This window comes from Gossypium hirsutum, chromosome D05 (genome assembly GCF_007990345.1).
Source record: "Gossypium hirsutum isolate 1008001.06 chromosome D05, Gossypium_hirsutum_v2.1, whole genome shotgun sequence".
In the NCBI taxonomy this organism is placed as follows: domain Eukaryota; kingdom Viridiplantae; phylum Streptophyta; class Magnoliopsida; order Malvales; family Malvaceae; genus Gossypium; species Gossypium hirsutum.
Genome location: NC_053441.1, coordinates 48,193,357 through 48,265,445, shown reverse-complemented (window position 1 = coordinate 48,265,445; position 72,089 = coordinate 48,193,357). Strand labels below are relative to the sequence as shown.

The 72,089-nt window shown below is 33.5% G+C and overlaps 1 non-coding gene across 1 annotated transcript; it reads left to right on the top strand.

Annotated features, from left to right (window-relative positions):
• Positions 1–42,200: 42,200 nt before the first annotated feature.
• LOC121217992 (small nucleolar RNA R71) lies at positions 42,201–42,307 on the top strand. Its single transcript, XR_005914265.1, has one exon. It is a non-coding gene; the product is annotated as a small nucleolar RNA R71 (small nucleolar RNA).
• Positions 42,308–72,089: the final 29,782 nt, after the last annotated feature.

Here is a 72,089-nt window from a genome sequence, read left to right as displayed (position 1 = left end):
AAAAAAACCCTCAATTCATGGTTTCATAGCCATTTAATACAATTAAAATAATAACGATTAACTTTTGCAGCTTTTACGATTTAGTCCTTTTTACTTAATTAACTATTTAAATGTTAAAATTTTCTAACCAAATTTTAATAAGATACTATAATAACCCTATAAGTATTAAATAAATAAAAATCATTGACTTGCTGGTTAGAATTGTGGTCTTGAAACCACTATTTTCGACACTACTGAAAAATGTACTGTTACAACTCTCCTTTAAAGGAATTTTCGTCTTCGAAAATCTTACCAGAAAAGAGGTTCGAGTATTAAATTTTCATAGTCTCCTCGGGTTCCTAGGTGGCTTCCTCAACACCTTGACACTGCCATAGAACTTTCACCAATGATATCTATTTGTTTTGAAGTTCTTTAACTTCCTAAGCTAAAATCTTAACTGGTTCTTCACTATAGGTAAATCAAGACGCAATTCTCTGTCAACTAGAGAAACCACATGCGAAGGATCTGATCTATACCATCTCAACATCGATACATGAAAAAAATTATGAATCTTTTCAAGTTCTGCTGGTAATGCTAAACAGTAAGCTACTGGACCTATTTTTTCAATAACTTCGTATGGACCAATAAATCTTGGGTTGAGTTTTCCTTTCCGACCGAAATGAAGAACCTTCTTTTAAGGTGAAACTTTCAAGAATACTTTCTTGCCAACCTAAAACTCGATGTCTTTTATTTTTACATAGGCATACGATTTCTGACAATTTGAAGCAACTTTCAAACAATCTCGAATAATCTCGACTTTATCTTCAATCTCGCGAATAAAATCTGTACCAGAAATATTTCTATCACTTAAATCAGTCCAGTACAATGGAGTTTTGCATTTTTGTCCATACAAAGCTTCGTACGGTGCCATTTTAATATTCGACTGGTAACTGCTATTATAAGCAAATTCAACTAATGGAATAAAATTTTCCTAGCTACATTCAAACTCAAATATACAACATCAGAGCATATCTTCAAGTACTTGAATTACCCATTTTGATTTTCTATCTGTTTGCAGATGAAAAGTTGTATTGAATTTCAGTTTGGTACCCAGAGCCTCATGTAACTTACCCTAAAACCTAGAAGTAAACCTCGGATCACAATCAGAAATAATAGATAGTGGAACATCGTGTAATCAGACTATTTTCGAGACATACAACTATGCCAATTGATCAAGTGAGTAATTCATACATATGGGTATATAATGTGCAGACTTTGTTAATCGATCAACTATAACCCATATTGCGTCTTTCTTTTTCAACGTTAACGGTAACCCTGATATAAAGTCCATACTAATACACTCCCATTTCCATTCAGGAACCATAATAGGCTGCAAAAACCTAGATGGAACCTGATGCTCGCTTTTACCTATTGACACACAAGACATTTAGATACAAATTTAGAAATTTCACGTTTCATTTGTGACCACCAATACATTTTTTGCAAATCATAATACATTTTTGTGGTTTCCAGGTGTAACCATTGTGAGCTTCATTTAAAATGTTCTGTTTCAATTATGAATCATCAGGTACACACAAACAGTTATAGAAATATAAACTGCTATCCATACCAATACTAAAATAAGCTATCTGACCATTTTTGACCATTTTCCATTTAGCTAACAAATTCGGATCATCAAATTGCAACTCCCGAATATTCTTAAAATCAAAGGTTTAGCCCTCAACTCGGCTAAAATAGAGCCATCACACTTTGACTGAAGTTGAGCATTCATCGATAGAAGAGCAAAAAGAGATTTGTGACTCAAAGTATCGACAACAACGTTTGCTTTTCCCGGATGATAGTTTATTATCAAATTGTAATCTTTTAGCAACTCTAGCCACCTCTGTTAATGTAGATTCAACTCTTTTTTTGTCATTAAGTATTTCAAACTTTTGTGATCAGTATAAACATGGCATTTCTCACTGTATAGATAATAACACCAAATTTTCAATGCAAAAACAACTGCAACTAACTCAAGATCATGTGTTGGGTAATTCTTTTTGTGAGTTTTAAGCTGTCGAGAAACATATGCAATCACCTTGCCTTCCTGCATCAGAACACATCCCAAACCATTCAAAGAAGTATTATTGTAAACAATAAATTCTTTCTTGGATTCAGGCTATTTAACAGTAGTGCCTCTGTCAACATATTTTTCAAGTGATCAAAACTTTGCTCACATTTCTCAACCATACAAAGCTAACATCTTTTTGTAACAATTTCTTCATAGGTAATGCTATTATTGAAAAGTTCTTAACAAATCGTTGATAATATTCGGCTAGTCCTAGGAACCTACATACCTTAGAAATGTTTTGTGGTGGTTTCCAGTTTAAAATAGCAAAAATCTTGCTCGGGTCAACTCGAATCCCTTCAACCGAAATCGCATGACTGAAAAATTCGACTCCTTTGAGCCAAAATTCACATTTACTAAACTTTGCGTACAATTACTTCTCACGCAAGGTCTGTAATACGATCCTTAAATGTTGAGCATGTTCAAATTCATTTCTAGAATAAATCAGAATATAGTCAATGAAAACAACAACGAACCTGTTGAGGTGTGGTTGAAAAACTCGACTCATCAGATCCATAAACACTGTCAGGGTATTTGTCAATTCGAAAGGCATGACTAGAAACTCATAGTGTTCATAACGGGTTCTAAACCCTATTTTCAGCACGTCGACATCTGTCACTCACAACTGATGGTAACTAGATCTAAGATTGATTTTCAAAAACACTGTGGCTCCTTTCAGCTAATCGAATAAAGCATCAATACGAGGCAACAAATATTTATTCTTTATTGTGACTTTGTTTAATTACTGATAATCTATACACAACCTTATTGACCCATCTTTCTTTTTCACAAACAAAATAGGTGCACCCCAAGGTGGTTTACTCAGTCGAATAAAACCTTTGTCAATTAGTTCTGGCAACTAATCTTTTAGTTCTTTTAGTTTGGTTGGAGCCATTCGGTATGAAGCGGTCGAAATTGAAACACTCCCTGGCATTAACTCGAGAAGAAATTCAAGTTCTCGCTCTGGTGGTAAACCTAACAATTCCTTAGGAAAAACATCTGTAAATTTGCATATTCTCGGCACCTGATCAACTTTCTTTTCTGATACTCTGGAATCTAGAATATAAGCTAAAAATGCATCATAGCTTTTTTGGATCAATTTCTGTGTTGAAATATCTGAAATTATATTTGAAACACAATTAGACTTCGTGGATTCAACAGAAATCAATTCACCATTCTGACATTTCAAATCAATCCATTTTTACGGCAATTCACAACAACATCATGAATAGACAACCAATCCATTCCCATGATAATTTCAAATTCGTTACATGGCAGTAACATCAAATTAGCAGGAATATCATAACCATGAATTTTCAGTGGACACTGTTTGCATATCGAATCAACTACGACACTTTGGCTTAATGGGTTTGTTACTTTAATGACATATTCGGTAGACTTAACTAGTAAATTCTTTTCACTTACTAACATAGTGCATATATATGAATGTGTCGATCTAGGGTCAACTAATGTATACATAGTAACATCAAAGATAGAAAAAGTACCAGCAATAACATTAGGAGTTGAAGCCTCCTCACGTGCACGAATTGCATAAGCTTTAGCAGGAGCTCGAGCTTGAAATTGATCCACTGAATCCTTGGTCCCACTTTTGCTGACTCCTGTAGCACAACTATTTCCTAGCCATTTGCCTCCGGTAGAAGTAACAACAGGTTTTGCATTCTGATCTCTTTTTGGCTCAGTTCGTTTTAGATAATCTCTTTTGTAATGATCGGGAGCTTCATAAATAAAGTAGGTTCCAACTTTCAACGTACACTCTCTAAAGTGATATCGACCACATTGATTTCATTCAGGTTTGCTTACATTTTGAACGTTGCTTGCTTTGGCAATCGAAGGCGTTGGTGATCTCATGCTGTTCTATTTGAATTGATCTCTGCCCGAAAACCCAAATGGTGCTGAGAAAAGACTACTCGACTCTCTCATATTTTTTTGTGGGGGTAGCAGAAATTGTTCTGGTTGAGTTACATTTATGGATGTCACGAGCTTTCGTCTCTTTTTGTTTCTTGTGATTGTAAACTTCTTCCATTTTCTGAGCTCTATCAGATAATACCATAAATTCTTCGATTTCTATAGCACTAACTAACAACTTGATTTCGTCGTTTCAACCATCTTCAAACCATATACACATTTCTTCCTCAGAAGATACCATTTAACAAGCATATTTACTGAGTTGAACAAACTCACGCTCATAATCTGCAATTGATTTGTTACCCTGTTTCAACTCGAGGATTACATTTTTCTTCTTATCAAGATATATTTTACTAACGTATTTCTTTCGGAACTTAGTTTTGAAGAATTCCCAGTTCACTCGTTCCTTAGGTACAATCGTAATTAGAGTCGTCCATCAGTAAAAAATTCATCTTTTAACAATGACACAACACATCTCAAACAATCATCTAGAAGACACAACATCTCATCCAAAACCTATTGAGTATGCTCTAACCAGTATTCAGCTTTGGTTGGATCATCACCCACCTTACTACGGAACTTTTCAACTTCATACTTTCGGACTTTATCAATAGAAATTATTTACATGTTCGGTCGTATAGGACTTTAAGGATGAGGGGGTGGAGGTTGTCAAGCTACGAGATTAGTTCTCATGTACGTATTAAACATATCTTGTATTATATGGATAAAGGCATTGGGAGCCTCTTCTATTGGCTCTTAAAACTTAGGTACGTTATGAGCAGCCCTTTAATTGGTGGCGGGAATATTACTCTAGGTATCGTTGGAATTTGAACAATTGGAATTAATTGACATCTTTAATCTATAAGAAAATAAATCAAACCGATTAGGAGTCATCACATATCACATGTTATAAAGTGGCATGTATTACTAGACTCAATACATGCTACGTTTAGTCCTAAAATCGACTAAACCGTAGCTCTGATACCACTAAATGTAACACCCTATACCCAGTTCGGTCCCTCGATTCAAGTTATAAGGTGTTACGGCAATAAAATTTGAACATCTTTCATAAAATTATTCAAAAACAAACAAATAACTTGTAACTATTGAATTCTATACTATTCAATCAACTCGTGACCTAAATTGAGCTTACGAAACATTTAAAACATACCAAAAATAATTTTGGATTAAAATGAAACTTTTAATTAATTTTGAGTAAAAAAAGAAAATAGGGGTTTCATGACTGTATGGCAAGGTACAGCCCGGTGTGGCACAAGAACACGGTCATGTGGCCAAACCATGTAATAATTTTTACTTGTGTAACTCAAGGTCACACGACTATGTCGCCAGACCGTGTAGACAGTCATGCACCAAAAAATTAAAGAGGCCACATGGCTGTGTCATGCAACAGTATAGGACACACAGCTATGTGTAAAACCATGTCCCAGGCAATGTGTGCCCAAAAACACCTTTTAACAAAGCTATTTCACATACCAAAACTTATACACCAAGCTAAACATTCAAACTTATTCAAAATGTGCCAAAACAAGCCAAAATATACCAATTCATAATCAACCTATGTGCCTAACTAATATGCCCTCATTGGCACCACAATTCAAACATTTATACAACAACCATTCAATCAAAAAACGTACCACAAATTAGCTTCATTCAAACATCATTCAAACTTTAGATAGCAACTACCAAAGTTCATCCATAAACTAAACCATTAAATGTTCATATATAATATTCTAAATGCATAACCTAACATAACCAATTTGACCATTCATCAAACTCAAAGCATTCCAAGATTGCCTATTAACCTCAACATACCAAAACAACCATTTAAATGTATCTAGATATCAATTCATGTATTCACCATCACAAACCACAACCAACCAATTTACCAAATAGGATTTACATCAACATATACACCATAATCTTCAAAGTGCACACCATTTGACCATAATACTTATAATTTACATATCTAAAACCCTATGTACATGCCACTTATAACTGAGCCAAAATAAAAAAATAGCTACCGAATAAGTTATCGGATAGTGTGATCTCTTATAATGTTCCAATCGACAGTGAAAGTTAGAAAATCTACAAAGAAAAAAAACTAAACAAAGTAAGCTTTCATAAAGCTTTGTAAGCTCGTAAAATCAAACATATCATACCTATCAATTTAAATATAAATCGTACATAACAATGAAACTAATAATTCCTTTATCGTATCTCATTATTACAATTACTCGAAATAATTAAACCTGGATGATTCATATAATGAAAACAAAACATGTCAAATAATCATGTACCAAGATATAATTCATCGCATCATCTTAATCAATTTCCATCATAATAGTTAACTATTTTGTCCAAAGAACAATCGTAAATCAAGTTTGGATACATGAGAGGGAAACATTCATATGAGCTAACATAAGGATATTAACGGATATGCGATGCTGCTCATACAAACTTTGGAGAATTTGCAACACATGCAAGACCTGAAGCCATCGGTACAATATCCATCACCGGTACATAGTACCCTGCTAAATAAAACATCGAAAACTAATGGCTGCTAAATTATACACCAACACAAAGCCTGCTAAATATGCACTAGCACAAAGCCTGCTAGATATACACTGGCATAAAGCCTACTACACCCTAATGACATGTCATTTGTATCCTAGTTATTCACTAAGTTCACACGGGCTTATTCTAGTTCTCCAAGATATTCATAATCAACTTTATTCTTCCATTTCATTAATCATCCAATAAAACATAACATCATTCAAATTTCACATTATCAAAAACGAAATAAGTTAAAACATTAACAACATAATAAAGGTAATACGAATTTACAAAAATACAATAGCTAACTACACGTGTCGACGATTACACGACGACTTTTCCTTTGCACCGTTTATCAACAGATTGATCCGTTTCTTGATCTAAATGTAATAATTTTATTCAATTAACCAATTCAATATCATAAAACATTTAAATTTGCATTTTGACCCTTTAACAATATTTTACCCTTTTACCCTAAACTTTTACATTTTATTCAATTTAATTACTAAACCTGAAACTTCCAATTAAATAACAAATTCACTTAAACAAGGCCAGCTAAAATTTTCTCTAAGCATAAACAACTGATAATTATTGATAAATTACAAGAATTTTTGTTATTTTACTATTTTAACAACTAAGTCCTTAAACTTTAAAATTAACAAAAATTACTTTACAAAATAGTCTTATTTAACTATTAAACTTAATAATCTATCATCGAACTTCAAAGACATCACAAATTCATCTAGGGAAAAATTCTAAGCATTTAACATTTTTACGAATTAGTCTACGGGTTAGCTAGGTTAAGCTACAACGATCTCAAACACATAAAAATTACTAAAAACGAATCAAAAATCCATACCATGCAAATGAATATAGCTTGGCCGAACCTTATGGATGCAACAATAGTGTTTTTCACTCTTAATTTCGATGGTAATGAAGAATGAAGATGACCACATACTTTTTTTTCCTTTATGATTTATTAATTAATTTACTATTTTAACATTTAAAAACAACCAAAATTTCATAATTAAAACCCACTAGCCGTCCACCACAACCTAAATAGTCTAATTAATAAATAAAACCCTCAATTCATGGTTCCATAGCCATTTAGTACAATTAAACTAATAACGATTGAATTTTGTAATTTTTACGATTTAGTCCTTTTTACTTAATTAACTATCTAAACGTTAAAATTTTCTAATCAAATTTTATATGACACAATAATAACCCTGTAAATATTAAATAAATCAAAAATACTGACTCACCAGTCGAAATTGTGGTCCTAAAACCATTATTTTGACACCATTAAAAAACGAGTTGTTACATAAATAATAACATTTACAATCCCTATCTTTTTCTTAAAGCTAACGTAGATGTAACACCCTATACCTAGCTCAAGAGGTGATCAGATGTAAAACACCACATTTGTTTCCAAAACAACGCATACAAATGATCATAATCGTTTTACACAATATTTTAAAGTTACAACATGCTAATCGATTTATTGAATGTTTATAGATCATGATAGATTAAACTCGAACTCAAATAGATCCAATTACAATGTTTTAGGGTCAAATATGGGGCCCGGTTGCGAATATTGGGCTAAAATATCAATATGCAGTGTCATACCTCCCCTATTTTTCAAATTTTATCTTCAAAGTTGTATGTCTCGAGACATGGGGTGACAAACATGGAATGTCTTCTGACATGCACATAAGAAAGCGTAACCAAATAATTTTGTTCTTCCTGTCTTGAGATATGAAATTAGAAATGTTGAAAAATAATATTGTAAGTCATACAATCATGCCTCTAAACACTCCTAAACATGTAAAACATGATATCAAAGTTTTATAAGCAAAATTTACACTTCAAAATAAGTTCAAAACATGCAATTCCACAACCAATAACTAATTAAATCATAAATTGACTATACAAGTCAAATGTGAAGGCTAAAGCATATTTGCATATTATTCAATCCTTGACATGAATTCATCATAAAAGTGTTCCACATTTCTGTGTCAACATGTATTAAAACATCAAATAACCAAAAATAACACCAATACTTAAACAAATATCTCAATATCCAACTTATGACCTAAGTCTATGCCATATTCTTCTAAAAAGATAAAAGTCATTACAAAAAGAAAATAAGTAGTTCAGGCTCCACTTGAGAATGTTGTCTAATCACTTGATCTATTCCTGGATAACTTGTAACATACAAATAGAATGGAATTTGCATATTGTGTAACACCCCCATACCCACCCCGAACATCGAGCCAAAGCACTGGGATGTTATATTCGGTTCCATAGCGACTTCGGCAATTTCACGTCAATTAATCTCTATAAAAATTAAATTATATGAAAACACTTGCAATAACTTATGTACATGCCATATTCTATAACCAAAAAATCAAATTCGTACCCTCTTAAAGCCTTGGTGATGTGACGAGATGCATTGAAATCCTAACCTGAAACTAGAGCTTTAATTAAAATTTTCAACTACACATTTAACACACACATTAAGCTCGTGAAAGCTTAGTATGTACCTAGGAATCCAAATCTCATTTTTTTTTACCTTGAATGCTATATATAAATATATTACTACTATTATAATTCTTGAATTTATCTTAATAATCAAGAGAGTATACTTTAATAATTAACAAATCATTTTTTATTTATAGGATTCATTATTACCATAATTCACTACTTTTATCTTTTCATGGATTAACCGGAACAAAGCTTTTACCAGTCTAATTTACTACATTATCACTTCAACGGTTAACGAAAATTGCTATCAGAATCCTTTACCTGTCATATCACTGTGTAATAGGAAATTTTCATTAGAACTTACTTACCATAACTTTTTATTTTATAATTATATTTTATTATTCAATATAGGCGCAACGTAGACTTAACATAATGCATATAATATATGAAAATAGTACAGTAATGCACCAAAGTGCAATAACATAACAGAGTAGCACTGGAGTGCTATGTTAGAACAAGACAACACTGAAGTGCGTAATCAGAACAGAGAGCCCACTACGTTTTTCCTTAATATCATGCCATCTATCCTATTAGTTCATATCTTGTCTACTTGGGCAACCACATTAGATTTAATTTCATTTTCTCATTTTTAGAACAAAATTTGCATACTTTGAACTTATTTCAATTTAGTCCTTTTTATCATGCAATTCACTATTCTTTGTAATTCAATCTCACTCTGACCTTTCATACATATACTATTTAATCAGACTTTTTGTCACACTCGAATTTCCAAAATACCCAAACTCAAGGAGGAGTCGGGAGTTGATTGAATAGGAATGGAAAATTTAGGGGTACTAGCGAGAAATTTAGAAAATTAAGTGGCTGGTTAGGAGAAATTTAGACTCCAAATTTGTTTGGGTTAGATTGAGACCAACTAGTTACATAGTGGGAAACATAATAATTAGAACTGTGTGGTGGTGACAGTCTATAAAGATTACGCCATGAGGGTATATATATAGATAGGAGGACGAGAGAAGGGGGATTCCTTTATCCTGTTTACACATTCTTCTCTTTAAAATAATTATATTCTTCTTCAATCCTTTTGAAGAAGAAAAGGCTGTAACCATGGGAGGCTTTGCATGTTGCAGCAGTCGTAGGCATGAATGTCCAGGAAGGAGAAAAAAATGGAGGGACTACTACCAGGTCTAAGGAGACACTAGCATTCGACTTGTTAGTTACCGCCACAGACGAAGCTCTAGGCCTTACAGACGGAACATTGCGGTGTTCGAGCATCAATGTTATATGGCGTAAATGAGGTAATGGGAGGATGATTCAAGAAATAAAAATCACGAAAAGGTATTTATCACGACAGAGGTATCGATTGGTCTTTCTGGTCGACACTGTGACGATGGTATATGGCGTAAGATCATAGATGAAAGACGCTATGGCAATCTAGTATGAGGTACATAGCATAAGGCCATGGATGAAAGATGTTATGGCATCATGGTACAATGTATAAGGTAAAAGTGTAAGACCATAGATGAAAGTCTCCATGACATCATATGGTAGTACGCCAGGATTGCAGATCGGTGTAAGCCCATGGACGAAAGACTCAATGACATCCATACAGATAAGTTGCTGGGATAATAAACACAGAATAGAAAATCCGCTGGGATAGTAAACATAGAACAGATAGTCTTCCGGGACATTAAACACTGGGTGGTTCGCCAGGACCATGGAACATGGTGATAAAAGTGTAAGACCTTAGCTCGGCTAAGGAAACCAAAGGAGTTCGTTAGGACTTAAGAACAGATAGCCTATCAGGACGTTAAATATGGGGACAATACTGAGTTAGACCATGGTGGTATGGTGTTACTGTTCAAAAAATCCAAGTTTGAAAATAATTTTCTTGCACAACGAAAATTAAAATTTTGAAAACTGACCCGATTTGTGATATTTATAGCAATAAACCTTAATCGAATTTGTACCAATTTTTTCAACTTAGCGGATGTTTTTTGTTCTCGACTTTCAACCTCAAAATTTTCTCCTCTATTCTCGTATCGCAACCTTCTCAAATTGGGCTAGAACCAATTGAATTGAAACACAAAACTAGAAAAAGTTTTCTCTCCTTTTGGGGTGAAAACAAAAATTCTCTCTTCTTAATAAAAACCGTTATAATTGTTATTCCAAAAAAAATATATGTAATAGTTGAGAATAAATTCTCTCTATTTTTTGACAGAATAACAATTTCTCAAAAGTTGTGTTAATAGCTCTACCGATGCCATCTATTTATAGGAATAGAAGGTAGAACCCTTGTTGAGTTGTAGTGATTTATTTCAAATAGAAAAAAACTATCCTAATTAGAATAGGTATAGGATGGACGACACACCCTAGTATTCCTACTAGGGTTTCCACCCTCTTCATGTCCATGAGGGGTTTTTCAGCCTCTCTTACATCAGGTTCAATTACGAGTACTTCCTAGGCCTTTTTGACTCAGTACTCTGTAATGTGATCCAATTCGATTAAATTTTTCTATTTCCAAAAATAACTTTAATATTTATATATAAGGTAATTTTCTCATCCCTATGTTACCCCCACCAAAATTTTGACAATTTTTTTACCCATGGTAAAATTTTAACTATTTTGCCCCTGGTAAAATTTTAAGAAAATATGTTCAAGATTTCACAACTCAACATGTTCAGAGTGATTGAATGATTTATTTTCATTTTCAGGCTTCAAAACAGTAAAAAAACATAAACTCATTCTTCCAATCATTTTTTAAGTAATCCATATATGATTGTGAATGGATCATTTCCATTTCCAAATGATTCTATTTCTCTATTTCAGAAAAAAACCATAATCATTCCTGAATGTTTTCCATTTCTCTTTTCCTATTCATGTCAATTATTTTTATTCAAACACACAATTCATTTCTGGTTTCAACGAGCTAGCGAAGGGACCGATTGGACATATGTAGTTGAGGCTCAAATGATTTACAATTCAGTTTTGAATTTTTTCCTATTAATTATAAACTCATTTAGTCGTAAAGTCATTCCACTATAGTATCGTGATTGATCTCTCCCCAATGACATACCATTATGAAAACGACTACTCAGTGCTTGTCCAATGACCTTGTCATAAGTGTGTTAACCTCATAAGATATCATTGGTCTTTTTGGGATAATATCTATTCTCCCAATATGATCCTATTGTCTCTCAAGATAACCATTACATGTTCCTTCATGAAAAGTCAGTCACTATCAAATAATGATCAAGTCATCTATCATGAAGACGGACGACCCTTGGTCACTTTTACTTTTCATCAACCATGTAATGCCAATTAGATGATATCATTTACACATGTTTTGGAATATGAATTTCACTATTGTGAATGACACTACATACTACAGAAGTTGTACACCCAATGCACCAGCTTTCAGTTTGAAATCTATTTGAACTCGGGCTTTTACTTACATCAAAGTGTACGAGTCACGCATACATAGTCCACCATCCACTCAATATTTAGGTATGCCACACTATTTACACCACAAGTGAAATCCCATAAACAGAATTAGGATCTATTCTTCTTGGTTCTAGTCCGATGTACTACCATTTCAGTTAGTTACGTCTATGTCTCTGTCTTTTAGGAGTCATCCGCTCCGAAACCAAGACAATACATCTCCCGAATTGGACTTAATAGATGACATATTAGCCTTTCAATTAGTTTGCTTATTTTTTATTAGACTAAGGACATGTTTGGGTTCATCTACTAGTACAAGTTGTCTTTTTGAATTACGATCTGACCACATAATATCGCTTAGTATCAATTAAACATTAGACAACCAATGAGCAACATTTGCTTCCATTTTTCTTTGCGTGAAAAAACCATGTGAGGACAATAAACAAAGTATTAATGTAATTTATGAATAATTTTATTAGCCAATCTATTCGAAAAAAATTAAAATTGTACTTAGACAAAAATGCTACAGTTAGTGCACCAAATCCAACAGTCTCTCACTTGCCCTAATGAAGTAGATGAGTTATGTTTTGCATTACTATGCCTTTCATATATTTCCTAAAGAGATATCTAGCTATAAGAGTCTTCGTTAAAAAACTCCCCAGGTTTGTCTTCAAATGTGATTTTTGACTAAATCCACTAATCCGTTAAACACTCCAATCTCCCTTAATGGGTTTTGTCCTTATGTGGTTTCTTTTAGGTTTAGCTACATCCACATTATTATAGTGCCATAGCTTTTCCATACCTCATATTTGGCCCTCCATAGTGAAGTTAGTAATGTAACCTTGCTTGACAATTATTCACACTATGGACCCGTTATTTAGGACAAAAGCACAACCTGATGTCATTTTCCTTGAATCCTGACACGTTTGGAAGTCAGAATAAGTGTATCAGATAGGAGTAAGATCTCTTCTGGAATTCATGAACATATAATCACTCGTTCTCCATAAATACTTGAGTATATACTTAATTACTTGCCAATGTCTTGGTCTTGGATTTGCCTGTTTTCGACTTATCAACCTCACTATAAAACAAATATTTGGGCATGTGCATAACATAGCATACATGAGACTGCCTACTGCCAAAGCATAAGGAAAGTTTCTCATGTTCTCTCTTTCTTCTACTGTATTAGGACAATCCTCTAAAGAGAGATGAAATTATGATTAAGAGGGTTGATTTCTCTTCCTCGAATCGGTCATTGCATAACGCTCCAATATCTTGTCTACGTATGAAGCCTAATACAATGCTATCACTTTGTTCTTTCAATCCTTTAAGATTCGAATACCTAGAACAAAATGAGCTTCTCCTATGTCGTTCATGCTAAACTGTTGGGTTAACTATAGTTTTACTAATGAAAATGTCCACACATCATTCCCAATGAGTAGAATATCATTGACATACAGAACGAGAAAAACTACCTTTCCATCCCCTAAAAATTTATAAACACAAGGTTCATCTACGTTTTACTCAAATCCAAAAGTCTTGAATGTTTGATTGAATCTTTGATTCCATAAGCGGGACGCCTGCTTAAGTCCATATATGGATCTAAGCAGTTTGCATACTTTATGCTCATTTCCTTTAGCTATATATCCCGTGGGTTGAATTATGTAGATGAGTAGTAATCGAGAACCGTAGCAGTGGATAGTAATATGAGGATTGAATTAAGCATGGTAACCAGAGATAAGGTTTTTTCGTAATCGATACCCATTTCCTAAGAATAAACTTTTGCTACAAGTCCGGTCTTATAAGTTTCAATTTTTCCATCCGTATTTCTTTTCCTCTTGTAGATCAACTTATACCTTATGGGTTTTATCCCTTCCAGTAAGTCTACAGGTTCCCAAATTGAGTTGGAATACATAGAGTCCATCTTAAATTTCATAGCTATTTCTCAGAGCTTGGAATCAACACTCTGCACCACTTCGTCATATGTGAGTGGACTATCATCTTTTTGTCTGACAGACTGAATGTTAAAAACACTTGTGCCAGATTGGAAGAATGCAAGCTTACGAGAGACCCTCCCACTATGATGAGGCTCCTATGCTACTGATCGTTTGTAAGTCTACTTTTAGGAGTTGGTTTTGGAACCATTTTTGTAGGGTTTTGTATATTTCCAGAAAGCTCCTCGAGTACCTCTTTACTCCAAGGTTTGAAGTCATTCATGTAACTTTCTTCAAGTAAAGTAGCATGAGTTGAAACTATAACAGTTTGCTCTTTCGGGTTATAAAAAAAACCACTTTTTGTTTCCTTTGGAATCATACAGACATGCACAATTATGTCCGTGGGTCGGGCATCCCTAAATCCTAAAATGATTAAGGTGGCTTCTTACAATGCCACAATTCACATGGGGCTTTTTATGCTGGCTTAGTTAGACATCATTCAGAATATAGCAAACCATTTGTACAGCGTATCCCCAAAAATAGATTGACAACTTTGAGTAACTTAACATCGAACGTACCTTGTCTAAAAATGTTCAATTTCTTCTCTTTACCACGACATTCTGTTGTGGAGTGCTTGGAGCAGTTAATTGGGATAGAATCCCATTCTCTATGAGGTACTCTAGGAACTTGTCAGATAAATATTCCCCACCTCGATTAGACCGAGGTGCCTTTATGGGTAAACCTAGTTGTTTCTCCACTTCCACAAAAAAATCTTTGAATTTATCAAAGGTTTCACTCTTTTGGCGCATCAGGTATACATACCAATATCTGGAATAGTCATCAATAAAAGTTACATAATAATCATAACCACCTCTTGCACTAATGCTCATGGGGCCACATACATCAGTGTGCACAACTTCTAAAGGTTTTTTTGGCCCTCGTTCCTTTTGCATTAAAAGATCGCTTAGTCATCTTACCTTCTAAACAAGATTCACATTGTGGAATATCAACTTCTTTATGTGAACTTAATATGCTGTCTTTAACAAGTCTAGTGATTCTTTCTCAGTTAATATGACTGAGTCTCAAATGCTAAATGTACACCTCATTAGAGTGAGAAGTTTTAAGTCTTTTATTCGATATTTCAGTCTCAAGTAGTGTTTACAACTTTGGTTTGATAAAATAGATATTATTTTACATCCATTTGTGATTTCTAAATATTGCAATTCCATTATTAAAAGTCATGGTCAAGCCGTCTTTATATAAACATGCAACGAAAATTAAGTTTCTTTTAAAATTTGGTACATAGAAAATGTCTACTAAAATAATCTTCCTAAAATTATCAAAACAAAGATATACATCTCCCACTGCTTCAGCTGGCACATTTTTCCAGTTCTCGGTTTGCAATGATAAGATATTATCTCTAAGATCTTTCATCTCCTCAAACTCCTATAGAGAAACACAAACATGATTAGTGGCTCCCAAATCAATGACCTAGTGGTCTATTTAGTCTTCCATTATACAAGGTTTTATCATCAAGAGTTCCATACCTTTGCCTTTGGTAGCTACGTATTCTTTCTGTAACACCCCAAACCCGTCCTAAACATTAGGGCCGAATCTGGTGATGTCACATTGTAACACCCCTTACCCGTATTCTATGCTGGAATAGGGTACGAGGCATTACCAGAATAAATACACTTATAAACATATTAAAACGAGTTATAAAATTTCATTCAAATTAAAAACTTTCAAATTATTATCTTTGAGTAGCTAATTAGGGTTTACGAGGCCCAATACATACCTATTCATATGCTCAATATATTCGTTAAATCAATCCAATATTGAAGAATCCACTTTAAGTTGGAATCAATATTAATCACAATCATAAATCTTTTCATGTTATTTTCATATATCACTAACTGAACTTTGAATGTCAATTTACGAATATGTAATTCACTAACACATTCTGGTATACACAATGTTTAATTGATGAAATCATTTAATTGAGCTAAATTTCATATTCACTCCAAATTTTCTTCTATATCTATAAATGCTTTCACTTACTATTTACCTAACCAATTTCTCGAACCAAGCTATCACACAACAATAATACATCACCTGTGCTTCATGAATTCAATGTTTGAATCTTATCACCATCAAATCCATGTCATTCGAATACTTAAAGTTTATTCAAGCATATATTATTACATTTCATATACCAAGCATATGTCAAAATTACGAATACGTAATCAATTCATTTTTCATTTATTTGACTAGAAATTTAATCTCAAAATTCATAACCTTCCATTACTTAAGATATGCCATAAAACACTCCTTTAACATAAACAAGCACCATGGCCGAATTTTCAGTATGCTATTTGTTCCCCTTTTTCCGAATCACATAGCAAAATATTACAAATATGTATATATTTGAATACTATAATTATGCATCAACTTACCAACATGATTTAATTCATGAGCCACTCATGACATCATTTCATGCCAAATATACCACACGCATATGCTATGAAACTCTATTTTCTCTCATGAGCTTACCATGACCATTAATGCACCAATATAAGCATCACTCCTATTTCAACATTTATCGATTATAATAAAAAATTTAACCAATTATAAAAAATTCATTCAAATAATTTATTGTCCTCCTCCTCTCCATCCTACATCCTTTATGTATATAACATGCTTAAATAGCATTAAACATAATTTTACTATTCACTTATATTTAAATTCAAAGCTGTCAAGTCAAGTTACAGTCACTAAATTATTTTTATCTAGAGCTACAGAGCTCCAAATTAAGTTCTGTTAATTTTACCCAAAACTAGACTCACATATCTTCTTATCATAAAATTTTAAGAATTTTTTTCTTAGCCAATTAGTACAGTTTATTCTTTAAAGTCACCCCTGTTTCACTATTCAACATCTCTGACCTCTCTTCACTAAAAATGAATTATCTCATTGTACAGAATTCAGATGATATTTCTGTTTATTTCCTTTGAAAATAAACTCATTAAGTATTCCAAGAATATAAATTATAACTCATAATTATTTTTTTACAATTTTTAATTATTTTACAAATTCAAAAATAGGGGATTCCAAAATCAATCCGACCCTGCCTCACTAAAATTCAAATATATCAAAATATATAACTCTTTTGATTGTTCTATTTATTTTATGTAAAAATAGACTCATTAAGCTTTCATTTAATATCTTATTCACTCTCTAATTCAATTTCCACCATGTTTGGTGATTTTTCAAATTCACACTATAGTTATTGTCCAAAACTGTTTTGTTGCTAATTTTACTTTTTCATAATTTCACTTTTTCACTTTCAATCATTATTCAATTCAATTCCACACATATTCATCATTCAATCACACTTAATCGTTACATGATCTCATGTATTTTCACTTAGTTAATTTCCTGGTGAACACTTCGGAATAATAACATATACACGATGGATTCAGCACACAACAACCACCCTTTGTAATTAATGATATCCGGTGGGATTAGCACATAGCAACCACCTTATAATTAATGATATCGGTTCACATAGTAGCCTGCACATAGTACTACACATGTGACCATCACTATCCGATACACGTAGTAGCCTGCACATAGTACTACACACGTGATCGAAGCTATCCGGTAGGCATAGTAGCCTGCACATAGTACTACACATGCGACCTATCATTCTGGTACACGTAGTAGCCTGCACATAGTACTACACATGTGACCATCAATTTCACTTTCACATAGTGGCCTACACATAGTCCATGCCACACATGTGATCATTTCTGTCACTTCATTCGTATCCCTTTTTATTCCGAATGTTCAATTGGGAAATTTCTCACTTTTTCTCATTTTTTTCCTTTTTCACTAATCAAAGTCAATTCATTGTCTTCCTTGACTTATAATAACACATTTAACTTATTTAACACTCACATTATTCAATCCAGTCCAAAAATAACATTTTGACAAAATTACATTTTTGCCCTTAAAGTTTCACAAAATTATGATTTTCCCCTAGGCTCGGAAATTAAACTTTATTCCTTTTTCTTATGTTTTATGACATGCTAAACATTTTTCCCGTCTATGGAAACATCAAATTCTCACTCTAACACTTACTTATGAACATTAGGTATTTTTACCGATTATGTCAATTTATTCGTTTTCACTTAAAATCGGCTAGCAAAAGTTATTTAACATAATTTCAAGCTTCATATTCTACCATAAAACATCAAAATAAACATATTTCACCTATGAGTATTTTTCCAAATATGAACCCTAGATTAAATTATTGCTAGAATAAGCTAAATCAAGTTATTGGGACTCCAAAAACGTAAAGAACATTAAAAACGGGGGGTAGGAATCACTTACTATGGAGCTTGGAAGCTTCAAAACCCTAAATATGGATTCCCCCTTGCTGATTTTGTTCACCATGGAGAAGATGGATAAATTTTTGGCTATTTTGACCTTTTTAATTCTTTTAATTACTAAATGACCAAAATGCCCCCAACTTAAAAATTTCCTATTTCACTTATCTCTTGTCCATTTTTGTCCAACAAGTTAACCAATGGTCTAATTACAATTTAAGGACCGCCAATTTAAAATTTCATAAAAATTGTGCACTTCTAACATGTAGAACTCAGCTTTTGCACTTTTTACAATTTAGTCCTTTTGACTAAATTGAGTGTCCAAACGTCAAAATTTTCCAACGAAATTTTGATGAAATAATTTTGTGAAATCGTAGACCATAAAATTATAATGAAAATAAAATTTTTTTCTCGTCGAATTTGTGGTCCCGAAACCACTATTCTGACTAGCCCAAAATTCGGGCTGTTACACTTTCCACTCTTTAAAATTTTCCTTGAAGTGTCTTTTCTTGCTATAGAAGAAACATTTAAACTTAGATAAGTCTTTAGGCTTTCTGGTTCTCTTCCTTTCCACTTGTGGTAGCCCAGAGACTGTAGCCTTGCCTTTCTTGGCACGTTTTCCCTTCCTTTTTGAGGAAGAAATAGTAACTATATTTGCTTCTACTCTTCAGACTGGTTGATCCCTGTTCAACATCAACTTATAGGATTGTAGCTCCTTCATGAGTTGTGTAAGCATCAGGTTTTTTTTTCCAAGGTTATATGTGGCTCAAAAACCAAAAAAATTGTTGGAAAAGTTTCTGAAAACCATCTCTATTTACATCATTTTTCGCGGCTTTGGTAAGGTAACCCATAAGAGTGATCATATGGTTTTTGACTGGAGTGTCAGGCTTTTACTGGGCATTCATTAAGCTAGTCATAACAAACTGTTGAGCCAAGGCAGCTTGGCCTCCAAACATGTCTTCTAACTTATCTAGAATCGCTTTAATAGTCTTACAACTCTCCAATTGCTTATACAGAGTGCTGTTCACTCTTGCCAGCATATAACAAGAATCTATCTCACCAAACTCTTTCCAGCATTTTCTAGCCTCAGTTTGAGTGGCTGGAGGACACTTAGTATCAAGAATTTTAAGCTTCTCATAGCTCAAGACAATTATCAGGTACCTTTCCCATTCTTTATAGTTGTTTTCGTTTAGTTTTTTTTGGTGAGTATGTTCAGTAAGGGAGTTCGTGCCATTTTCAAACTAAAAATAAAAACATTCATATATTAACATCTTTGTATTAAACAAATGTTTGAAAATGTTTTATAACATTATAATATGAATTAAGATGATGCATGTGTCTTACATTAAACCTTGGAAACATTTGTAAGTAGTTACAACGATAATTCCCACACCCATTGAATCACGTCATCATGGGGTGATCATGATCAACTAGTAAAAACATGAATTTCCATCCAATTAGTATAGGAACCTAATTCCTTAGGCATTCACATGTGCTAATAATCGTGTAACATTTGACCATCATTTTAACTTAAGTAGAGCTCCGTGGGAGTTACTTAACTAAAAAATCTTGAGTGTATAACCATCAACTCAACACCTGTAGCATCATGCACTAGAAATGAGTCATCGTGGGATACTATCACCGAGTAGCATGATTTGACTAGTTTTCCTCTTTTAAAGATAGAATTTCTTGACCTATAACATGATAATACCTACCACAAGGACCAGTCCAATAATCATAAGAGAATTCTTCTTACTTTCAGGAAATCTCCTTAGTGAAATCTACATAGCAATCCTACCTTGGGGTAGTGCACTTGCCATGCTATCACAGAAGATCATTGATGGAGGCCGTAAGTCTTGTTTATGCCGACTCAATATTTTAAAAATATGCAAGGCTTTATAATTTTCGATTTCAATTAATATGATCAATATATGCATGACTAGTACATGTATGATCAATCATGTAATTTTGGTGGATCATGACTAGTACATATAATTATCCATAAGAGTCAATAAAACAATTTTGATTATCCATAATTTTTCTTTTAAGGGAAAAATCGAATAAGTGAATGTGAATTGTGCACCAGGTAGGTTCCTAAGATAGGGAGGTGAGTCTTATTTGACCACTTAAAAACCAAGCATTTCCTTACCAGATCCAATCCTAGACAGGCACCTTCCCATTACCATACTTCTTAAAGTAATCGAATAACCTAAAGAAGTGAATGGAACAATACAACACATGTGATTTCTTATTACAACACATGTTTTCTTATTACAAAACTTCTTATCTTTAATGGATCAACTGTGGATCATCTCATATATATATCACAATTATATCCAAAATAATTATCAAACAAATATATAAATAGATGGGTAATAAAATAAAATTGCCAGCCAATGTTTCCATTGTTCTATCTCTAAAAAAATGAAAAACCAAAAAAATTACATAGTTTTTCACCACACAGAATTCCTTGTGTATTCGACCGTCATCACTCCATCTTCTCCTCATCATGGGCTCCTTTTTGAAAAAAATTACATTTATGTCCTATGTTCGTTTCTTGCTCAAAAGAATTTTATAAATAAAAAATAATCTTACATGGAGATGATAGTTTACGGCCTATTTCCTAATAACTACAACCTTGGAAAAAAATAATAATTATATAAAAAATAACCCGACATGGAGATGATAGTCCACGGTCTATTTTCCCCCTAAAGTTTTTTTGACGATTTTACCCTTGGTAAAATTTTGACAATTTTTCCCTTGATAAAATTCTGAGAAAATATGTTTAATTTTTCACAACTCAACATGTTCATTATGATCGAATGATTTATTTTCATTTTCGAGCTTTAGAACAATCCAAAAATATTAACTCATTCTTCCAATCATTTTTTAAGTAATCCATATAGGATTGCAAATGGATATTTCCATTTTCATTTTCAGTTCCATTTCCATTTACATAAATCTACATTCATTTCCAAATGATTTCGTTTCTTCATTTTGGAGAAAACCATAATCATTCATGAATGTTTCCCATTTCACTTTTCCTATTCATTCCATTCATTTCTATTTGTTTCCCATTTCACTTTTCCTATTCATTCCATTCATTTCTATTCAAACACACAATTCATTTCTGGTTTCAACAAGCTAGTGAAGGGACCAATTAGACACCTGTAGTTGAGGCTCAAATGATTTATAATTGAGTTTCGAATTTTCACCTATTAATTATTAACTCATTTTGTCACAAAATCATTCTACTATAGTATCGTGACTAAGCTCTCCCCAACGACATACCATTACAAAAACAACTATTTAGTGCTCGTCTAATGACCGTATCATAAGTGTGTTACCCTCATAGGATATCCTTGATCTCTTTGGGATAATATATATTCTCTTAATATGATCCTATTTTCTCTCATGGTAAGAATTACATCTTCAATCATGAAAAGTCAGTCATTATTAAATAGTGATCAAGTCATCCCTCATAAAGATGGACAACCATTGGCCACTTTTACTTTTCATCAACCATGTAATGCCAATTGAAAGATATCATTTACCCATGTTTTCGGCTATGAATTCCACTATTGTGAATGAAGCTACATATTACAGAATTCGTACACTCTTCGTACTAGCTTTTGGTTCCTTATCTATTTGAACTCAGGCTTTTATTTACAACAAAGTGTACGAGTCACACATACATAGTCCACCATCCACTCAATATTTAGGTATGCCACACTATAAATGTTACAATTGAATAAATCCATAAACAGATTCAGGATCTACTCTATCTGGGTCCTATCCGATGTACTGTCAATTGAGCCAGTCACATTTATGTCTCTATCTTCTGAGAGTCATCCACTTTCGATGTCCAAGACAAGGAATCTCCCCAATTGGACTCGATAGACGATATATTAGTCTTTTTTGCAAAATAGAGCCTAAGAGTTTTAGGGGTATTTTAAGGATTTTAGCCTTAGAGTGTTCGAAATTTTGTGACATGGTTTATCAATAATGTTTTTTACTATGGTTTTTAGAAATTAAATCAATTTCTTAAAATGAGTTTTAAATACCTTTAATTTTGAAAATAAGATTGATTTATGGTTAGTGGTTATTTCACACCAGAGTAAGTATTTCAGCTCTGCATGTTAAGTTCTGAATGAGTAAATCTGTATGTAGTAATCGAACAATAAGACTGCATGTATAAGGTTTTTGCATGAGATTGTCAACGATTTAGATGATAAGTAATTTGTATGTACAAGAGTAGTAATAGTGAAATTATATTTTTAAGCAGTGTTGTTGTTGGTTCGAGATGGAAATCTGGATCTGGAGTTTTGAACTGCAGTAGGTGAGAATCAGGTGAGCCTTTACTCTAACTCTTACATGTATACTATTCATAATGAAGTATATCTATATAAAAGTGATCAAACTAGAATATGTAAATCTTGGATAGTGTAGTATGAATATGATACTTATACAACTACAGGAATAAGGTTATGGTTAGATTAAGAGATAAGTTAGACTGTTTGAAAATAAGTTTTATGGGATGTATGAAAAGTGCTATGAAATCTTGGGTCTGGGATTTGTCTAGTATGTAGAGTTTATAAAGTGAGTTGAGTCACCGTGGTGGTAAATAAGGAAGTCCATCGGGATTGTAAACACGAAATTTGATATAAAACTCTAAAGGAAAAATTCCATGGTCATGGCATACTCTAAAAAAGAACTATTGAATTGTATTTTATCTAATGGGTTTCTTTACGTTTCCTAGGGCGATGATTTTAAAACCTCACAAAATGTGAGTTTAGACAAATCCATATAGCAAACACGACAGTTTTGGGATGCTCTGTTAGACCTATGTGGCATGAACTTTCGGGAATGTCTAGTAAGAGTTGAATCTGAACATTATTATATGATATGTTCTGGGTTATGAGAGACTGTTTCAAGGGTTTCCCTGAAAAATATATATGTATTTGTATGTTATGAAGGGTATCCGTTATGATGATTTGTAAATATGGAAAGTGAAGGGTATTGTATCTTCTTCTAGAATTATTCTGAGTTTGAGTTAATGTTATCTTGAATTATGAGATTATGATATATCATGATATGAAATTCGTCAAATTGGTCTATGCAGTGATTTATCAGTATGGATATCTGTGGTACTAAATCGGGTATGTTTGAGTATGAATTGATGGCATTATATTCTGTGTAAGTATTCGTCAAACATATATGTATCCGCCCATGATAAATGTCGGTGAACAACTGTTTGAGACAATAGTATGAGTTAAGGTGAGGATTAGTTAAAGTGGTTTATGAGGGTATGTATTGTTAAGAAATTATTATGGGACAAGAGATTTATGAAACGTTTGGAATGATTCCTCAATTAGATAGATAAGAAGATGGAGTATGACAAGAGCAGGATATCTGGAGTTTAAGAGAATGGTATTCTATGGCGGTATCTATCGAAATAAATGATGCAGAATAATTGGCACCCAATAGTTCATACAAGATTGCAAAGAATCTATCAAGGTATTGTCATAATGAGCCCATTAAGTACTCATGTACTTACAAGATTTGTAATTACAAAGAAATTGCATGTAAATGGCTCTATGGAGAAAGTGGAGTAAGAGCTGGAATTTTGCTGGTGGATTCCCAAGGTAAAGAGGCGTTGGTGGTAGGGCTAGAGTTAGCAGAAAGATTGACAGTTAACGAACTCCAAACATTCACAGTTTCTCATTTGGTCACAAACAATTGTTCGGGGAGTATAAAGTTCGTGATCCAAATTTGATGAAATATCGCACCTTAGTATCAGGTCAAATCTAATTTATTTATTTATACAAATTTTAATGAGCTATATAATGGTAGTTCAATTTACAATACATAGTTATTGTATATCTTGTGACCCTATTCATCTAACCTTCACAAGTTTCTCGCATATTATAGGGCTATTATCTAAACTAAAATCTTATGAGATGCAACAAGTACCAATGATAGATAATATTTAAGCATTTTCTCTCTCTAAGTTGGCCATATCCTTAGAAATTTAGAAGAAAGGATTTTTTTGCTGGAATACAGAGAGCATCCAAGTTACATGCTTGTACAACAAACTAGCAAAATTGATTATTGTAAGACTTGGATGACACCTATTTTCAAACATTTGGTAGAAAGAGAACTCCTAAATGACAAGAAGGCACAAATAAAACTTCGACAAAAACTAGTTAGGTATGCCTATAATAAACTTTAAGTTGTTTAATTCATAGTTATGATAAGCTTTTCTTTAGTGATAAAATAATGCACAAATACATCTTAATAGATAGTATCTTACATAGAAAGGGTTATTCTCATCCCCTTTTAAGATGCCTCGCACCATCAGAAGCATATTATTTGCTTAGGGAGATACATGAGGGGATATGCGGGCATCATCCAGGTTTACAAATGTTGGGTTTTGTGCCAAGGATACTATTGGCCAACTATTCAGAGGGATGTTGCGGAATTGGTTTTAAAATGCAAACCATGTCAAAAGTTTTCATCTATCCCACGATAACCATTAGAACCACTCCAATAAATAACTAGTCCATTGCCCTTTTCAACTTGGCGAACTGATAGTTTGGGACCTTTCCCAATTTCAATAGCTTAAAAGAACTTTATAGTTGTCACCATTGAATACTTTACCAAATTGATAGAAATTAAAGCATTAACGAAAACTACATAAAAACATATGGAAAAGTTTATTTGGAAGTCTACTATTTGTCGCTATAGAATTCCAAATCTCTTCATGACTGATAATGACACATAGTTTCAAGGAAAGTTTAAGGATAAAGAAGAAAGTAGGAGATGCCAAAGGAGTATGGATGGATGAATTTCTAGGTATATTGTGGATTTTAAGAATCACATCCCATACTAGGATAAGTAAGGTATGGCTTCACATAGTTATTGGTAATATAGAATTATTGAATAAATTGTCAATGATTTTAGAAATTCTATGATATGTTATTGCGAAAGAGGAGAAACTCCATTTAATTTTTTTTGAAACAAAAGTAATAGTCCAAGCATAAATTGGACTCCATACACATCAAGTTACGTGTTATGATACTGCAGAAAATGATGTGTCGTTGAGGGAGAATTTGGATATGTTATAGGAAACTTTAGAGCAAGCTGAGATTCAATTGGAGGCCAATAATAAAAAAGCAACTTGATATTATAATTCTAGAGTGAGAAATAAACAATTCCAAGTTGGAGATTTGGTCATGCAAAATTTAGAAGCAAGCAAACCAGTTGGAAAAGGGGGAAATGACACCAACTTAGGAGAGACCATACAAAGTCATAGAGGTCCTAGCCTTTGGGGATTTTACAATAGTTGAAATGGATGATAAAGTTGTACCTCAAACATGGAAGGAGAGACATTTAAAGAAATATTATGTTTGATTTTATAAATAATTCTCAATCAGAAACATATTACTTTAACTCTTTTAAAGAAGTGTAATATCTAAGTTTGCTTTCAAGAAACATATTACCTTAAAAAGGTAGTTCCACTTTAAAGAAGTGTAATATCTAAGTTCACTTTCAAGATATGTATTACCTTAAAAAGGTAAAGCCACTTTAAAGAAGTGTGTTATCTAAGTTCACTTTCAAGAAGTGCATTACTTTAAAGGTAAAACCACTTTAAACTGGTGTTATATCTAATTTCACTTTCAAGAAATGCATTACCTTAAAGAGATACAACCGCTTTAAAGAAGTGGGCTATCTAAGTTTTCTTCAAATAATTTTATTATCCTAAAAGGGTAAAAAAAGTTACTTCAAGAAAAAAATAAAGAGGCCAATTGAAGAAAGTTGTAACACCCTATACCCGGTCCGGTCATTGAACCCAAGTTATAGGATACTACAATAGTAAGCCAGAACATTCACAAGCAATTTATTCATTATTATTCAATAATCAATAAATACAAGTTAATTCCATGTTAAACATGCATTACAATCAACACTGAGTCTTAGTCGGGCTTATGATAACCTTTGAACAAGCTCAGAACTAAATCAAAACCAATATAAAACATTTACAAAATAAAAAAAGAATGCAACACAAGGGTTACCAATCGCTCAAACATAACCAAAAAGATCAATTCATAATAAATTATAATCATTTCCATGTTATTCAATCATATTAGAACCAAAGTCGAACTTATAGAACATTTAAAACAAATTGGGAATGATTCTAGATTAAAACAAAACCGTTACAAAATATAGGAAAATAATGAAAACAGGGGTCACACGGTCGTGTGGCCAAGCCATGTGACAAGGCAAGGATCGTGTGGTGCAAGGACATGTTCGTGTGGCTCAACCGTGTGACAAGGCTCAGACCATGTGAAAGGAGACACACGACCGTGTCTTAAGACCGTATAACTAATTGATGCCATGTGGACCTAAAGTTACCCTGAACGTGTAGCACATATGATTGTGTCAACCACCCATGTGTGACACACGGCTGTGTGGTAGCTCATGTACAGAATAAATAATGCAATTTGCATACTAATCATACCAAGTGACCTATAGTGCCATTTAATAGCATTCAAACCTACTCCAAAGTATGTACATTACAATACCAAAACATCAATTTACTAATCATAAAAACAAGCAACCAATATGCCCTTATTGGCACCTACAATTCAACCATTAAACAACAAGGAAACTTTACCATTCATGACAAGTTAATCATACATAAACATTCGTATGCAAGTATTATTTCTTTAACTAGAATATCAATAGGCAAATTTTAAAATATAACCTAAAACTTTATACCAATTTCATCAACAAAACATACCATAACTACTAATACACTTAATCATTTCATATCACAACTCAATTACACCAAATGTAAACATTTAACTAACATACCAAAGTCCATTGCCATTTCATGCTATCATTTGAACAAATACTTAATACTATCCATGTCTTTGCCATAATCATCTATATGATAAATTACCATATGCATATATTTAAATATTTAAATTCATCCAAACTCAACCGTGCCAAACCACAAACACAAGCATTACATTTCAATATTTAATCCTCCTAACTACATGCTACAAATAACCAAGCTCGCAACATCAAAAGTCTACCAAATTAGGAGACAAAAGGTGTATCCTTCTTGTTGATCCGATCGACACGTTCCAAACAGTTCAAAATCTATAGAAAAGTAGTAACCCGAGTAAGCATATAAAATACTTAGTACGCTCATACAATATAATCAAATAGCTTACCTTAACCATTCAATATTTACATGAATCAATATGGAACAAATTCACCTATCATAGGATTCAAACATCAACCATATGAGATTTAGTCCAAACCACATATATAATTTCAAATGGTAAAATACCAAATTTAACTCAAAATTCACCATGAATCCATTTTCCAATTTATCACTTTGCATCACTTTCATCCTTTAAAAAATTGCATCATATATCTTTGTCATACTTAATTCATATCGTGACATAGTTCAACAATTCTGGGTCAATAAATAATGAATATACAGATATTCAGAGTTCATATTTCATCCACATTAACGATACAATTTCGCACTGTATATCCTTTGATTTTTTATGGAACTTTGTAAAAGAACTTATTACACGAGCACGGGAAACATGTAATGCTCATTCGAGCTAGTCGAGTACAAAAATATATGTGTCAGGTTACCCATCCGGGCTAATTCATTGACAACATAGAAAAATAGCCTGGCCAGAGCTATATGTATACATGTAAGGTTACAGATTACTAGTCCAGGCAAAATTTGTGTCACATGTATATCTGAGTTTGGAACAAATGTTGGAGCTCGATTCAGAATGAGAATCATTTAGAAATCTCATGTATGAAACTTTTACTCGATCCATCAAAACTATCTGAGAATTCAATTTATTTCACATAGAACAAATTCCATTTCAGTAGTTTAAATATATAATTAACAACATTTAATAATGAATTATAACCGAGGATAGTAGTATGAACTTACCTATTAAAGGAATTTAACCATCATGGACTAATCGACAATTTTTCCTTTTCCTCGTACGTCCTTCGATCGATGAGATTCTTGATCATGAAAAGTGTAGTTTAATTCAATTAAATCAATTTAAACCACATTAAAAATAAAATTTATGCTTTTAAGCCTTTTTAATCACATTTTACAAATTTACCCTTAAACTTTTACATTTTATTCAATTTAGTCCCTAAAACAGAAACTATTAAAAAGTTCACATTTAATCCCCAATACACATAACCGATTCTAATTCCACCCATAATCAGCCTTCAATCACTTGAAAATTACAATATTTTCATGCTAATTTTAACATATTTAGATATTAGTCCTTAAATGCAAAACTAACAAAATTAACTTAACAAAATAGTCCTAAAACATTTCCAAGCTTCAAAATTTTCCATTTAATATCAAGAACATCCAAAATTCATCAATGGTAATTTTAATAAACTTTAAAGGTTTTGAAAACAGTGATACAAGTTAGCTAGACCTAATTGCAACGATCTCAAAAACATAAAAATGACAAGAAACGGATCAAAGATTCATACTATGCAAAGTAAGAAAATATCATCGAAAGCTTTTGAATGTTCATCCACGATGTTTCAATTTTCAAAGGAGAAGAAAAAGATGATGAAATGTTATTATGTTTTTTACTTCTTATTATTATTATAAACATATAATTTTAACAAATAATTTAATCCAAAAACACCACTAATCGTCCATCCACCATGATAACGGCCTAATTGCCTCGTAAGTCCTCTTATATTTATTAATTAAACCATCTAATCAATATAATTCAATAGCAATTAGGTTTTACGTCTTTTACAATTTAGTCCTTTTTCTTTAATTAACTATCAAGCGCTAAAATTTTAAGACAAAATTTAATACAGCTATACAATAACTCCGTAAATATTTAATAAAATATTTATGAGCTCAATTTATGGAAACGAGGTCCCGATATCTCATTTTCTAAAATCACTTGATTTTAGGGACAACCCACTTGCACTTAACTAATTATCCAATTAAATAAAAATTATCAAATAAAATTCACTTTATTATAATACTTGACTTATAAATATTATTATTTAATATTTACATACTCACTCGTCATAATTGTGGTCTCGAAACCACTGTTTTCGACACCATTGAAAAATGGGTTGTTACAAAAATTACATTAATTATTAATTAAATTGAAATACAAATTACATTTCCTTATAAAGATAACAACGAAAGTTAATAATAATATCACTCAGTAGCTGACTCTAGAGGTGCTCATGGGTTGAGCCAGACCCAACCAAAAATTTAGGCCAGTTTGCTAGGACCAGCTCGACCCAAAAAATGGGCCTAAAATTTTGCCCAAGCCTAGCCTAGATAAAAAGGCTAAAATTCGACCCGACCTGCCCGTATTAATTTTTTATATAATTTTTAAATATATATAATACATAAAAAATACTAAAAACATTAAAATAAAAATTTCTCAACAAATTGAAAATAAATTTTAAAAAATATTTATATTTAAATAACACAAAGATAGATGCAACTTAACAAGTAAATGTCTTTAAAATAATAACAAAATTAACAATAAAACAAGTGTCATACAATATCCGAACAATAACAACAAAATAGTAGTAATATAATAGTGAAATGGTAGCAAAATAGGGAGAAAACAACAGGGAAATAACATTAAAACAACAACAAATAGTATATTTTTTTGTCATTTTGTGAATTTAACTCGGGCAAAAAATACCTTACCCGAGGCCCTACTGGTTTTTTAAACTAGCCTTTTTTTTTGCCTAAGCATATTTTTCGGGCCTATGTTTTATCCTAAAACCTCCCACTTTTTGGGCGAGCTTTTGGGCTCGATGGCCCAGCCCATGAGTAGGTCTAGCTGACTTTTTTCCATCTCCACCATTTGTTTCTTGCTCTCCAAAGGTTTAATTAGGAGGAGTACCAGGAGGAAGCAATAAAATAGCTCATTTATCCTCTCTAAAAGCTTCCTATTCAGGACCAATAGGATTAAGTATGTTGAAGTTCACTGCAGTATCGCACAAGTTTTCCAATAGAACATTATAAATATCGAGTGGGCTATAGGCCACTTTAATGGAAGTTATAACACCATGTTGAGCCCCTTAAAATTTGCTTTTGACCTCAACTTTTGCAGTGGCTATGGCTTCCTCAATGGCTCTATTTTACTCTACCTTAACCAGAGTGACATCAATATCTTTCTCCTTTTTCAAAGTTTCGATGGCAGCTCGAAGAGATTTGACTTTATCATCTTTTTATGCAAGCTCTCCTTAATATCTTCCTTAATGGTATCAACATTTTCCTTATGTTTATCTTTTAGTTGAGAAACTTTGACAAAGATATCTCTTCAAGGAAGCAATGTCATTCACATGCTTTGAAGTCAACTTTTGTATGCGAGCTTCGAACTCTAATTCCTCTTTCTTCAAGTTTTCAGTTTTTGCTATCAGCTTCACAGCCTCTTCCTTTAGTTTTATATTTTATTCCTCAAAGGGTTTAACTTTTTCCTTCAAAACAACTTCCCTTGAGGTAACTTTAGTAACTAGTTTTTTCCGTTTGTTATTAAAACTTTGCAGTTGAACTTCTTGATGCTTTAAAGATCTACCCAACTACAGGTGAGCAAACTTCTTATATTCCAAGTTGTTAACGATTTTCAATAAATCCATAGGGTACATTATCAGTGGACTCTCAATCAGTTTAGATGAAACCAACCAGACATTTCCTAGTTGCTTCATCGGGATGAAAAAAGATGTCTAATCCTTCAAATCCTCGCCAAGGAAAATAACATGAATAAGGGTTTATAAGACTTTTCTTTATCCCACCAGGGTAGATCCTAGAGAAAGTATTGCTCATGGAATGTGATCTTTGAGAAGGTCCTTGACTACCTCCGGATGAACCAATGCCTAGAGTAGAAATCTTGCACAAAAGATCTAAACAAGCGATATCTGCTAGTATAAGGGTCAAGTTGTAATATAGTTACAACAGAGTAGGTAAGTACTTCGAGGATCGTACCCAAAAGAGGCGCGCACTAAATTAATTCTAATTTAAACATACATAGATCTAATAATACTTTTTAAATTATAGTACGAAAGATAAAAAGAAAGGTTTTAATAAACTATACTAAAAACATAAAATAAGATTAAATACATTAAAAGCAAGAAATCAAATTCGAATATATGTATCAAATCTAGGCATGGGTGATTAGCTTGCTTCAGTAATCATAATCAACTATCATCTCGGGCTTTCTTGTTCAACCAACTAGTCAATACCCCAACAAGATCTTCCAATACATCCACTGAAATACTGAGTTGGTAAGAACTACTTATCTTTCGACCTCATAGTCCAGACCGATTCAGGGTTAAGGTGTTTACGGATAGACCATACCAAATTTTGGATAATTCCCACCTTGATTACTTCTTAGAGTCGTCAAGCCTAGGGTTTCAATTCTTCATTTCCTAAATAGTTAATCCGCTAAGAAATCCCTACCAAAAAGTTAATCATTCATACACCTATAATGCTGGGGTTTGTGCAAGTATACACAGTCGTTATCAAGTAATAAGTAAGTATCGAGTTATCATCTCCATAGGGATTGTATTTGTGCTAGTCACTTAATTTGTAAAATTATATTAACAATTTGGTAAATAAAAACACAATATAGTTGAGAAATGGTGATTAAAATATATTAAACTAAATGCAATGATCCCTAATGCAAATTATCCTAAGTATGAAAACTATATTAATGAAATAGATTTTAGTAAAATTAAACACAATTTGCAACAATTATAACACAAATAAACTAGGACAATTACTTTAATTAAACTCAATTTATTATCAACATGCTTAATAACATTCGGAAAAACATTCCATGGCAACTCGATCTTTCATGAGTTTGGAAACCATATTAGGTCATTTTGGAATCCTTTACTTAGGGTGAGTTTGGATGGGCGGTGCATTTACCTATAGTTAGTGTAAACTAAACGCACCGTACCGCACCTAATCGCCCATCCAAACCCACCCTTAGTAAATACGCATTTACTGATCCTTATTTACTAAGGGCTTCTTAGCATTCGTGTGAGGTAACAGGGATGTGTTAGGTTTGAAACAATTTAATCACACAAATCTAAAAGCTATGCAAATAATAGAGCTTGGTTAGAGTTGTTATGCAACCTACAATTCAATTGAGTTAGGATCTAAATTGAGCATGCACATTTCAATTATGCGTCCATTAGTCGTCGTCTGGTTAGGATAGCTCAGATAATTTAGGTGCATTTCAATCACGTATGAACGAAATACAGACTTGATTTTAATTGAAAACATGATCAATTGAGACACAAACATTATAAACATGAATCAAATAAATATTATTTAATCAAAATAATCATCCTAGCTTAAATAAAATTAAGCTATCATTGTTGTAAATAAGAACAAAGAACACATAGCAAACATCTTTAAATTAAATTTAAAGAAAAGAAAGACTAAACCCAATTCAGAGTGGCTGTTACCCAAGACTATGACTGACGAGGCTCCTTCGCTTCTTTGCATTGCTTCTTTGCTGATGGCTCTCCAAGGTGGCCGACCAAGGGTTCTTTAAGAAGTTTAATTGCTAAAATCCTTATGCAAGGATGATGAAAGGGAAAGATAGCTAAAAGAGTTGAGAGAATAATGAATGAGTGAGAGATGATGGGATGAGGGATGATTGAAAAAGTGAGAAATGAGCTCTTATTTGTAAGTGAGGCAAGGGAGCTAGTTTTCTAAAAATAGGAGTGTCCATCCTTTGAAACTTCCTCCAAGAGTGGCCGGCCATGAATTGAGGAAAGGTGGCTGATTTTTCCTTGATTTTTGGTCAATTTGAGTGCCACAACAACTCAGGACTAAGACTCCGTCATCAGCAAATCTTTGGGAAAATCTCTAATTTCTTTAACTCTTCAAGTACTGTGTATAATTAAACCAAAAAATGGTTTATGACATCCATGTACAGCCGAAAATTGGGTTGACTTGGTCCCTAATTTGGACGGTTTTGCAATTAGAAGAAAATTCTCAGACCTATCCAAAAATAGTAGATAGTTTAGAGGACCAAATAATATAATTTAACCACTTTAATTAATCAATTTACTTAATTAATTAAAACCCAATTTATTAATGAAATATTAAAAATGAATTATTAAATATAATTTTATATTTTATTATTTAATTTAATCATGCATGGCCCACTTCATAGCTTAAAAATATAATATGCTCAAATTAATATAAAATAAGCCATTTTATACATGAAAACTATATAATAAAGTATAAAATCACATTTTAATATTTCTATGTCCTAATTTCATATTTTCACATATTTCATTAATTTATTAAACGATTACTTTGTTTTAACAACAAATTTAAGTAAAAAGGTGATGAATTATATAGTTAAAATCCTATATATTTTTCAGTTTACACACCTCCAAACTTAAATCATTTCTCGTCCCGAGTAATATTCATGCACAGCACAAGGTCTTGCTAAGGCAAATTTTGCTAAGAGTGTAAGTAGCATTAATCTTCATCTCATAATCATGCATTAATAAATTCATGCTCATAGATCTTCTTTATTAACAAGTAACTTATATACAAACATGTTGAAAATTTTATTCTAAGTTTCAAGATATGCCAACACGAATCATAGTTTGCATGTATGTCACAGCCATAGATAATATTCTTCATTCAACACAGTTTCTCATCAATCAAGCAAAACAATCATAAGGCTTATTTATGATCTTCATATGTTGAACTTAAAACTTTCTCTCCACTAATGCAGGTGACATAATTATCAAATCAATAGGTCTTTAATAAGGTTGTAATGGGGCTTGGTTAAAGGTAGGGATTTTAAGAGATGAGACATTTCGATTTCAAAATCTTAACCTTTAACTTGTCTTGGATTTCTCAAAACTTAACCTTTTTCTTCAAATGAACCTGTGAAACTCCCCCAAACTTGGTTTGAACTCATACTCATACATTTTCTTTTTGGAGACTAAGCAAAATTTTCTTCACTCTTTCTTTGTCTTTGTTGTCGTTCTTTTTTTTTAGCATGAGCACATACATCTTTATGAAAATTTCTTCAAATGTTGATTCCCAAGACAACTTTAGTTAAGATAGGTGCATAAAATTAGGATAATTTTAAAAAGATGGTATTGGCTTATAATGTAGGTTTATTACAATGAACATGCCTTTAAGCTCAAAATTATAGTTTCAAGGGTCTAATATAATAAGTTGAGCTTGAAAAGGCTTAAACGATCCAAAGAAAAATGGTGTCTATATCATTTTAGATTTTTATGTCTCCTAGGATTTCGCCTCAAGAAAGTTACTAAGTCAATTCTAAAGATATAAACCTTCATGCATATCTAATCTCAAGAGAAACTAAGTTTTCATGGCAAACATTACCTAAGACTAAGATAATAAAAACATTCCATTTTTTCATAATAACATACAATCACTCAGATAAAATCATCATTCATGCTTGCATACAAGCTATCTTATTAAAAAGAATTTCTCTAAACATTCATTTATTAAGACATACTTATGAAAGAATGATATGAAACATACTTGAAAAATTTTAAAAATTTGAGCAATTTGTCTTACCCTCCTTTAAAAAGAAGCAATGTCCTCATTGCGAAAATACAGTAATGAATGAAAACTGAACACCAGGTAGGATTGTAAAGAAAGAGAGGTGAGTCATTAAGACTGCTTAAATACCAAGTCTTTCCTAATAACCCAATCCTAGACATGTTCATTCCCATTGCCACATCACTTAATCTTTTTCTTTCTAAAGAAGTATTTATTCATGCTTGACATGTTTTATTTTGAAAAAATTAAATCCTAATTACTAAAGAAATAAATTCCTAAAGACCTAAAAATAATTAAATAAATAACAAGACAAGAATCCCCCCTTTTATTTTTCTAACTTATTCCCCTTGTCTTCTTTAGCTCCATCTTCGCTTGCACCGTCAGTCTCTTCCATCCATGTCTCAAAGATAGCATTTTTGCTATTGGTTTTAAGTATTCTCTTCGCCAAGAATGGCTCCCATACTTTCTTATAATCTATTGGGATCCCGAATTTGTCACAACATCAAGCACTTGTTGAAGAAAATCCCAATTGATATTGTTCATCATAGGGTAGTACTCATCTTCTTTAACATCATGTAAATTAAACAAATCATTAGTGAACTTAGAACTAAGAGGTACCTTTTTCTTTCGAACGATGACTTTAGTAGCATCTTGCATAGTCAAACTAGCATAGAATTCTCAAATTAGTTCATCATCGAGAAGCGAACGAGCATCACAGAATCGTTCCTATTTGAAAGCATTGATTATCTTTCTAATTGGCACAGGAACAACCATCACATCATTGCTTTTCAGATGAAAACCTTTTTCTGACATCATAGGTTGATGCTTGAAAATTGAATCAAATCGCTCTTTCACTTCATCAACAACAATTGGGTTTTCAGGAGTAGTTTTTGACGATCTAGTTTTTTTGAGAGACATGGTACTTTCCCAAAAATTCGGCAGAGTTTCCGCACAAGAGAGAAAAGAGAAATCGACAAAATTGGTATAACTTGCTACGACAAAAATCTTGCGGCAGCAAGGATGGTGCAGCAGCAATCTCTTTACGGCAGCAATAGGGAATTTTGGCAAAAAGAAAGAAAAGGACTAGGGTTTCTTTCGGAATTTGAGGTTGACGGCACAAAGAAGAGATTTAAGGATTTTTAGGGTGGAAGCAAATTGCTTTAAGGGATATGAAAATTAGTAGAATGAAAAGGGGTTTATATAGGGAAAAATTAGGGCAACATGTAGCAAAAATTTAGCTATATTAAAGTTACTTAGACGACAAGTAATGGGTATGACGGCAAGGCCTAATATTTTTCACCTTTTTGTTGTCTTGGGCCTTAAACTCAGATTGTATCTTAAAAAAATTGATTAGTACTTGGCCAAATTTGACCCCCTTTATTAACATAAAAATTTAAAATTTAGATTGAATAAAATGAAACTTAAAAATTTTAATTATAAAATTTCTTCTTAACAAATTACATTAAATTAATTCCCAAAAAAGGTTGGAGGGGTCACAGTGGTCCCTCTTAAGTTCCAATTTCCTTAGACAGAATTAATTAAATGTAATAAATTAAAAAATAAGTTTTAATTAATTATTTATTTACACAATGAGTTCATGAAAAAGTAAGGGTCTGTTAAGATGAGCGAGGATTCAATTCTCTCATCTTCACCATCCCAGTAGTGTTTGAGACATTGACCATTAACTTTAAAGGTACCTCCATAATTGTCGTATAATTCAATAGATTCGTAAGGATAAACTCAGTAGATGGTATAGGGTCTTTTCCATCAGGATTTCAGCTTCCCAGGAAATAACTTCAGCCTTGAATTAAACAGCAACACCTTCTGACCTTCTTTAAACTTGAGAAGTTGTATATGAGTATCATGCCATCTCTTTGATCTTTCTTTACACATTTTGGCATTCTCATATGAAAACAACCTCAACTCTTCCAACTTATCCAGTTGTAACATCCTTCTCTCACCGGCTTGCTTAAGATCAAAATTTAACTACTTTAAAGCCCTGCGAGCTTTATTCTCCAATTCTAATGGCAAATGGCATGCCTTTCCAAAGGCTAACCGATAAGGAGTCATTCCCAACAGAGTCTTAAATGCTATTCGATAGGCCTATAATGCATCATCAAGCCTTCGAGACCAATCTTTTCTACTAGGGCGTACTACCTTTTTCAAGGATACCTTGGATTTCACGGCCCATTGGACTTGGGGTGATAAGCAGTAGAAATCTTGTTCTTTACATCATATTTTTCAAGAAACCACTTAAGCTATTTGTTCACAAAGTGAGACCCTTCATCACTAATAGTAGCTCTTGGTGTCCCAAATAGTGTAAACACATGTTTATGTAGGAATCGCATGACTAACTTAGCATCATTTGTAGGGTATGCTTCAGCTTCAACCCACTTGGATACACAGTCCACAGCAACTAAGATGTATTTGTTCCCATACGAAGAAGGAAACCAGCCTAAGAAGTCAATGCCTCATACGTCGAATAATTCAATCTCCAAAATATTTGTTAAGGGAATTTCATTCCTCCTTGATATATTTCCAGTTCTTTGGCACTTATCGCAGTTCTTTACATAAGCGTAAACATCTTTAAATAGTGTAGACCAAAAGAAACCTGCTTGCAAAATCTTTGCTACAGTACGTGAACCATCAAAGTGTCCCCCACTTGGAGATGAATGGCTATGATATAAGATCTTAACAATCTCACTTTCAGCTACACACTTTCGAATTATATTATCTGCATATTGTTTAAATAAAAAGGGATCCTCCCAAAGATAATACTGATTATCATGAAGGAATTTCTTTCTTTGTTGGTATGTCATTTCTCGAGGAATTGTTCCACATGCAAGATAATTGGAAAAATCAGCAAACCAAGGTGTTTCATGAATTCAACTCACCTCAAAGAAGTGCTCATTTGGGAAATTCTCGTTGATAAGCACACGTGATCGAGTTACCTCATCTTGCTCTAACCTCGACAGGTGATCAACTACTTGATTTTCAACACCTTTTCTGTCTTGGATCTCAAGGTCAAATTCTTAGAGTAAAAGTATCCAATGAATTAGCCTTGGTTTTGCATCTTTCTTCGTGAACAAGTATTTAATGGCTGTATGGTCAGTAAATACTGTAACTTTGGTACCTATAAGATATGAGCAGAATTTATCAAAAGTAAAAACTATAGCAAATAGTTCCTTTTCAATTATCGTATAATTGAGTTGGGCTCCCGTCAAGGTTCTACTTGCATAGTAAATGGGGTGGAACACTTTATTTTTTCTTTCACCCATCACAGCTCCAACAGCATAGTCACTTGCATTGCACATCAACTCAAAATGTGAGTTCCAATCAGGTGTAATGATTATTGGGGCTGAGATTAACTGCTTTTTTAGATCTTCAAAAGCTTCCAAACATGCTTTGTTGAAATCGAACACTGTATCTTTCTCTAACAACAAACACAACGGTTTAGAAATTTTTGAGAAATTTTGATAAACCTTCGATAAAAATCGACATGGCATAAGAAACTTATGACTCCTTTCACATTAATTGGGGCTGTTAATCTTTCAATTACATCCACATTTGCTTTGTCGACTTCAATTCCTTTCTTTGAAATTCTATGGCCTAAGACAATCCCTTCCTTAACCATAAAATGACATTTCTCCTAGTTAAGGATAAGATTCGTCTCTTCGCATCTCTTCAGTACCTTAGTCAAATTACTCAAACAGATATCATAAGTGTTACCAAAAATAGAAAAATCATCCATGAAAACCTCAACAAAATTTCAACCATATTAGTAAATATTGCCATCATGCATCGTTGAAAAGTTGCAGGTGCATTGCATAAACTAAAAGACATTCGCCTAAAAGCAAACGTACCATATGGACAAGTAAAGGTTGTTTTATGTTGGTCCTCCGGGGCTATAACTATTTGGTTATATCCCGAATAGCCATCTAAAAAATAGTAGAATTCATTACCTGCCAGTCGATCCAACATCTGATTCATAAAAGGCAACGGAAAATGGTCCTTTCGAGTGGCTTTGTTCAACTTTTTATAATCAATACAGATTCTCCGATTGGTAACAGTTCTCGTTGGAATTAACTCGTTACACTTATTTTCAACAATCGTGATTCCACCTTTCTTCGACAAACATTGCACCAGAGTTACCCACGAACTATCTGAAATAGGATAGATGATTCCTGCATCTAACCATTTGATCACTTCCTTCCTCACAACTTCCTTCATAATAGGATTGAGCCTCCTTTGCCCATCAAATTGAGCTCTTTCACCTTCTTCTAAAATGATTTTATGCATGGAAAAAGAAGGGCTTATACCTTGAATGTTAGCTATGTCCAACCAATTGCTTTCTTAAATTTCTTTAAAACAACAATCAGTTGTTCCTATTGATCTTTCATTAGTTCTGCTGAAATAATCACAGGCAAAGTAGAACAGCCACCTAAATAAACATATTTCAAATGAAAAGGAAGTACCTTTAGTTCGAGTGTAGGTGGTTCTTCGATTGAAAACTTGGGTTGCACAAATTCTCTGACTTCTAACTCCAACGGTTTAAACCATGTGGATTAAATAAAATTTCTCAGATTGGCTTCCATCAATGTCATGTTTTCTTCACCTTCTTCATCCTCCAAAGGGTAAAACTCTAAAGCTTTCTCCAATAGATCTTCCTTAAAGTTACTTTCCATAGAAACCAAGGTTCCTATCTCTTCCATAACTGAACACTTCTCTATCGAATCAGAAAATTTCATCGCTTTAAGAATGCTAAAACTTACATGGTCATCTTGAACTTGCATGGTGAGTTCGCCTTTCTGCACATCAATTAATGTCCTCCCCATGGCTAGGAAAGGTCTCCCAAGGATAATTGGCACTTCCTTATCTTCTTCAAAATCTAAAATAATGAAATCAACAGGAAAAATAAAATTATCGACTCTTACCGAAACATCCTCGATCTTTCCTTTGGGATATGCTAACGATCGATCTGCTAGCTGAAGCGTTACATTTGTAGGTCTTACTTCACCTATCCCTAACATCTTAAAAATAGACTTAGGCATTAATTTGATACTCGCTCCTAAGTCACACAAAGCTTTACCACAGTAAGATTCACCAATGTCACAGGGTATAGTAAAGCTTCCTGGGTCTCATTTTCACTCAGTCGTTTCTTCATGGACAGTATATCCTTCATAATCTTCACATAATTTGATATTTTTTTCTAAAGCCTCCACCAACGGAATATTGATGTGTAACTGCTTCAAAACATCCAAAAACTTCTTAAATTGCACCTCATGTTTCTGCTTGTGTTGCTGCAATCTTTGTGGATATAGAGGTGATGGAACTTTCGGTTAAACCAGACAACTTTTTTGAGTAGGTAAATCTGTATCCAAAGAAGATGTTAAAATATATGAATTCACTAAGTCAGGGTTTACCTTGTCAGACTTTGCAGTTTTTGATTCTTTTGGTGTAAGAACTTCAACAGTTGATTGATTCTTCTCAATGGGATTATCTTTGACATCAATCAATCGGGGTTCTAGAATTTTACCACTTCGCAATGCCACTGCCTTGATATGTTCTTTACCCAAATTTCTTAGACTCCCAGTATCGCTCGGCAAGGTTCCTTGCAGCCTATTACGAAGCTCCGTAGCCAACTGACCCATTTGGTTTTCCAAATTTTTCAGTGTTGCTGCTTGGCTTTGGATCAAAACGTCATTCTTTTCCATGTACGCTTTCAACAAGTTCTCCAAACTGTTTGATGCCTTAGCTTGAGGTGGTTTTAGAGCTTGCTGATTAAACCCCTGAGATTGGTTTCTGATTCTTTTGGTGTAAGAACTTCAACAGCTGATTGATTCTTCTCAATGGGATTATCTTTGACATTAATCAATCGGGGTTCTAGAATTTTACCACTTCGCAATGCCACTGCCTTGATATGTTCTTTACCCAAATTTCTTAGACTCTCAGTATCGCTCGGCAAGGTTCCTTGCAGCCTATTACGAAGCTCCGTAGCCAACTGACCCATTTGGTTTTCCAAATTTTTCAGTGTTGCTGCTTGGCTTTGGATCAAAACGTCATTCTTTTCCATGTACGCTTTCAACAAGTTCTCCAAACTGTTTGATGCCTTAGCTTGAGGTGGTTTTAGAGCTTGCTGATTAAACCCCTGAGATTGGTTAGGTCTTTGCTGCAATAAGTTATTGTTCGGTCCATTTCCTTGGTTGCTCCAAGAAAATTTAGGATTATTACGCAATGAAGGATTGTAGAAGTTGGACTGGGGTCCTTGTCCACTCCTATTTTGATATTGGTTCCCCACATAGTACACTGACTCGGGATTTGATGGACAATTCTCAAAACAATGACCTTTCCCACAGTACACATAGGAAACTACTTTAAACGGACTTGGTGGCTGAGCTGTAAAATTATTAGTACTACTAGCGGTTAACTATTTTAACATAGAGGAAATAGACGATACCTGAGCTAATAACGAAGTGAGGGAGTCAACTTCATGAACTCCAGCTACACGTCTTCCTGAAGCTGTTCGATTTGTTGGCCATTGATAGTTATTACTCGTGATCCTCTCGATGATCTCATAAGCCTCATTATAAGACTTAGACAAAATTGCACCATTCGCGGAAGCATCTACCATCAATCTTGTATGTGCATTGAGACCATTATAGAATGTATCCAACTAGATACAATGAGGAATCCCATGATTAGGACACTTACGAAGTAACTCCTTGAATTGCTCCCAAGTCTCATCCAAAGACTCATCATTCAAATGTTGGAAAGTTGTGATCTCGTTCCTTAATTTAGCATTTTTGCTAGGTGGGAAATACTTAACCAAGAATCTCTCTGCTAATTCTTTCCATGTAGATATGGAACTTGGTGGCAATGAATTGAGCCATGCTCGTGCTTGATCTCTCAACGAGTATGGAAACAACTTCAACCTCAGTGCTTCTTCAGTCACACCAGCTATCTTGAATGAATCACTCACCTCTATAAATAATCGAAGGTGGAGATGTGGATATTCCATGGGCATACCACAAAATTGGCCCACCGTTTGTAGCGTTTGAAAGATCATTGGTTTCAAATCAAACTGGGTTGCCTCAATATCTGGCCTTCTAATTCTTGGGTTGGACTCACTAAAAAGTGGCACAGCATATTGTCTGATGCATCGATCCCTAACATCAGCAATAAGGATATAATTTCGTACATTATCGGCTTCATTACCTTGGTCTTGATTCTGATTTTTGGGGTCCATCTCGACTTGTCTTTGAGCTGCTCAATTCTATGCTCATAAACACTTGAACAGAAAATCAAAAAAATTAAAACGAATAAGTTAGTAATGTTAGAAATAAATCAAATTGAAAATAAATAATTTCACGAAAAAAATGACTATGGCAATAGTTGACAATCCCCGGCAAAGGCGCCAAAAACATGTAATGTTGGGGTTTGTGCAAGTATACACAGTCGTTATCAAGTAATAAGTAAGTATCGAGTTATTGTCTCCACAGGGATTGTATTTGTGCTAAGTCACTTAATTTTTAAAATTATATTAACAATTTGGTAAATAAAAACACAATATAGTTAAGAAGTAGTGATTAAAATATATTAAACTAAATGCAATGATCCCTAATGCAAATTATCCTAAGTATGCAAACTATATGAATGAAATAGATTTTAGTAAAATTAAACACAATTTGCAACAATTATAACATAAATAAACTAGGACAATTACTTTAATTAAACTCAATTTATTATCAACATGCTTAATAACATTCGGAAAAACATTCTATGGCAACTCGATCTTTCATGAGTTTGGAAACCACATTAGGTTCTTTCGGAATCTTTTACTTAGTAAATACGCATTTTACTGATCCTTGTTTACTAAGGGTTTACTAAGGATCACTCAACTAATTCAAGTGCATTTCAATCACGTATGAACAAAATACAGACTTGATTTTAATTGAAAACATGATCGATTGAGTCACAAACATTATAAGCATGAATCAAATAAATATTATTTAATCAATATAATCAACTTAACTTAAATAAAATTAAGCTATCATTGTTGTAAACAAGAACAAAGAACATATAGCAAACATCTTTAAATTAAATTTAAAGAAAAGAAAGATTAAACCCAATTTAGAGTGGCTGTCACCCAAGACTTTGACTGACGAGGCTTCTTCGCTTCTTTGCATTGCTCCTTTGCTGATGGCTCTCCAAGATGGCCGACCAAGGGTTCTTTAAGAAGCTTAATTGCTAACATCCTTATGCAAGGATGATGAAGGGGAAAGATAGCTAAAAGAGTTGAGAGAATGATGAATGAGTGTAAGATGATAGGATGATGGATGATTGAAAAAGTGAGAAATAATCTCTTATTTATAGGTGAGGCAAGGGAGCTAGTTTGCTAAAAATGAGAGTGTCCATCCTTTGAAACTTCTTCCAAGAGTGGCCGACCATGAATTGAGGAAAGGTGGCTGATTTTTCCTTGATTTCTGGTCAATTTGAGTGCCATAACAACTCAGGATTAAGACTCGGTCATCAGCAAATCTTTGGGAAAATCTCTGATTTCTTTAACTCTTCGAGGACTTTGTATAATTAAACCAAAAAAATGGTTTATGACATCCATGTGCAGCCAAAAATTGGGTTGACTTGGTCCCCAATTTGGACAGTTTTGCAATTAGAAGAAGATTCTTAGACCTGTCCAAAAATAATAGATAGTTTAGATGACCGAATAATATAATTTAACCACTTTAATTAATCAATTTACTTAATTAATTAAAACCAAATTTATTAATGAAATATTAAAAATGATATATTAAATATAACTTTATATTTTATTATTTAATTTAATCATGCATGGCCCACTTTATAGCTTAAAAATATAATATGCTGAAATTAATATAAAATAAGCCATTTTATGCATGAAAACTATATAATAAAGTATAAAATCACATTTTAATAATTTATATGTCCTAGTTTCATATTTTCACATATTTCATTAATTTATTAAACAATTACTTGGTTTTAACAACAAATTTAAGTAAAAAGGTGATGAATTATATAGGAGAAATCCTATATATTTTTCAGTTTACAACCCCCACTCGCTAATGCCCCATAGGAGGATTAGTTACTCATGGATCTAGTAAACAATATAAACTTAAATGAAAAAATGAACATGAAGATCAATTTCAAGAATAAAGTTTAGAAGAAGCATGATTATATTAAATTTAAGCACATAATTCTCACAGAGTTTCAGAATAATTCCAAAATCTGATTTCTTCCCAACAGTAAATAACTAGTTCTAGATCTAAAGAGAAAATTACACAAAATGTCCATAGCATGTCTTGACTGAGCCTTTTTATAGACTTAAAATGATCGTCGTCCTTAACCCTAGGGCAGCTGAAGTTCCCGAGCTTATAGTTGGATTATGCAGACCAAAATGCCCCTAGCTCGTATGAATTTCCTGTACAGAAGCAATGTCATGACACATCAGGTCTTGTGTTTCGATATCGAGGGTAGTATGCACAGCTTCAGGTTGTTTTTAGGGGTATGTTGCGACATCCTCAGGCTGTGTCACGACATTGAAGGCAGTCTAGACTTTTCTTATTCTTCTCCCTATGTTACGACATCACATGCTCCGTGTTTCAACCTAGCGGCCAGTATTAAGTTAATACTCCTTCTAATGGTATCCTGCATACTCACAAAGTGTATTAGCTTCCCCGTAGGCCCCATTCGACCCCTAAGGTCAATAAAAAATTCAACTTACACACTTATTAAACTTAACTAAACTTATTGAAATATAATTAAAACGCAACTAAAATGTTCATGTTTAAGCTCCTAAAGTGTGAAAAATAGTTTAATCTGCTACACCAAATTACGACAGATCAAACTCCCCTAAACTTAAGTCATTGCTTGTCCTCAAGCAATACAAACAAAAATAATAAATAAAAAAAAGACCCTTGAACAAGTATAGTACAAGTGTTAGCTTTGGAGCACATGAAAAGACATTTCATATTCACATATAATCTTAGCATGAGATATAATTGACTTGCCACTTTTGGTGCCAAACACCTAAGTTTAGTATATTACAAAGCATACAAGCATTAAGGATCCCAATTGTAGGAATCTATCGATAAATTATACAAATAATTTGATTTTCCTAGCAGAATACAAACAATCATAAATGCAATTATTCAATATGATTTCAAATTGTGAATAAGTCTCCTAGATCACATAGGGATTTTCGACTTGTTACGTTCTAAGGCTTAAGACGGGTATGGATTTCAAGAATAGTAAGCATCAAGTACTTCCAAGCATGAAAATAGTTTGGCACATCATATTGTCCACTATTATTCCCCTTAGTAACCCTTTCCTGCTAATCGCCTTATGTCTCCTTCTCTCACCTTCCTTATTTCTCCACATAGGAAGTCACAGCATAATATAACAATCATGGTTAGCTCACAAGTTTTTGTGCATTAATGAATGAGATTTTATAATTTTGTGACTTTGTCACATTTTTTCATTTTTAAATACATCTCACTCACAAATACTTTTACTTTTCAAGTAATTTTTCTACTCGTTTTGATTTTCTTGAATTTTGTTTCTTTTGTTGCACACATTATCTAACTTATGATTACTATATCACACCGATCCCTCAAATTTCACTCTATTTTTACAAAATCCATCATAATGTATCTACTTAACCCTCAATACGTATGGCTAGACGTCTATAGTCATATAATTCAGGACCAACAGAAAATTATAAGTACAAATTTATGTTTTGGCTCGGGTTTTGTATAAAGGTTCTTCAAGAAGTGATTTCTGGTTTAAAAAATAGGTACTAAAGAAAGATAACAGGGTTAGCTTTTTGGCTCTAGGTATATTCCAAACAATGTCTTAGGTCATCCCTAGGTATTTCAAAATTCACAACTCTAGTCAACCAAACAGCCACAAATTCAACAATTTATCATTCATGCCAGCATGCTCGTTTCCTTGTATTCTCCATAACATCTAGTACATGCAATTGCTTTAATGCCTATTTACAATGTAATATATAGAACTTAGTAGTCTAATAATAAAAAATCTAAAATCACCTATCCTTATGCCAAACTTATTGTAAATACAACCACTCTATGTGCATACTCCTAACTAATCACTTGTATTTCTACATGCTCAAGCACACAAATGACAAGAACAATTAAAGAAACACATAAAAATTAAAAAATATTCTATGTCACCCCGCACACTTTAGATAACACATTGTCCTCAATGTGTTGTCCCTAAAATGATAAGGAAAAAAGTTATCGGATTTATTATGATAGTTTCATCAGCTATTGGTGGGTGCTTCCTCCATTCCTCATTGCAAGCACTAATTATTGTGGCTCCTCTAGGTGGGGTTCCTACATAGAAAATTAGAACATGACACAAAAAAACTTATAATTTACTATTAATCCTACCCTAAAATCAAAATAAAATCATCCAAAAATTAATACAATCTTATAAAAACATTAAAATTTTAAATTAATTCTCCTCTAAATCATCGAACTGAGGGTATGCCTTTGTCCTATGGGTGTTTTTCTCTTGCCCCAGCCATATTTTTGGTGGGAGCTCCTACCCGTTGAATGTGAATGTTGGGTCGGGCTTTGGATGATTGGCCCTTTTGGCATGGAATATTACTGCTAGAATGCCACCTCATACTCATCCTCAGCTCATGGAGAATCCTACACATCCCCCTCATCTTCATATTCGGAGTCTGCTTCCGTCTTATCTCTTCCCCTATCATGGTATGTCGGTGCAGGGCCAAACATGTCAGATGGATAATTTGGAGCTCACAAACCATTCATCCTTTCAAATTCTTGAAGTACTGCCCCTATTTCTTGCATCCAACGGATCAGTCCTTTGAGCTTTTCCTCTGTGATCCCACTTGTCCCTCTTCGAGCTTTTGATTTCTCTTTCTGTTTAAGTGAAATCGGGATATCCATCTTTTTTTCATTCTCTGATTCCACTTCATGATCTGTTTACTTTGAAGCTTGACGTATTACGTGTACAATTAGTCTCCAATGATGCTTTTTGTTGGTTTCATGAACTACTCATTTTCACCCATTGGAACATTTTCCTGTCGACATAGTTTTATCACCAGGGGGAAAGAAAATTCTAGCTTTTTGGCTATGTGCACAGTGCCTCATTTCACGGTAAATCCATTTACCTACACATTTTCTTGCACTATAAAATTCCATACAATACAATAGCTCGAAAAGTATTAATGTTAAAAACATTTAATGCATGTGTAATTCTAGTACCTATGAACTGCATCCACATTTTCACTACTGGGAACATTATCGCCTGATTGAAATTAGTCGGTAAATCTAAATCTGGTCTAAAATTCCATGTACCTCTACCATGCGTTAAGTACTTAATAACATTCTCCATATCTATATCCTTAAAATTTTCGAAATCAGTACTATCCAAGAAGTCTCCGATATAATAGGGTATATCATAGCACTCACAAATTTCCCTTGGAGTAATGGGCACTTCTTCTCCTCTCACTATTACTGTATCCCAATTTTGTTTTTTTCGTATTTCTTGGTCTCTAAAGGAAGCATAGAATTCTTACACAACTGAATTTATTGCGGTTTCCTTGAGAGTGATATAGAATCGCTCCCAACGAGGGTATCTAACTAAACTTCAAATTTCATTGCTTAAAGCCATTAAAGATTTGAACCCTCGCTCTTGGATGAAAGGCTCACCCTATAACTCAAGAAAATATTTTTCAGTATTTGGGTTCTCAAATTTTGTACGGTCCGAAACTATTGGAGTTTCTTGGACTGTATTTTTATTACTATTTTTAGGAGGCATTTTCTATTGTTCAACTTTAAAGTAATCAAATAAATAAAAAAATCAATGGAATAGTAAAACGAGTAAAGGACCACGTAACCTTGACCTCCTTGCAATTGTTTCTGCTGCTTCTCTAAGTGCTTGATGAAATCTCACCCAAACATGGCCTTAGGAATAGCAATGGAGTTTTGTGTAGTTAGGGTTTGAGGATGAAAAAGGATTTTGGAGATTGAGGGGTTGTAAAAGGGTGTGATGTTTAGAATAGGTTAAGAGTTTGACCTAAGGTGTTTAATAGTTAAAAATAAGGGTTTTTAGGTTTAAAAACTGGGTGAAGTCAGAGTTATGCATCCAGGTTGGTGAACGAGTCGTGTCAACCCTGCGAAAAAATTGTAGATATGTCGGAACACAGGGTTTTCATGTCATGACATCCCTATCAACTTGTTAATGTCCCCGATGTTGTAACACACCTTGTAGTTTTGAAATTCTAGGAAACTATCCTCCATGTCACACCACAAAAGAGTGGTGTCGCAAAGTCGATATGAATGTTGTGATTCCTTACTACTGGACATAGTTTTGTAACACGAGGTCAACATGTTGGGACATCGACTCTGTTTTTCCCATTTTTTTTATCTTCAGAGTGCTTCAAGCGCCTGTTAGCCGTGTTTCTGATCTTCCTGTAACATTTCAGTTCATTCATTAGCGAAATATACATTTTTGTACAGTTAGTAAAGTTACATAAAAATTTCAGGTTTGCTACCGGACTCATCCATCAGCTCGGTTAGTACACCCTTGGGTGCTTCCTATAGTTTGTTTCTATTGTATTAATCCAACACCCATTGTGCCATTCTATTCTTCTTTGTCTATCCCACTCTCGGAGTTTACCCTTTCGACCTACACTGACCACCTATAATTCCTTTCATAGATCGTAATTATTAATAACTTGTAGAATTAAAGAACAACACAACCATCATATCGTCCTTGTTTTCCAAAAGGTACAGGTGTTGTTGGTCATATTTATTATGCATAAAGTACTTAAATAATTCTTCTAACAAAAATGGTATTATAGGAGTTTCCTTGAACATTCTATTAGTGTGCCATACGGTACCACATAACTTGGATCCCAGTTCCAGAGGCTTTCGAGTTTTTCTATAGGCCATATTACTATTTTATTGGTGTTTCTGTGCTTACCAATGAGATCGTTTGGATGATGCTTGTGATGTGATCATAAGTCCTGTTGATATATATATTATCTTTGTCAACATCCAGAAGATCCCTAGGTCATTAAAATTTTGGGGCTTCTGATTAAAGATTACTATCTTACAAAAAAAAAATACATTCAAGTTAAATATTTCCCCTGAAAGTGCATGTTTGCCCTCGTTCTTTCTCGCAGGGTTCCTAGTCTTTGGGCATTCTTCCACTAGATTGGCAGTGAATATCTTTAGCTCCGAGCGTTAAGGTGGATCTAAAATGTCCTGATCATGCACATTGTTCCACTCAATGGAACCTAATGTCATTGGCGAGATGAATTCAACACCTGATTGCTTATGTTGTCCGCTCACCATTTCCTCAACTAGTTCTATAGCTTCTCATAATGTCGTTCCTTCTAATCCATCTTGGTGTTCTTCTATATGCAAGATCAAATTACTGTTTGAGAATTCCCTTTCCTTACAAGCATCTACAATTAAGATTTCTCCCTTGTTTAGTCCCTGACTTTGCTCACCTTAATGTCTTACAAGATTTGTGTTGATGCTAGTGGTATCTAGGAAAAGGGTTAAAGTTTCTCCTCGGAGTTGACTAAATTCAAGCATCAGTAATCGTTGGTTCTCTTGGATCTCCCATTCTTCATAAATGTCATCATCATAATCTAAATTCTCATCCAACCACATATAATCAAAGTTTTCCATTATTTATGCTAGATCAACTTCGGTGTTTACTGTTGTCGATACTTTAGACAAGAGTAGGTACTAGAATTCTTTGAAGAATAGAAAAGTGTTAGTAATGTTAACTAAATCATAGCTATAATCCAAATGTTTCCTAATTATTCAATAAATATGCAAAAATTAAAACCAATATAGTGACGTTGCCTCCTCGGCAATGGCGCTAACAACTTGACCGCCTTCAGAAGTACCAACATCCAGAGTAGAAATCCTACACAAAAGATATAACAGCCAGTATTTACAAGTATAAGGGTTAGGTTAAAATATAGTTACAACGAAGTAGGTAAGTACTCCGAGGATTGTACCCAATGTTTTAATACTTTAATTAAATTATAGTATGAAAGAGAAAAAGAAAGGTTTTAATAAACTATACTAAGAACATAAAAGAAGATTAAATAAATAAAAAAACAAGAAATAAAATAAGGAAATATGAATCAAATCTGGGCATGGGTGGTTAGCTTGCTTCAATAATCATAAGCAATTGTCATCTTGGGCTTTCTTGTTTAATCAACTAGTCAATACCCCAACAGGATCTTCTGATACGTCCACTGAAATACTAAGTCAACAAGAACTACTTATCTTTTGACCTCACGGTCAAGACCAGTTCAGGGTTAATGTGTTCACGGATAAGCCATACCAAATTTTGGTTAATTCCCACCTTGATTTCTTCTTAGGATTGTTTGGCCTAAGGTTTCGATTCTTCCTTTCCTAAATAACTGGTCCGTTAAGAAATTCCTACAAAACAATTAATTATTCATACCTCTACTCGCTAATCCTCTATAGGAGGATTAGTTCCTCATGGATCTAATAAATAATATAAACTTGAATGAAAAAATGAACATGAAGAACAATTTCAAGAATAAAGTTTAGAAGAAACCTGATTGTATTGAATTTAAGCGCAAAATCCTCACAAAGTTTGAGATTAATTCCAGAATCTAATTTCTTCCCGATAGTAAATAACAAGAACGAAAATCTAAAACCTAAGAAAAGAGAAAATCTAAAGTTCTAAATCTAAGGATAAAGTTATACAAAGTGAAAAAGTGTCCATAACATGTGTTGGCTAAGCCTATTTATAGACTTAGAATGGCTGTCATCCATAAACCTAGGACAAGTGAGGTTCCCAAGCTTAAACTTAGATTGTATAGACCAAAAAGACCCTAGCTCGTATTAATTTCCTGTACGGAAGAGATGTCGCGACACATCAAGTCTAGTGTCGTGACATCGAGGGTAGTCTGCTCAGCTTCAGGGTGTCTTCAAGGGTATGTCGTAAAATCCTCAGGCTGTGTCACAACATTAAAGGTAGTCTTGGACTTTTCTTATTCTACTTCCTATGTTGTGACATCGCATGCTCCGTGTTGCAACCTAGCGGCTAGTATTAAGTTAATACTCCTTTTAATGGCCTCCTGCACACACACACAAAGTATATTAGCTTCCCCGTAGGCCTCATTCAACCCTAAGCTAAATAAAAGACTCAATTTACACATTTATTAAGCTTAACTAAACTTACTGAAATGTAATTAAAATGCAACTAAAATGTTTATGTTCAAGCTCCTAAAGTACAAAAACTAGTTTAATCTGCTACACCAAATTACGACAGATCAATCTGCCAAATGTTGAGAGAACACCAAAAGAAATAGAATTTGTTGAAACCTTTAAAACACCAATAAAAGGAGGAATTGATGAATTTGGAAAAGTTAAAGAAAGAGCAACTGATGAAGTAGATCACTTTGAAGCTACGTGTATTATGGTGGATATACTAGAGGTAGAACCTATGAAAAAAATCATATCAAGTTGTTAATTATAAATATAATAATGTGATACGATCCGCCTCGGTGTTGAGTCTAGTCGTATTTGTGTTGCCCGATCATCTACGATGAAGTAAGGAACCAATGAATGGCTAACAAATAAGTTTGATAATATAGGATCAATATCATTTTATAATAACAAAGGTTTAGGGAAAATGGATAAAATGGAAGTGTTCGAGTTTGATAAAATGAAAGAGATAAAACGGCCCAGGAAACAAGTAAGAACCAACACTATTAAGTGTCGACCCAACACTTATACATTTAATGAGTTGGATAGGAAATTCAATCAAAACCTCAACCCACTATCTAGAAAGATAGGAACCTCGGTATAGGGTTTGAACACCACACTTGTTTAATTGATAAGTTCAGGATAAAACAAAGAACGGGTTGACGCCATTAGCTTTGGAGATAAGCCAACAAGTCTTTGAACAAAATTGGAGAAAAGTATTTCTCACCAAATGAACAAAGTTTCATTCAAAATTAATTAAAAAGTATCCTTTACAAAAAATCTGAATTCACCTATTTATAGTGCTAAAATAGGGTAGCCAAATAGTCACAAACATTCACTTAATGTGCTAATTAAGAAAAACTAATTTAAAGATCAATACTCTTGGCATTCTTGAAACAAATAACTTCTTCATTGAATTCTCTTCAATTCAGCTGAATGAATGTTCATGCAAGTGTCACGGGCCACAGTTCAAAGCCCGTGACCATCGCACCAAATGCATCCAATGGAGGTCTATTGCTCAGATGGGGATCATTTGGCCCACGAGAACTGGCCCGATTCAATGAGATATTGGAGAAGCCTGTCAGATTGAAGCCTGGTTGGCCCGATAGCGAAGAGATGGCAACTTAGGCTAATATGGTAACTAATCTTAGAAGATAGAGAGAATCATATCTTGTAAAGATTAGATTAGATTTGATATGGCATATCTTGTAAATCCCTAAAATAAAGGGATATGGTTAATCTCGTCCGTCGATGTATTTGTATCTTAATCGTTGGTTTTGGGGGAGCTCAACTATAAATAGAGAGCCTCCCCCTCATTTGTACTCACTCCTGAATTGTTTCATTATTCCTTGTGAATAAGAGAAGTAGAGAGCATTTACTCAAACACTTTGCGAGCGCTCTTTCTGTTGTTCTTTTGCTTAGCTTCTTTTGGCATAAATCGCTTCCGCTGTTCAATTGGTGCCTTGGAGTAGTTCTTAAAGAATCCTCATTGAGATAAGGCTGACTTGGGCGAGTTTGGAGCAAACGGATCGCCTAAGGCCGCACGGATTGCGAGACGAAAGGTCTAGCCCCGTGACACAAGCTTGAAATTTGACTCTTGAGCTGCCTCATGGCTAGCCGAATAGACATCATCTCCTTAATGAGGATTTGAATGCTTAATTTATTCTTTTTTAAAAAAAAGAACAAAACAGCAAGTAGCTTAAAGGGTTGCTGCTTAATTTAAGGAGTATAAAATGCTCTTTAAAACGTCCTTCAATGGTGTATTAACCCCCTTTGTAACAACTACTTCATTTGTGTTCAGTTAGCACTTGAAAGGTCACTTCTTTTAAGTTTGTAACAGCTTTGAAATGTAACGGTTGTGAACTAAAGAAACTCCTGCAATTAAAACATTAAAATGAACTTATTAAGCATATTAAACACTAATTAAACATATCAACAATAAGTACTTAACTTAAATAAATGAACTAAACTCATGCATTTATTATTCCAGCAACTAGTTAATTTAAAGAAGCATAATTAAATAAACTTAACTCATGCTTCAATAAATAATCCTAGTAGCTAGATTAATTAAGAGCAACACTTATTAAATAAATTTCAACAAAAAAATTATTAATTAAACTAAGATGAGTTGAATAAATGTCCAGCAACTCATTTATTTAACTAAAGATGAGTTTATTAAAATTTCAGTTCAACTTGAAATAAATTGCAAGTGACGTCTATTAGGTTACTCCTTTCATGATGAATAGAATCAGCTTCTTGTTCACTCCAAACTCGATCCACATAGCTTGCCAAAGCTTCTTTAAAATTCTTAGCTCGTGACCTAGTTATAGGCCCTTGTGGCAGCTCAATAGAAACATCCCGGGCTGTCATCGTATCATTCCCCCTCTTGAAAGCGACTTGTCCTCAAGTTGGAATTTGTATCAAAAGGAGACAAATCAACAACATTAAAACTGGCATTAATGTTATATTCACCGGGTAAGTCAAGTCAATATGAATTTTCATCTATCCTTTCAATAACTTGGAATGGACCATCTCCTCGTGGTAATAGCTTAGATCGTCGTTGAGCTGGAAATTGTTCTTTCCTCATATGAACCCAAACCCAATCACCTGGTTCAAAAATAACTCGTTTCCTTCCTTTGTTCGCTCTTTGAACATAGTTTTCAGTTCGGGCTTCAATGTTAGCTTGCACTTTTTGATGGAGCTTTTTGACGTATTCGAACTTTTTCTTGGCACCTACATGTACAAATTGATCATTAGGCAATGGTAATAAATCAATGGGAGTTAATGGATTAAAACCATAAACTACTTCGAAAGGAGAAAACTTAGTAGCAGAATGAACAGAACGATTATAAGAAAATTCGATATGAGGTAAACATTCTTTCCACGACTTTAAATTTTTACGGATGATGGCACACAACAAAGTAGTCAATACTCGGTTCACCACCTCTGTTTGTCCATCCGTTTGTGGATGACAAGTAGTCAAAAATAATAGCTTCGTTCCAAGCTTTCCCTACAATGATCTCCAAAAATGGCTCAAAAACTTTGCATCGGGATTGGATACAATTGTTCTTGAAATTCCATGTAAACGAACAACTTCCCTAAAGAAGAGATTAGCTACATAAATAGCATCATCTGTCTTAGCACATGCAGTAAAATGAGACATTTTCGAAAATCTATCAACTACAACATATATAGAGTCTTTTCCTATTTTTGTTTGTGGTAACCCAAGGAAAAAGTCCATGGATACATCCGTCCAAGGAAATTCAGGTATGGGCAGCGGCATATACAAACCATGTGGTTGAATTTTGGACTTAGATTGTTTACAAGTAACACAACGCTCACAGACATGTGCAACATCTCTTCGCATTCTCGGCCAATAGAAATGTTCTTGTAAGGTAGATAGTGTCTTACTTATACCAAAGTGACCCATGAGACCTTCACTATGCACCTCTTGCGTAAGCAATTCTCGAATCGAGCCTTGGGGTATACATAACTTACCTTCCTTAAAAAGGAATCCTTTGTACCTATAAAACTTCTCAAAGATCCATTCTCACAAGCAGCAAAAATATTTCCAAAATCATCATCAGCAACATACAATTCCTTCAAATAAGAAAACCCAAGTAGCTTAGAATCAAGATAAGATAATAAGGTGTACCTCCTTGATAAGGCATCAGCCACTACATTTTCTTTACCTTTCTTATACTTGATGACATATGGGAAAGATTCAAGATATTCAATTCACTTTGCAGGGCGTTTGTTTAACTTCTGTTGACCCTTGATGTACTTTAAGGCTTAATGGTCAGAGTGTATCACGAATTCCTTTGGCCACAAATAATGCTGCCACGTCTCAAGAGATCGAATTAAGGCATACATTTCCTTATCATACACGAGGTAGTTGAGAACAGTGCCATTTATCTTCTCGCTGAAATACGCCACCGGTTTTCCAACTTGTGTTAGCACAGCCCCAATTCCTACACCTGAAGCATCACATTCGATTTCAAAAGTTTTAGAAAAATTAGGAAGTGTTAATAAAGGTGCTTGAACAAGACATTGTTTAATTTTATTAAACGAATTTTCTTGTTCATCAGACCAATAAAATGCTGAATTTTTCTTAATAACACTTTTCAATGGTGCAATAATTGTACTAAAATTAGGTACGAAACGTCGTTAAAAACTAGCCAGCCCATGAAAACTTCAGATTTGGCTAATGCCAGTTGGACGCGGCCATTCTTGAATCGCTCGAACTTTCTCTTGATCAACTTCCAATCCTTCGAAACTCACCACAAAACCTAAAAACACAATTTTATTAGTGCAAAATGAACACTTTTTAAAATTGGCATAAAGTACCTCTTGTCGCAACGTTTCCAAAACCATCCGCAACTGTTGAACTTGTTCTTCTAATGACTTGTTGTATATCAAGATATCATCAAAATATACTACAAAAAATTTTCCAATATAAGCACGCAACACATGATTCATTAATCGCATAAAAGTACTAGGAGCATTTGTAAGACCAAATGGCATTACCAACCATTCATACAAACTGTGTTCGGTCTTGAAGGCAGTATTCCATTCATCGCCTTCTCGCATTCGAATTTGATGGTATCCACTCCTAAGATCAATCTTCATGAATATTTTGGCACCACTTAATTTGTCAAGCATATCATCGAGTCAAGGAATAGGATGTCTATATTTGATGGTGATCTTGTTGATGGCATGGCAATCAACACACATTCACCATGAACCATCTTTTTTGGGCACAAGTAGAACCGACACTGCATAAGGACTAAGACTCTCTCGAATGTAACCTTTATCCATAAGTTCACCAACTTGAATTTGCAACTCCTTGGTTTTTTCTGGGTTAGTTCGATAAGCAGGCAAATTAGGAAGTGCGGCTTCAGGCACTAGGTTGATTAGGTGCTCGATGCCTCGAATGGGAGGCAATCCACTAGGCACTTCATCAGGGAAAACATTCTCGAATTCCTTTAAAAGAGACAACATAGAAGAAGGTAGATCTTTGGGTAATTCGTTAGTGTTCAGCAAAATTTCTTTGTACATGAGTACAAATACAGGTTGCCTCAAAGTTAATGCTCTCCGAACATCACTCACTTTTGCAAACACGCTTATTTTCTCAATTTTTTTTCTTCTCAATTTTTTCTTCTTTTGCTGGCTTTTCACTTTCTTTTAAAATTTTACCTCGAGCTCTCTCATTTTTCTTCTCTTTTCCATTCGCACTCTTTTTTATTTTTCTTGCATTTTTCCAATAGAAGTTTTGAGTTTGAGTTGGTCCTCGTATACTTGCTTCGGGGTTAGCGGTGTAAGTGTCACTTTCTTGCCACAATGCTTGAAGGTATACCTCTTGGTATAGCCATCATGAACCACTCTCTGGTCAAATTGCCATGGTCGTCCTAACAGCAAATGGCCTGCATGCATAGGCACCATGTCGCATAGAACTTCGTCGGAATATTTTCCAATTTTGAAAGTAACAAGAACTTGTTTCACGACTTTAAGCTCACCTCCATCATTGAGCCATTGAAGCTTGTACGGGTTCGGATGTTTGGTGGTCGGCAATCCTAACTTCTCCACCATGAAAGTACTTGCCACATTCGTGCAACTTCCACCATCTATAATAATACTACAAATTTTACCTTGGATTTGACATCTCGAATGGAAAATATTCTTTCTTTGTTGCTCGTTCTCCAGTCCTTGAAGACTTAGATTTCGTTTGACTAAAAGCAACTCTCCTTCAACAGGGTGTTCTAAATCCTCTTCTTCGTTAGAATTCAATTCGGCCTCATCTTCCTCTTCATCCTCCGTTTCAATTTCACCATCAGCACGCAATACCATGGTGTTCCGGTTTGGACACTGACTAGTGATATGTCCTCTCCCAAAACATTTAAAGCATTTGATATCTCTTGAACGGTTGGACGAGCTCTCAGTGGCTTTTCCTTTGCTTGATTCGGCCAAAGGTTTGTTTGTTTTGGGCAACACCGTGGACTCCTTTGTTCGGTTTGATGGAAAACTTTTGCTAATGCCTTGTCCCCATCTTGAAGGATTTGTAGTGGAATAACCTCGAGTAGCACCTTTTCGCTTCATTTGTTTTTCCACTTTGATGACCATGTGTACCATATCCGTCACCTAAATATAATGTTGAAGTTTGACTACGTTAGCAATATCACGATTGAGTCCAGCTAGAAAACGAGCCATCGTTGCCTCGCGGTCTTCTTGCACATCCGCACGAATCATCGCCACCTCCATCTCCTTGTAATAATCTTCTACACTTTTAGTGCCTTGAGAAAGATTTTGAAGTTTCTGATGAAGTTCTCGATGATTAAATGAAGGAATAAACCACCGTCGCATTGCCGCTTTCATTTCAACCCAGGTGGTAATAGGCCTTTCTCCGTTGCGCCTTCGACTAGTGGTGAATTGATCCCACCAGATCATCGCGTAATCAAAAAACTCAATTGCGGCTAGTTTGACCTTCTTATTCTCAGAATAGTTATGGTAATCAAATACCAATTCAATCATTTTCTCCCACTCTAGATATGCCTTAGGGTCAGATTTACCATGAAAAGGAGATATTGACAGCTTTATATTCTTGAGATCATCATCTTCTCGTCTCCGATCTCTTTGGCCACAATTCCGTTGTTCTCTTCGTTGAACATCACATTGGACCCTTCCGGTCAAAGAGTCGCTCCACCTCGCGTAACATGGCTTGAAGATTAAGGTCCGGAACATTTTAAACAGGTTGTCGTTCTTGTCGCTCCTCCATATTTTGATTAGAATTTTGTGACATATAACAAATTAAACAAATCAAAACTAAAGAAAGATAATAATTAAAACCTCACAACAAACCTTATATTCACTAGGAAAGAAAGAAAATGATAACATTCACGCTCGTGTTTGCACTCGTATGTTGGCTTTTACCTCCTCTCTATTGTGCTCACGCTCTCCTGCCTTTTTCCACTTCTTCTTTTCTCGTGACTTTGTAAGCATACTTGCCAAGGCTTAATCATAGGCTTAGGGGTTGGTCACAAATTTGGGAAACAAAGGGAATAATGAATAGGAATAGGGTAGGCTGAACAAAGAAAGAAAAATCTGGTTGAGTGTGGCGTTGAGGTAAAAGAGATGGGGGTAGAAAATCAATTCTTTGTGAATCGGGAAATTTCCAACACCTTTTTTTTGAAATTTTGGTTTTTTTTCAATACTTCATAAACAATGAGAAACTTGCGAATACAACTTGATTTTTTTTTGCACTTCACGAACCTATTCTGGGTTGTCTTCGGAAGTCCATACTTCTTATTTTAATAGCTCTAATACCAAATGATACGATCTGCCTCGGTGTTGAGTTGAGTCGTATTTGTGTTGCCTGATCATCTACGATGAAGTAAGGAACCAATGAATGGCTAACAAATAAGTTTGATAATATAGGCTCAATATCATTTTATAATAACAAAGGTTAAGGGAAAATGGAAAAATGGAAGTGTTCGGGTTTGATAAAATGAAAGAGATAAAACGGCACAAGAAACAAGTAAGAACCAACACTATTAAGTGTTGACCCAACACTTATATGTTTAATAAGTTGGATAGGAAATTCAATCAAAACCTCGACCCACTATTTAGAAAGATAGGAACATCAGTATAGGGTTTGAACGCCACACTTGTTTAAGTGATAAGTTTAGGATAAAACGAAGAACGGGTTGACACCACTAGCTTTGTAGATAAGCCAACAAGTCTTTGAACAAAATTGGAGAAAAGTAATTCTCACCAAATGAACAGAGTTTCATTCAAAATTCATCAAAAAGTATCATTTACAAAAAATCTGAATTCACCTATTTATAGTGCTAAAATAGGGTAGCCAAATAGTCACAAACATTCACTTAATGTGCTAATTAAGGAAAACTAATTTAAAGATCAAGACTCTTGGCATTCTTGAAACAAATAACTTCTTCATTGAATTCTCTTCAATTCAGCTGAATGAATGTTCATGAAAACTTGAAATTGACTCTTGAGCTATCCCATGGCTAGCCGAATAGACATCATCTCCTTAATGAGGATTTGAATGCTTAATTTATTCTTTTTAAAAAAAAACAAAACAGCAGGTAGCTTAAAGGGTTGCTGCCAAATTTAAGGAGTATAAAATGCTCTTTAAAACGTCCTTCAATGGTGTATTGACCCCCTTTGTAACAGCTACTTCATTTTTTTTTCAGTTAGCACTTGAAAGGTCACTTCTTTTAAGTTTGTAATAGCTTTGAAATGTAACGGTTGTGAACTGAAGAAACTCCTACAATTAAAACATTAAAATGAACTTATTAAGCATATTAAACACTAATTAAACATATCAACAATAAGTACTTAACTTAAATAAATGAACTAAACTCATGCATTTATTATTCCAGCAACTAGTTAATTTAAAGAAGCATAATTAAATAAACTTAACTCACGCTTCAATAAATAATCCTAATAACTAGATTAATTAAGAGCAACACTTATTAAATAAAGTTCAACAAAAAAACACTTATTAATTAAACTAAGATGAGTTGAATAAATGTCGAACAACTCATTTATTTAACTAAAGATGAGTTTATTAAAATTTTAGTTCAACTTGCAATAAATTGCAAGTGACGCCTATTGGGTTACTCCTTTCATGATGAATAGAATCGGCTTCTTGTTCACTCCAAACTCGATCATCATAGCTTGCCAAAGCTTCTTTAAAATTCTTGGCTTGTGACCTAGTTATAGGCCATTGTGGCAGCTCAATAGAAATATCCTGGGCTGTGATCGTATCATAATGGGTAGACCAATAAAGCGAATAATACATAACAATAGACTTATTACCAAAAAGACTTGAGGAAACATAGTTATTGAGTAAGTTTTGCGAACTTAGAGATAAGCCAGCCAAATGCGCAAACTCAATGCAAATGCTTGATCGAAAGGAAGGAATAACATGAGTAATTGGATAGAGCTACTTGAAAGGAAAGTAGAAGAGGCCTCATTTTTTGTGGTTGAACTCTTAGAGCTAGCTTTCTTATAAGCAAGAACCTTTCTCTTTTTTTTCCTTCTGTTCCTAATCCTTGGGAGGAACAGGAGGCCTCTAGTTTATTAGTTAACTTCTCATGACACTTAGACTTTTAGTAATTGATTCTTTAATGCCTGAATCTAAAGTGACTAAGATCAGTGAATTGGAAACAATCGAAGCTGGAGCAGTTGAAGTATATCTTGTTGAGGGAGGAAGAGGAACATGTGGTTGAGTTGTAAAAGAGGTTGAAGTAGGTACAGTGGACACAATAGGAATAATAAGGACTTCAAAGTTAATGGAAGTACCCTCATTATCTCCTGTAAGCGAACTTCCATCTCTGCGGAAGTCCTTTGTATAAAAAAAACAATCACTAATAAATTCTAGCAAACAAATAAGTAATAAAAGAAACACATACTAGAACTACTCTAGAGGACAAATTAAAATTGTAATACCCCATACCTGACCCGATCGCTGGGACTAAGCTACAGGATGCCACATTCGTTTCTGAAGTAATTACGAATAAATAAAATCAATTTATACCATTATACATTTAAATATAAGTAAAATATGTGTATTATATGATACGTAATCAAATTTCGGGTCTTACACGAGCTTACAAAAGCTTTATTGCTAACCTTAGGACCAAATTGTAATGATTTCAAAGTATTGAGTTGACATCATGACTTTGGGGATTCCTCATTGCAGCACAATTGTAAATCGTCACGATGTAACTCTCTAATTGATCTCGTTGCGACGCTGAGAGTACGTCATCACGACATGACTCACTGTTTCCAAAGAGGTCCAATTTGATACCTATTCTATATAATCCAAATACACAACCTAATCTTTCTTTCATTCAAATAAGCAAAATATTATTCCTTAATGCTCATTCACAAGCATGAACAAAACTTACACATACACATTATATCAAAACATCATTCCAATGTGTTTACCAAACACATTTACCACATGCCAACTACTAGCTTTAAAGTATTAACTCATGCATTTCAAGGATACCAAAATAATCTATACAACTATTTGGTTTTTCCATTACCCAAAATTACCAATTCTAGTTTCAAAAAGATCACAAGATAGCATATTATACCAAAAATCGACTCAACCTAGGTACATGCCATATATTTAACAAAACGGGACTATATAAACTTTGCTGAGTCGAGGATCACTTCTCATATTCTTGAGGATTACCTATACATACGCATGAAGAAAATAAACCATACGTTGAGTGATAAAGCTTAATGGTATTTACATGATTCAAGACAACATAATATAAGTTAAATCAATGTTTACATCAAATTTAAAACTCAATTTACACCAATTCATATACAAATTTCATGTCAAAAGTTTCCATTAGCATATTTCTCATACTTATCATGTCATTTCTCATTCAATCCACCTATTACATAGTCATTTCATATAAATAATTGCAAACATATACTTATCTATATACATTTAACAATTATAAGCACAATTACTCAATTTCATTTCATCTTTTCCAATCATTTCCAAGTTTATTAACTTGTTCATAACCAATCAGCCCTCGGGGCTCATTTTAACTTATTTCATATACAAATTAGCCAATTCATGTTTTATAACCCTATTCACCAAACACAGACTTAGAACGGATACACAGATCTATCAGCCCAGGTTGTCTGGCAACAATGACGCTGAACATGTATATACTACCACCCCAGGTTGCTTGATAACAATGCTTTTCACAATCTGATTATTCTGTCACCCCGGGTTGCCCAGCAAAGATGACTCTATAAGTACAATCTACCACCCTAGATTGCCCAACAATAATATCCTGACCCTATGGCATACCAACTATTTCCAGTTTAGTTTGAACAACTAATAAGGTAACCAAATTTCTGGTTTTTTTATATAGATCAACTCACTTTCAACCATTCTTGATTTATCATCAATTTATCATATCTTATAGCATATTCCATCACAAATTCACACCAATTGTCATATATAAATTAATTTATGAAATTTCTATTTTATTCAATTTAGTCCTTATCTCGGTATTCAATCTCAACCATTACAATTCAATTCAAATAACCATTGAAAACCCACCTCAATACCATATAATGAAAATTTTCATGAATATGCAATAACTAAATTTATCCTGAATCATAGAAATACAATCTAAAAGCTCGCATCACTCATCGTCGGCTCTCGCTTTTCCTTTCCCTCTCAATAGCCCAATGATGCCTTTAGCTATGAATAATAATTCAATAATAACACAATATCAAGTTCCATTTGAATCGCATTCAAATACAAAGCAACACGTATTTTGTAATTTCTTCAATTTAGCCCTTAACCTCTAACAAGCATAACTTTCAATATAAAACTTCGAATTAAAATCTGATTTCACATATATTCATTAGGGACCTCATAATTTCTATTCCTACCAAAATTTCATAATAATTTTTCATTTTATTCAATTTGGTCCCTAATGAATGTAACTAACAATTAAGCTTTACAATTTAGTCCTTTTCAAAAACTAAGCTTAATTTCTATCAATTTCACACCTAATTCTTCAAGAAATAAACAATGGAAACTCTCTAAAACTTTAACAGTTTCACAAATTAGTACGTGGGCTAGCTAAATCAAGCTCTCATGATTCAATTTTCATAAAAAGAAAAGAAAAATGGCTAGGGACATACTTGAAATTGGATGGACAAATGTCTTAACGGTTTTTGAAAGTTTCGTGCTTCTCTTGGCCATGGAGGTCAGTTTTAGACTGAAAAAGATTGCCATTCTCCACTAAATTTAAACTTTATACTAAGTTTAATTCGATAATCCATTTTTATTTACTTAATTAAATATTGTTTTACTTAATTAATGTTTAATTACTTAATTTAATTGACATAAATCATTACCGTCCACTAAAACATAAGTCAAAATTGTTTATTAACCATTTTGGCCCTTTGGATAATTGCTATCTAAGTCGCCCAGTCATTTCCTAATTAAAAATTTATAGCAATTGGACTTTTATAATTTAGTCCTTGGGACTTAATTAACCACAATTTTGGCTAAATTACTTAACCAAATTTCAATTCATCTATACAATAACTCCATAAATATCCTTATTTAATATTTATAAAATTGGTTTACAATAATGAGGTCTCAAAAATGTATTTCTTACACCACTCGAAACAAGGTTGTTACAAAAACTTTCACGGAGAATTTCATCAAAAATCTCACAACCCAATCAAACATTCAAGGGATGAATATTGGCTCTAAATCTCACAAACCAATTAAACTTTCACAAAGAATGATTCACTTGGTTATAATAGTTCACTTGCTTAGAAAATACAAAAACATGAAAAAATAAACTCAACAAATTAGAAAGTCTGAAGTAATACCTCCAATAATATATTGTGTATCAAAGCTTGTGCGAGACTCAATATTCATCACATCTCCAATTAAAGGGCCTTCTCCAATAGAAGAAAGTAAATGTGAATACGAATCTCTTCTTCTTTTCGTGCAAAGCTCAAGATTAGGTCCTTCACTCTCTTCAGATGATTTTTGAGTAACATCTATAATTTTCATGAAGCTTCAATCACCTGCAAAAATTTATTTACTTTTAAAACACTTGGAATCCTTATAGAAGTGACACTACTTTTTCCTTTCTGGCCTCGATAATCCCATCTACGTTTGGGACAAAAGGCATACTTAGAAAACTAATTTTTGGGTTATTCGCATAATCCCAATGATCTACCGTAATTCAGTGTAGCAGATTAAACTAGTTTTCACATTTAAAGATCTTGAATACAAGCATTTTTATTATGTTTTAATCAAGTTTTCTTAGTTTTGTTTACATTTAGTAAAAAGTGTAATTTTAGTCACTTATTGGCATTAGGGGTCGAATGCTAACATACTTTGTGAGTGTGCAGGAGATCATTAAAAGGTGTACCAACTAAATACTAGTCGTTGTGTTGCAACATAGGGAGTTTGATGTCGCAACATAGGGAACAAATAGCAAGAACTCCAAGGCCGCCTTTAGAAACACGACACCACTAAGGGATGTCATGACATACCCTTAAAGCTACCCTAGGTACGAGCATATTGCCTTCGATGTTGCGACACAAGCACTAGGGTGTCAAAACATCGGTCCTGTATGAAAGATACTTACGAGCCAATGGCATTTTGACTGCACAAATATTAAAAATGAGAGCATTAGCTGACCAATGGTTGAGGACGAGGACAACCCTAACTCTATAAATAGGCTCATTTAGCACTTGTTATAGAGAGCTTTTCATATTGTATATTTTTATTTATAGTTTCAGTTTTTTTTCCTTTTCTTAGGGTTTCGGTTATTTTCAGTTGTGCATTTGTCAGGAAATCTGATTTGTGGAACTCAATCAACTCTTTATGGATTTCGTGCTTTAATTAAATACAATTCTGGCTTTTCTTAAAACTCCATATCTTGATTTACTCTTCATGTTCATCTTTTATATCAAGTTTATTATGTTTTTGAGATCCATGAGGAACTAATCCTTTTGTGGAGGATTAGTGAATGGAGGTATGATTAATTGATTGTTGTACAGCGTTTTCTTAGTAGATCAGCTGTTTGGGAAAGGAAGAATTTAAACCCTAGGCTTGACGACCCTAGGAAGTCATTTAGCTGGGAATTAACCCAAAATTGGTATGGCCTATCTGTGAGCACCTTTACCCCCAACTAGTTTGGACTGTGAGGTCGAGAGATAAGTAGTTCTTGCTGACTCGTTATTCTAGTGGAAGATCAAGAGATCCTGCTAGGGTAATGACTAGTTGATTGAATAGGGAAACCCGAAGCAACAGTTGGTTATGATTACCGAAGTGAGCTAGTCACCTATGCTCAAATTTGATTAAGTTATCATAGAAAATTTCCCAAAGTTTTTTCCATTTTTATTATTTTTTTTCTTTAGTTATAAAAAACTTTCTCTTTATGTTTAGTCGTAATATAATTTATTTAATGTACTAATTAGTTCTATTTGTGCTTAGGTTAGGATTAATTTAGTGCTCGTCTCCCTTGGGTGCGATTCTAGAAGTACTCACCTACTTCGTTGTGACTATATTACAACCTAACCTGTATACTTGCAGATATTGCCTATTTAACAACTTTTGTACAGGATTTCTACTCTTTTACGTGGGTACATCCAGAAGCGGTCAACCAAGAGAATCTCTGTTAATATACTATTGTCCTTATATGCCCATCCTCATTACATAGATTTATCCCATCGATTTAAACTTCGCTAAGGGTATTAAATTTCACATCATCCCAACCATTAGGACTTTTCTCCATTAAATAAAATCCAAACATTTCTCAAGCTTTGATTTGCTCATACCTAATCAGTGGACTTGTTTGTAGTTTTTTCAATTGACCCTCTTCTATGACATTTATTGAATGAGGGCCCCAAGTGCTTCTTTTAGTGGAAGGCTTAACCCAGGCCAAAGGAAAATGGAATTCCCCATAAGTTTGCTCAATTTTAATATGTTTATCCCTTACTAAACGCATGTTGATGTTGGTGTTATCTACAACAGCTTTCCCTCCCTTCCAAGTGGCTAACATTACAAACCCCTTTTGATTACTTTCACTAGTAAGGTTAAAATGTGTATTATTCTAAATACATTTACAGAAGCTTCTTCTCCATGTAGCTGACAATTTAAGAAATACACTATTAAAGTCTACCATAAAGAATCCATGAATTGCTCAAGAGCCACCACATATGAATTTAACAATTCTATGAATAAAGGATGCAGTGGTAGATGAAACCTTACTTAAAGAACATATGAGGGAAAAATAACCCAAAGATTTTCCCTCTTAAGATTGTTCATATCACTCAATCGATGCTTCCTCTTCAAAACATTTGTATTTGAAATTATTAAAACACATAATTCCTTTACATTCTAATAATTTCCACTTCTCTTCTATAGACATTGAACACTCAAATCCCTCACATTCAATAGGAACACTAAGCAATCTGGGAGCCATGTTTTGCTAACAGTAAAAGTAAAATCAAATAACAATATAAGGAAATTAAAGTGATTGAAACATACCAAACTAGACTACACCAAGAACACAAACAAACGTGCATATAAAAATTATTTCTCCCGCCATAAATTTAATCTGCTTAAAAGTTTCAATTAATAAAAATTCAAATTACAAATTTCATATATATATTAGGCTTAAAATGAGAACACCTAAACAATGTATAACACACAATCATAAACTTCAAAACGCTTCCATCACAAACATCGATGCTATGAATTCTTCACTAGGCTTGTGAAGGTCATTTTATAACCTTCACTACTTAGGGGGGCAATTGTTATACTTATGTAGAGAGCCTCATAGAGCACCCATAAAGAGCTTGGCATGTGTATCCCAATGGAACCGATGATACCATAACCCACAGCTAGTTTGCGAACCACAGCCTAGCAAACTTCAGACTATGCACCTTCGCTAAAGCTATATAAGGACCATAAGGAGGCCCGAAGTAATTGATTGCTAGTTGTCTTAACATGTTTCATCCTAGGATGTAACATCACAGTCACTACCAATGGTTTCAAATCTGACTTCCACATCAACAATCTTAGGACATGTAGCAAAGAATATAAAATGGGCCATGCAAATAGCTCATAGACACTACATGTTGATCCCTTCTTCTCTAACCATTCTACTATTCTCCAAAGAGATCTCTAACCAAACCTAAAGATCCTCCTCTCTTTCTTCATTTAACCATAACCTTCTTCTTTTGTTTACCTATTGGTAAATAGTAGCCTTGATAAAAATCAAGGTCACGGGACTTTTTTACTTAAGTTAGGTGATAGCTATCACCTATGTAACGATATGTTTTAAATATAACTCATCTTTTACTCAACTTTAATTATTTTGTTCGAATTTTATCCACATTCAACAACAAAATATTTCAAGTGGTTGATTCTTGTGGTATTGCTTTTATCGGATTATTTTTTTTCATATTGTTGATTTTAAAATATCTACTAATGTTGTGATTGCTTTCAATAGATTGAAGCACCTTTATTTCGTGTTGCTTGGACTTAACAATTTATTCTGAATAAAATATACATTCTTTAGAAAAAAATTAAAATTTGTTGAAATTCTATTCAAATTTTTAAAATTTTTTTATATGGAATAAGATTCTTTTTCTCAATTTATATAAAATCTTATAAATTATATAATTTGAGGCAATTTTTTTAAATTTTATGAAATCTATATATTATTTTAAAAATTTTAATCAAATGCAAGAAAATAAAATGAAATATATGCTAAAAGTAGGAAAAAACATAAAATAAAATAAAATAAAGATGTTAAATGTAAGACGCAACAAACAATACTTTTTTTTAAGTAAAACAAACAAGTGGTAAGAAGAGTAATATATATCACAATTTTCAACAATCAAATATTTTGATGTACATCTATTTTTTATCCATCATTTTGAAACAGAGTATTATTTAACACAACACTCCTCTTTTCCATCAAATATACCAAATATGGTTAAAAAGCTTAAATCTATTTAAATCTACAACCTTTAAAACGTTTTTAACTCGTATTTTTTGTTGTTTAATTTTTTTTAATAACATCAAATCCAAAATACTATCACTAAAGCTATATTTTTCTCTAAAGGTTAAATGAAAATGAAATGCATGTGATGACGAATAGCCAATCACGTGAAACTGAGGATAGGGTTATTCAATGATCTGTGTCTGCCCTTCAACTTCTTTTTCTACTCTTTTAGTTCACTTCGCTATATAACGAACCGAATGCACACATTTGCATATTGAACCTCCAATTGGATTTTACCTGTCTCGCTAAATTCGGTTTAAATTTTATTTTTTAATGGTATTCAGAAAATTTTCATTAATTTAAAAATAAAATAGTTATTTTTTTTGTTTCGTTTTATGGTCTATGTTTGAAATTCTTGGTTGTCTCTAATAATTTGAATTAAAATTGAATAATAAAATTTATTTATTTAAATTTAATTGTAAAATATATAAATATTAATATATAAAATTATTTTATTTTAAAAAATTAAAATTATTTAAATTTGATTTGGATTTAGGCATGAAAATTTTATACAGGCTCGTTGGAGTTGATTTTTTTACGGTAGCTAAAAGACTCGAAGATCTTTAATGTGTATGGTTTGATTTTCGTTTGGGATACTGTAGATTTAGGTTTTTAGCTTTCAAAGCCAGCCCCTTTTTGGTGATATTCTCAACTTTTCTCTTAAAGTTTGCTTGAAATTATTTGTTGATAGCCTTGTTTGAGTTGTATACTCTTTGTTGTGGCTTGGTTGTGATCTTGTAGCAAGACTTTGATTATAATAGAATTTTTTGTGGACTTTTTGTGTTCGGTAATTGTGGAAATTAGCACTATTAAGATGATTATTTTGAATGACACAAGTTATGTCACACCCAAAATCTGGCATATCCAAGGTTCATGCGTGTAGTAGTGAAATAATCTGTTTGGCGAAGTGTAATCCGCACAATTGTTTCCTTTGGCAAATATGTGTGGGCATATAGTAATCGTCGTGTAAGTAAGTGAAGATTTCCATTTCAGATTATTCTGCTATTAAAAGATAAATATTTTTCTAAGTGAAATGGTATTTATGGTGTGAATTATAGCCAAATGCATAGTATGCCCTATTTGTCTTAGTATTGTGATGGTTGGATTATAAAATGACCTGGTTAGGAGCCGACTAGATTGACTGCTCTAATATCTATTATGCATGATTTTCATTTATGTTTCTCTCGGAATCTGTAGGCCATTAAGAAGACAAATTTTGAATTAAGTGACACTTGTTGAATTCTGATAGGCAGGGCTAGGTTATATATATGAGTGAGAAGGGTTCTAAAAAAAGGTTCTCCTTTTTATCCAAAATGCTACTCTCTGATTCTTTTTCTTAAATTCAATTGTATCTCTTCCTCATTAAGTTGGATGTAAAGGTTCTTGGTTTAATCCGTGGTCATTCCATCTCTAGGTAAGTATTATAGCTCTGTATGCTAAATTTTGAAAGAGTAAGTCTGTAAGAGGTATATGAATAGTAAGTTTTGCATGTGGGTTGCCAGTGATTGGGATGATAGTAATTTGTTTGTGAATGCGTTTTAATGGTGATCGTACATTCTTAAAGAAATTGTTGTTGTTGGTTCAATAAGGATGTTTGAGTATGGAGCTTTGATTTAGAGTGGGTGAGTATCAAGTGAGTCTCCATCTTGACTCTTGCATGAAAACTGTTCAAGTAAAAGTAAATATATATAAATGATAACAACATCTCTAATAATTGATAAGTATAGGAAGAATAGTAAATATGATATATGAGCTATGATGCTTTGTTAAATTTTTGTTGAAAAGAATGTTGATTGGAAAGTATGTAGGTAAAGTTTAACATAAAGAAAAATTATGAATCGACCAGGTATGTGAACAATCTGGTAAGTGAATTCTAAGTAATGTTCCTTTTGTGAAGCCTCTGGTAGGAAAGTTATAATGCTAACCAGACTGCCAGATCACGATACGAAAATAAGTGTAAAACCATGTGGGTTAGACCCATGGCAATATATAACATGAAAACACTCATGGTGTAGCCTCTAGTAAAATGAAGACTGCACTGGAAGATCACGATACATGAAAGTGTGTAATTCCATGTGGCTGAGACTCATGGCAAGATATGACTGTATGAATGTTCATGGTGTAGCCTTCGATAATGTGTAGATCGAACTGACAGATCTCGACACATGAAATTTATGTATAAGTCCATGAGGGAGACACCCATGGCACCTTCTGTGAAAGTCCGTCAATATAGTAAACATGTGATTCAGTATGTTTCCCTTGTGGCGTACTATACTAAGTTTGTATGGTAGAATTTGATTATCCGCCCTTGTAGTAAGTTTTGGATAAATTCTGAGTGTTCTGTGAATTATGTTGTTATGATAAGGTTATGATTAGTCTGAAGTTGATTTGGTTGAATTAGATCTGTGATGTAAGCGAATAAGCTTTTAAGGAAGTTCTCAAAAAGCAATGTGTATTTGTATGTTAAGAAAAGGGGCATCCGTCATGGTAATCTGATAATTTTGAATATGGATGTATTTGTAGTTATGAAAGACATAAGAAATTGTCAATTTGAGATCGATTGCATTATATAGTGCTAAAATCTGAGTATCTGCTATCCTCCATATTTGAATAGTAATATGTTTTACTCTGAAATCTTATAGAATCTGAGTTGTTTGTCACCTTGGGTAGATTTCTATTTTGTAACAAAGATATGGGTAATTATTCTGAACGATATGGATAATTCATTATCAATATAGGCATGTAATGAGTTTGAATTAGAAAATGATTTAATTTGGTAAACAAATGGTATCCAACTCATTATGGGAATCCGTCAAGGTGTAAGAATCCGCCAGTAAACAATATCTATGAACAATTGTTCTAGAATAAGTGTATGTGTGAAGTGATGGTTCGTATAAAGTGGGCTCTGAAGGTATATTATTTTGAAAATTACTTTTGTGGTTTTAAGAGAAAGAAGAGATTAATGAAATGTCTCGAAGGACCTTAAGTCATTCAGGAAGTTAAGAGAGAATTGGCACGCTAAGAGTATGATAGTTAGTGTGTAAGTGCAAGCCTGTAATTGTGAAAGCATTTGCCGAAACAGAAGTAAGATGTTGAGAATGGTAGCTGCTGCACATGTATTCATTAGATACTATAAAAGTATCCACTAAGTTATTTTGTATTAACTCTCACTAAATTCTCTTAAACTAACAAATGTTATGTTTATGTTTTAGGTAGTATAGTAAAAGAATGCACCAGGAGAGATGACACCAGGATTACTCCAAGATAGCGACGAACCGAGTTATTATGCATACAATAGGAAGTGGCATATTGTAGGATTTCATCCTAAGAGTCTGTCTTTAATAACCTTTTGTGTTGTAATGAGTTGTATCAAGTCTGATGTAATATTTTTATTTTTAAATACTTTCTTTTGTTTCTCTAAAATTGTGTATTTAATTAAATAATAAGAAAAATGTTTTAAGTAAGGAGGATTTGTCAGTTGTTTCAAAAAAATTTTATGTACTGTGGGTAGTAACACTTGAGATCTTGACTCAATAATTTAGGCCAAGTTGAAGGTGTTACAAGTTATTAACTTTGGAAGAACAAAATGAAAGGTCTTCTTTTTGTTAAAGCTTTGCACTTTCATGTTTTTGTTACTCAAAAACCCCGAGTCAAAAATTGATGAAGAGTG